The 72,089-nt window shown below is 46.6% G+C and overlaps 1 protein-coding gene across 1 annotated transcript; it reads left to right on the forward strand.

Annotated features, from left to right (window-relative positions):
• Nucleotides 1-3,371: 3,371 nt before the first annotated feature.
• On the forward strand, nucleotides 3,372-39,663 carry LOC144179430 (amine oxidase [flavin-containing]-like). The gene is made up of 11 exons (XM_077707782.1): nucleotides 3,372-3,473; nucleotides 4,063-4,154; nucleotides 4,589-4,730; nucleotides 17,439-17,499; nucleotides 21,131-21,219; nucleotides 26,673-26,832; nucleotides 28,407-28,506; nucleotides 29,978-30,089; nucleotides 32,142-32,239; nucleotides 34,405-34,529; nucleotides 39,524-39,663. The coding sequence occupies exons 1-11, from the start codon at nucleotides 3,462-3,464 to the stop codon at nucleotides 39,532-39,534; spliced, it is 1,002 nt and encodes a 333-aa protein (XP_077563908.1). The 5' UTR covers nucleotides 3,372-3,461; the 3' UTR covers nucleotides 39,535-39,663.
• The last annotated feature ends 32,426 nt before the right edge of the window (nucleotides 39,664-72,089 follow it).

Consider the following 72,089-nt stretch of genomic DNA (forward strand, 5'->3'; position numbering starts at 1 on the left):
AATAGGTTCAGCTGGCAATGCTGGCACTGTTTATATGAATGAGCGTGCTTACAAATGTTGTGGCGATGCCCGTAGCAGCAGTGAGTTCACAGGACTTACTGAGTAGTGTGAGCGCTGCGAGTCTTAATGGTACACCGTCCGAGGATGCCTCTACGCGAGACGCGCATGCTGCCTACGCTAGTCAGACGGCACTGTAGCTGGGGGTTTCCGGAGTTCATGAGTTCTTTAGTTTAAACTTTAGCTGTGAGTAGTGCTCATCCTGTGTTCCCTTTCTTCGTCTCACGTTTTTTCACTGTTGCGCTTTCTCAAGGTTTCAAAATTCCATTTCACCAGCTAGCCCAACTCGCCATTCTGCTGCTTGATTAGAGACACTGGCAAGGCTCCGTCGCAAACATGGACCGTGCCACATTCTATATGCGCATGTGCTTGGGAATATAAAATCGGGATGTGCGCTCTTTACACCTGCGCCTCTGGCACTGCGTACAGCCGCACGACCTCTCCCTACACCCTTGGCCTGCTCAATTCTCCAGCACCACAAATCTCGCTCGCCTTGTCGACACGGCCAAGTCGGTACGTAAGTCAAGACACCCACGTACTTCAGCTAAAAAGGGGGAGATGATGCTCTGCGGAAAACCCTAATACATATTCAAACGCATCGGAAAAATTGGTAAGAGTACTCGATTGACTGTCGTAACTCATGGAGGTGCTGTTAAAGCTACATGGGTTATGTTTTTACACACGGTCGCTGTGCGATAGGACGATGACTGCCCGCTGGGAAATTTCTGGGTTTTTTTGGCGCTGTCAGCAATGCAAGCAGCGATGTAGAAAAATATGTGCGTCATTTTTCTCGGCTATCTACGTCACTAAATCCTAACCGACGAGTTTAGGACCGCATGTGGCAGCTTTGTGAAGGAGGCCGTTTAAGATTAGACGATGCAGCGGAACTAGAGTAGTTGTTTGTTTCACGTTGTCACTGTAGTCTTCTCGTGGGAAGACACTTGTTTCATAACAACTCAGAATTTACGTTTTCCATATATTTTCCGTTCACGGAAATCTCAAATCGAAATGCGTGCATAGGGTTTGGCGCCTGTGAAGGGATGAGAAAAAATTTTAAACATATCTTTATTAGCTCGAAACATTCTAAGCTGTTGGTAAAAGCCGGTTTTTATATTGCGTACGTAAGTTTGGTTCTCATCGGTAGCCGGATTAGCCATGGACTTCCATTCTTGCGTACGGATAGATATAGCGCTGCCTGTTGTCAAGCAAAGACAGCCGCCAGCTACCAATCGAGAGAGCTTTGCTGCAATTGGAACAATACCTTCTAAGTTCCTTCAGATGGCACATACCATATGGTTTTTGATATAGGTTAGCTTTTCCTCCGAGAAAATAACCTAAAGAATAGGTATTATGCAATATTCGTACACCAAAGATGTCTGCAGTAGAGCACGTCCGGCTGCAACTGTCCTGTCACAGAGATCTTAGCCAAAACATCGTGTGCTACTATCGCATTTGCCGTGATATTTCGTGCAACTGGGATATTTATTTCATTTTTCGTCCCTTCTATTTGCAGCTACCAGGGGCTTTTACATCCGGTCAACTAGTGTGTGTTTTGTCTTCACTAAACCAACATTTCTCTCCTTCACAGGGAGGCGTGTATGGCTGCTTTGACACTGGGGGCTGCTATATTGGCCCAGGCCAAAGACACATTCTCAGGCTGCTCACAGAACTTGGCCTGAAGGACAAACTCTACAAGGTCTTCTATGAAGGAAAGTCAGTGTTCACGATTTTGGTGAGAAAAATCACTTGGGTGGCTACAATGTGGCACACACAAAATCATTACGTTCATTCCTTAAAAACATTTCTTACACGAAATCCTTTCACGCTTGTGCGTTCCAGAGTTCGGAAAATCCATAGCATAAAAAAGGTATGAAGTTGCGCGAACCACAGACCCTGAACCACTGATACCTCGGTAGGAAGGGAGCAAGCGCGGTTATGTGATCCCGGGATATCTCATCCTGGAAATCATCATAGCGATGCGAAGGAAGGCCTTAGGAGAGACTGAAAAAAGGGCGACGAAGCATGCGCAAGGAACACGTTTCCAGGGGAGCTGTAGACAAGGCTGGTCAAGAGCTGACGAACGGGCCTCATTGATCCGCAGATGATTCAACAGGAGGTTAACAGGAGGCTTCTCGCGATGTCAAGTACGCGGAACAAGCTTCTGAGCGTGCTGTCCTGGCCGCTTGTGAGATACTTATGGCCGCGGCCCTAGTTTCCCAGAACATTGAACAGCAGATCAATTGGTGGTCCAACGGGCTTTGGCCTTCACATTTTAAGAACAGACTAAGCATCACCATAAAAAAATTTGTAGTATGCACTGATTAGATCTTTAGTTTGGTTAATTAACGCATTCTTCGCAAATCTGGCCCCCTCACAGAAGGTTTCTTCTTGTCGCTAAGTAACTGGCGGACCTAGACTTTCAAGGTGTGCCAGCAATTTCTATGGCCAGATTAGCATGTTTAAAAATATACGCCGCCAATTACCGAACTAATTACCGAACTTCACGTAGGCTTGTGTCGTTAAATTGGATAGGATAAACTTAATTTCAGCCTGCAGAACGACCTTTTTATTGTCATTGTATCTCAGGCTGGGCCCATCTGTGCCATCAACAATGGGAGTAACATTCAAAGTGTGCGATCTAGCATTATCATGGTAAAAAACATAGCGGACGAAAGAACTGGACGACAGCAAGAGGCACAATACAAGCGCTGCCTCAAAAGTAGTACTTGTTAGGAAACTGAAAAAATATATCAAAGCAAGTGCCCGCACGCGCAGACGACATGAAAAGACGGACGCCGCTGTGCATAAAATAATGCGGAAAAACTGCACGAAACCACTGAAAAAGGAGTGAACGTCAACGAACATAGCCTGCCTTTTTAGTGCGAAGCAAAAAATGTCTCCGAGGCTACATAGTGAACGTTCCCATCGATGTGCAAAAAACCCTGCAGTCCGCACTCGCCACATGTCAGACTACAGCGGGGTGGAGGTTCACATCAAGTGCCGACTCCATAGACAAGCCGACTTACAAGTCCATTGTGGTCGAGTCCCGAGTGCATTGGTTGGGAGTGAAAAGAAGAGGGCGGGCTGCTGAGACGCTTGCTCGGTTCATTCCAGGTCACGCCAAACAACATGATACTCAGTTTTCTGGCAGATCAATTCCCAATTTATGAGTTTTAGCAAGACTTTAAAACCACGCCACGGAACATTGCACTCCCGGAAGACCGTTTTGCATCTCCATTAATGTGCCACCGAAGAACGTTTACGACTAATATACCACTAAGGCATTTTCTAACCGTTCCCTTAAAACAGGGCAAACGTATATTACCACGGACAGTGTCATTCCACGCTTCCTCAATCCACTCGTGGCTGCTGATGTCAACCACCTATTCCGAAAACTGGAGAACATGTCGAAGGAGGTATGTCTTCAACTAAGCAGAAAATGTTATATTAGGAAGTAACGCTGGTCCTTTTCGGGAATTAAGGCTTTGCTACGGTGGCCAACTTTCACAGAAAATATCTTTTGGTTTACCGGACAGAATGCTCTGAACATTCTGTTAAAGTTGTTCTTGCTGTTGGAGCCTCAAAAAAAAAAAAAAAAAAAAAACAGCGGTAACCTTTGCGGGAATAGTGGGGCTCAATCATTCGCAACTTCAAATTTTTGTTATGCTTGAAAGCCGGAATGCAAGTATTTTCAGCCATTTTCGTCGCATCGATTGGGAAGTGGCACCTCAGCGAAACGCCAAGAAGGTGGTGGCTCATGTTACCAACGTACTAATGTTGAAAACTTTCTGGTAACAAAACTTGCCTTCCCCTTTCCTGTAAAGTTTGCTGTGCAAACTTGCGCGGTATTAGTGCGATGCCCCTAAAATAAAAGGCCAGCGGGATTGTGGTTATTGTGACTGGTGGTGTTGAGAATGTATATGGAAATATAACGCCCATGCATAATTGCTTGCACGACAAATATACTTGAAAAACAGCGTGACCACCAAATTTTTGCTTGTTTAGATTCCGACGAGGGCTCCCTGGGGCGCCCCAAATGCAGAAGAATGGGACAAAATTACCTACCTGGAGTTCATTGATCGCACATGTTGGACCAAGTAAGTACTTCACACAGCAAAATAAAGGGAAGCAGTTTGTTATCACTGTATTTGTGCCAAATTGCTTTAGAGATATCTAGCTGTGCTTTAAAACTTTATATCAGCGAAGACATATTTCTACAAACTTTAGCTGTTTATCAAAACAAAGGCACGAATAAAAGCAAATCTAGTGAGATTTATTCGGTAAGCTAGCACCTTGGCATAAAATGGCTGTGTAACAACGACTCATTTGAAAAACTATGGTGCTGTGCGAATGGTCACAACCCAGACTTAATTTCACCATTAGCAGTGCTGCTAAAAATAACATTTGGCGCTCCTCAAGCGCTGAGAGTAATGGACATCCACAGCTAGGGATTTATATTTAACTCAATAAGTGAGCGCGCTAAGAAAACTGTATGTATTTTTCTTCCTAAGTAAGACGTCTGTTCACGCAGGACCGGACGAGCACTGGCGGAGTACCTCATAGTCACCCTGGCTGCTGCAGAAGCTCATGAGGGGTCGTTGCTCTGGCTTCTCTGGTCCATAAAGCAGTGCGGAGGCATTGGTAGCCTCCTTGCCGTCAGGAACGGAGCCCAGGTAAGGGCGAAAATGATTTTCTATATTCTGTGGCAACGCACTGATCTGCGGTATTAGAACTCAATGGTAGCCCTTGATCAAAGTGCGGCATTTTATGTTACAATTGTCACAAAAATTGTCTCTGCAAATAGTACGCGAAACGTTGTGGAATTTCTCGTGCTTTCTCAGTCGCGGCTCCGGGAACCCACGCTGTCATGGTGAACAACCCCGCTCCAAACATGTTTATGTTGTAATATCACGCTGTGATGACGGTAAGACACCCGCCGTAGTATGGCTCAGTGGCTAAGGCGTTGTGCTGCTGAGCACGAGGTCGCCGGCTCGATTCCCGACAGCAGCGGCCGCTTCTCTGATGGAGGCGAAAAGCAAAAACGGCCGTGTGCACCAGAGTTGGGCACAGGTTAAAGATTGCCAGGTGGTCAAAATTAATCCGGAGCCCTCCACTACGACGCGCCTCATCGCCTGCGTTGTGTCGGCGCGTTAAACCTTACAATCAATCAATGAAGGTAAGGCTAGGTGAGAAACAGTGGCGACGTTGTGACTGAGTGCGAATTACGATGTGGTTGAATGTCGTTTACTTGATAATTGGTGCTAACATTATAGGATAAACCAGGGAAGCAAAATGCGACCATAGTCATCCTCTTCTATAAAGCACCGATGCAACGGGCATTGTAAACCGGAGTCGGATCCAATTGCACCAGTAAGCTTCGTAATTCGGTGGCAACGGATGGAGTACGTCTTTATCACCCCCCATTGCAGAAAGACGGGCCAACCCTTCAGGGAACACAAAGATAAACTCCGTATTCCTTAAACGGCCTGAAACCGGGGCGACTCCGCTTCACGAAAGGGCCATTCTAAACGTGCAATGACGAACACGCCCATTTATTGGTCCAATGCTTTCAACATCGTTCTATCTTTCCTACTTTGAAGCCACTGGGAAAAAACGGCGACTCATTTCTCTTCACGTACCAGTCTTTACAAAGGAAATTTGTGGACTGTATTCTCCGCAGCCGACGCGGCTACGTAGTTCCCGAAGTAGGATACAGGTGTTTAGCAGAAATGTGTTGATCCACTTTGCCGTTAGGAGATGCTCAATTTCCTCCTGCCTCTAAATAGTACAAAATACTTTAATAGGGGCGTAGTTCCGGCCGTGCGCCTCTGCATGAGAGTTTCATACCTTGAAATTCGTGTTAGAACTAAATGTATTGCGAGGATTAGTGCTACTCGCAATGTACAGCAGGAGTTCATCTCGCCCGGGTTAAAGGGGCCCTGAAAGGCGTTTTGAGCTCACTAAATTGACTAGCGCAATCGTTAGATTGGGTCGTCAACATCATCTGTGCCAAGTATTACTCTTTTACGCGCAGCGGAAAGCTCACACTTTTGTTGCAAAGTTTGTCGCTTTTTTCTCACCCTTTCCTTGGTGTTTTTGGGCCCCAAGCTGAGCTTGGGGCCCAAAAACAGCTTGCGGCCTTTCCTTGGGCCCCAAGCTGAACCGGGATCACGCAACGGGTAACTGACTTCTAGAGCGGGTTGTGCCTTGTTGCCAGGGCAACCGATGTTTGATATTGTCAAAGAAATGGTGCTCGCTCCAGCGCTGGAAAGCTCAGAGCCGCGGCTTAGCATGTTTTGCCAACGTTGCCGCTCTCCACCACGCGTCGCCCCAAGCTGAACTGGTGTTTTGTGCACGGGTTCTGTATCGGTTTAAAATGTCTTTTTCACACGCCGCCGGCAGGAATTACCACCGCCACAAAGTAAGACCCGGCACCAGCGGGGCCACATCTGATACGGCGCTTTTTGGATAAACAGTGCGCTGTGCATCCAAGGGAGCGAGCGGACGATCCTCCCCGTGCGGCTGTGAGTTCGCCGCCGATAAAAAGTCGCGTGCCGCCGATAGCGATAGCGAAGTTCTGCAGCAACGTACACCGCGAAAGGGCAAGGCCAGGCCAGATGGGGCCAGATTTTTCGTTCGCTTGTACAGCCTTGAGCGGAGTGCGAGATTCATGGTGTCAACAAAGCTTGCCCGTAGCACACGGCTGTGTGAGCAGCGCAATAGCGGAAGTACGTCACCGCCGAGGAGCGCAGCATCATGAGAGGGAAGGCTCGCTCGCCGTCAACAGCGGAGAGTCCGTTGAAAGGAGGAGGAAACGCGCCGCGACGATAATGCGCGGTTTTTTATTTACGATTTCTCAGCTGATACTCATCGCTTCAACAAAATTCTTGCGGGAGGAGATTGCTAATACATTGCTTTATTTGGTTACATGCACATCCACGCATCGGCGGAAGGTATTTCAGGACCCCTTTAGAACACGTGGGGAGAAGGATCATATTACAACTGCACTCAAGACAGCAAGAATTCTAATTGCGCTAATTCTGTGCGTTCAAGCGGACCAAGAAACAACTGACGACGCTCTCAGTTAGGGCTGCTGACGAAGAGAAACATCAAGGCCCGTATTCCGAGTCAGGAATTCACAGCGAACTCTTTTGTACACGTAGCTTTACTTGATGAGTACCCCCCTCCCACCCCCAACACTAACCTGGTAATGCTAATATATCCACCCAAACGCATAACTGGGGAACACAACAGCTTTAATAATTACAATAGCATAAGGGGAGGTAATTGGTCCAAAGAAATTTTGATAACCCATGACTTTCAGAGCGCTTTCACCTTATGCAGAGGGAAGTCTAGCGGCACTGTCGATCTGGAGGGATTTGCTATGTTGTTGTTTAGCCATATCGGCGATTTATGATGTTGAAGTATAAGGACGGTCGCGCACTCTCTACGTCTCAGACTAAGGAACAGCTTGATTGGGGAGTAGAGTTCGTAGAGGCAGTTCGGCAGCGGTGCACTATCGCACACACCTAACGTATCCGCTCTTGCAGTTGCTGCGCCTGAACGACGTGCCGAGCAAAGGACTACGGAAGCCGCACCATCGCTGGACATCTGTCAGCTGGAATCAATTGTTGGACGCACTGCGCATCGCTGGATTTCCATGCTGGGCGTAAACAGCGCATAGGATGGCCTTCCCACGAGGGGGCACCGGAGCAGCGAGGATTTAAAGCGACGACAGAGCGACGGGCGTTTGCAGTTCGGCAGCGGTGCACTATCGCACACACCTAACGTATCCGCTCTTGCAGGTGAGCGAGTGATCCTTTTCATCAGAATTATTGTGTTGATTGGTGCACCGCTGCCGCATGAAAACTGCCTCTGTGAAGCCGTGTGTTTGCCGTCTAACAGGTGATTGTCATGGCACGCCAAACAGTACAGGAGCTAAGGAATGAGTTGATGGATGAACTGGGAGCCATTAAAAAAGCCCTAAATGAGCTAAAAGAACTGAGAAACCTCAAGGAAGAAGTGAAGGAGCTTAAATCTCTGAGGAAGGAAATGGAGAGCATGCTGCGGGAGAACAGGGATCTCAAATCTCAGAACAAAAAGCTGACGCAAAGGCTGGAGCAGCTGGAGCAATACCAGCGCTCCAACAACATCGAAGTAAAAGGAATCCCTTTCGACGCTGAACCAACAGCTATGTTAAAGAAAATTGGGCAGATAATTGCTGAACCAGTCGATGATAACGACATCGACATCTGTCACAAGGTACCGACCGCAAAGCACAATGAGACCAATATTGTTGTCAGATTCGTTCGAAGGCAAAAGAGAAACGATTTTCTTGCGAAGGCCAGAAAGGCTAGGATTGCCACAAACGACCTCGGTTTTGACGAATCTCAACCCGTATTTATTAATGAGCATCTGACAAGACTGACGAAGCAACTACTTGGTGCTGTTGTCCAGAAAAAGAAAGAAGTAGGCTGGAAGTTCGCATGGACCGCCGGAGGCAAGGTGTTTGCTAGGAAGGATGAGAACTCGCCGTTACTTCGCGTTGCCGAAAAGGATGACATTGAAAAAATGACCAGGTAGATAAGGCTAGATGACGCCGTACGGCTAATTCTAACCGCGATAGGGCATGAACTATTATGACTACCAATTGTTTAACGAAACATTTCGCCCCTCTTTAAATGCCTTTTCAGCACTTCATTTAAATGCGCGAAGTATAAGAAACAAAGCTGAGCAGATAAACGACATGTGTGCAAGTATAGATTTGAAGTTTGATGTTCTTCTGGTCTCTGAAACATGGTTATCAAAAAATGAACGTCCACTACAACTTAATGAATATACCTGCCACAGTGTCACCCGGGAATCGGGAAGAGGTGGTGGGGTCGCTGCATATGTACGACAGCGACTGTGGCACGAGCTAATCCCTGAATTTACATTTGTTGATCAAAATGTGGAATGCCTTGCTGTGCGTTTTAAATCTGTCACAATTGCTGTTGTGTATAGGCCACCATGTGGCAGCAGAACACAGTTCTTTGCATTTCTTGAAAATATGCTGCATACCTTCAGTAATACCCGAAACTCAATTGTACTTATGGGTGATATGAACATAAACATGCTTGCCGACGATCCCTACAGTAAAGAACTAGACACACTTATTAGCACATATACTTGCCGAAATCTCATCGAATCAGCTACGCGGCTTACGGCACAAAGTGCAACGCTTCTGGACTTGTGCATTACAAATGTGTCATCCCCCAATGTATCAGCTGGGTTGATAAGTGCCGATATCAGTGACCACCTTCCAATATTTTGTTTGGTGCCGACAAGACAAGAGAGGGAAAAAAATTCCCCCACGCCCTCTTATCACGAAATAACGCCAGACACGCTCGAGTGCTTCCGTTCTCTTATCTTTGCTTCGAATTGGACATCGGTTTTCTGTGAACCTGACCCCAATAAGGCTTACAGTCTTTTCTTGAGCACATTCAAAGCTTGCTATGAAGAAGCGTTTCCAAAAAAAACTAAGAGTAGAAAACGTGAGAGGAAGATACGAAAGCCGTGGGTTAATCGCTTTTTACTCAAGAAAATAGAAACGAAAAACAAAATGTATCACTCCTTTGTCAAAACGCAAGATATTACTGAATTTATAGCATTTAAAAAATATAGAAATCAAATTAACGCCGAACTTAAGCAAGCTAAACTAGCGTATTACGAATCCCTATTTTCACGCCTGCAAGGAAACGCTATAAAAATTTGGCAAGAAGTAAATCATTTAACTGGAAGAATACCACAAACAACCAATATAAAAATTTCAACATCCCAAGGCACCATGTGTGAAGCGGACACGGTAGCCGAACTTAATCAGTATTTTATACAAAGTGGAGAATATACTTTGCCAGCTCCCCCTGTGGATGGCACACTGTCCTTGCCAAACCCAAATGTGAGGAATTCCTTTTTTCTCTTTCATACCACACCAGACGAAATAGCGAATATTATAAACGACCTCAAACCTAATACTGCTGCTGGGTTCGATGACATCCAGGTAGCCCCTTTAAAATACGTTAGTGATCTAATCAGTTATGTTCTGTCAAATATTGGTAATAAGATGATCGACACTGGAATATTTCCCGATGAACTAAAAATAGCGAGGGTTACACCAATTCATAAAGGTGGAAATGATTATACTGCGAATAATTACCGGCCAATATCGGTGCTGCCTGTGCTTTCCAAAGTATTTGAAAAAATTCTAAATACACGGTTACAAAATTTTTTGGATACATATAATATTATTTGCGATGCGCAGTATGGGTTTAGGAAAAATCGGTCATCTGAAATGGCATTGCTGGACATTAAAAATGAGATCATTGAAAACATTGAATGTAGACTGTACACTATTGGTCTGTTTCTTGATCTACGAAAAGCGTTTGATTCGGTAAACCACCAAATCCTTCTAAGAAAACTTGAGAGTATCGGTATTCGTGGTGTTCCCCTTGATTTATTTCGCAACTACTTAGCAAATCGGTATCAGTATGTGCTAGTAAATGGTATATCCTCAGCTAAACTTCGAATAATAAATGGTGTTCCGCAGGGATCGATACTCGGACCAATGCTATTTAATTTATATATAAATGATCTACCTACGATACCTGATTCACCCAAAATAATAATGTATGCCGACGACACCAATATATTCTTTACGGATATGGCCTTGCCTCAATTGGAAACTAGGGTTAATCAATACTTGCACCTTCTATCGCACTGGCTACATATCAATAAGTTACAATTAAACATAAGTAAAACCAATTTTGTGGTGTTCACACCGATTAATAAACCACTAAATTATACTATACATTTGACCTATCGAAACAACAGACTCAAACAATCAAAAGCGCAGAAATTTTTAGGTGTCTGGTTTGAAAATAATCTGTCATGGAATACACATGTGTGTAAATTAACCGCTGAACTGAGCAAAACGGTGGGCTGTTTATATAAAATTCGAGATATCATACCGTTATGGTTAAAAAAGACGCTCTATTATTCGTTATTTTTCTCTAAGCTTTCCTACTGCGCTTTAGTATGGGGCACAACTACTACGCAGAATTATAATAAATTGCTATTGTTGCAGAAGAAGGTATTAAGAATATTCGAAAATTACTACGGCAGGCCTGAATACCTACCTACTCATGAACTCTTTCTAAAGCATTCACTTCTTAAGGCAAATCAAATATATTGCTACAAATTACTTCAGTACATTAGAGACAACAAGTTATACAATACTTCCAGCCCTGTAACCACCACAGAACATAACTTGCGTAGACTACATCGACCAATGCCATCTACAAGAACAAACTATGGCCGGCAACACACAGGTTATCAAATCCCCTCCTTGTTGAACAAAGTTCAGAAACAGATTAATTTTCGCCAATGGTTGTCAAAAACACAGATTAAAAATGTCCTGTTAGAGCAGTTAATTGCATATAGCTAAAATTTACCCAAGTATAAAATAAAATGTTGCAGCGAAATTGTAAATATATATGCTGAAGTAAGTCTCTGTTTCGGGTGTATTTTGTTGTTCGTTCACTCCTTGCCCTGCACGAAAAAACACACGAGTGTTTTGATACCATATCCAGTGTGAAAATTTGGTTCAGTATTCTTTTTTTTTTTTTTTTGTGTGTGTGTGTGTGTGCAAAGTAGTCGCGCATTTTTTTTTTGTGTGTGTGTGTGTGTGCAAAGTAGTCGTGCATTGAGCGTTCGAGGAGCACGACTGCAAATGTACTCTCTGTAGTCTGTAGCCCTCTTTTGTTTTTGTTTTTTTTTTTTTTTGTTTTTGGTTTTGTACACTCGACTGCAATCCGGCCGGTTGAGGTGTCGGCGTAACGCCAGACAGTTACCGGCCTCTGTCCCCCCTTCCCCCCCCCCCCAACAACCACTTCATCATCATCATCATCACTCGACTGCAAGTGTGCAATATAATATACTGTGCCCGCACGCTGCCTGCCACCGGAGCAGGGGCCCTAGTCAGGCTCCAAGCCTTTTGCCTCTGCTCCCCTTTCTGTACGGAAAGAAACAATAAAGAAAGAAAGAAAGAAAGACAATGACGCCTTTATTATGGCACACTTTCGGCCGCAGAAGAGGGGGCAGCCTTGCACTCTAAAAAAAGGCTGTGGTATTCACTAACGGAACAGTAACAAGTTACTTGTCCCAGTATACACCAGGTACTTGGTAACTGAAGTTAGTAAATGCAGCACTAGTCAGGGTTAACAACTGAAGCGAGCAGTAAGCACCACTACCTTCACTACTTAAGTCCCAGAGATAACACCCTTCTGAGCTACATGCGTTTACTAACTGGCCATGCATGATCTAGTCATAACCATGACCTTAATCTAGCGTATACTACCTCTGCATCCAGTTAATTTCCTAACAATGCGTAGCTAGTGGCAGAGACTACGATCCGTACCGTGGGGTAGGAAGGTTCGTAAGGAGTTAGTAAATACGGCGTTCTTACACTTTTAAACACATTTAATAGGAGTGTTTCCGTAATTACCCGATTCTAACGCGCCCCTGATTCTAACGCTCACCCGATTTTCCTGGTAAAAAAAACGAAAAAACTTGCACCTCCGATTGTAACGCGCACGGAACTTTGTGAACAAGAAAAACTAATGCGAGGGAAACCGGCGATTTATTTCTTGAAGTAATCTCACTCATCTCACTCCTCGTCGCTCTCCGCTGATCACAACGTCTCGTCCTTGGTGTCGTCAAGCGCGTTCGCGATGCCACACTTCTGAACGAACGTTCAACCATGGTTGATGGGATCGTGGCCCACGCCACGCACGCCTATACCGCGGGCTTCTCCAGAGGGGCACGCTTCAGCCGACCGCTCTTTTTGAACGCGTGATAGCCGCTGCTGCCATTGCTGTTATCAAGCATGCAAGTGGAACGATTTGACGATTTGTGTGAAGACCGATAGAAAAGCATGGGCGCCCATGCTTCCTACGTCCGAAAAATCATTGCTAAAAGCTTTGGCGCCATTTTGAGATGGCGATGGCGATGGGTGGGGAGAAATTTCCGCTGTTTCGGCAGTTTCGGTTTCCTATCCGATTCTAACGCGCATGCGATTTCTCGACCTATTTTTCCAAAGAAAAGTGCGCGTTAGAATCGGGTAAGTAGGGTATGCGCCATGGCATTGGGGAGAAATGTCGCGCATGGCCGCCGCGGTTTAGAGAGATTTGAACTGGGGCTGTAACCTTAGTGCCTCCGTAAATAGCCATGCTTCACTTTGTTACCCCCAATGTGGGAAAGCCAGCATACGTAGACGACGCTTACACCAATTCACTTAAAGTCCGCCGGTCCATCTTCACTTTTCAACACGTGTGCATTGCTGGGAAAACATTTTTCTATTAGTAATTTAAATCATCTTAAGTGAAAATATGAAGGCCCTGTAGCTGTCTTTTTGTTGTTTTTTGAAAATGACGCTCATTAAACTATAGTTCATCTCACAAGCTAGCTTCAGCACTGTGGAGACTACATTGTTATCAATAGTGCGCCCACTGAGGGCGCCTAATCCGCCGTGAAGGGGGTCCTGAAAGGACACTCCCTTCTCCCCTCTCGGCAAGTGGCACCGCACGGCCCCGGCGCCTTTTGTCGCTTCCTTCGCGGAGAGTTAGGCGCCCTGAGGGGGACAACAATGTAGCCTCCACAGTGCTGCAGCTAGCTTGTGAGATGAACTATAGTAATCTCCACTTAACTTAAGCAACCCTATATCATTACATCTGATGCGTGCTTTCACGGAGGTTTAAGTGCGCGGCACCTTGGCGGCCGCTACTATATGGTTTCACATCGGTGTCGGCATCGTAACTGAACGAACGAAGACCGAAAGAAAACGACGGAGGAAAATGGGGCGAAAATGTGAGAGGGAGTTCCGTATGGTGAGCCTACTTGAAACGTTCCTCGGAGGCGACGTTGGGCGAAAGTGCGAGGGGAAGTGCACGAGACATGTTGGGCGGTGGCGGCAGGCTGCGATATGATGCCATTGCAGTGGGTGCCCTCGTGAGCTCGACAATGACGTGTTCACTTCGTGAGACGCAGTTCGCGCCGCCGACGCAGATGCTTACCATCGCTGACATTTGCGCGAGAGGTTCAAGCACCATTTACAACGGCATGCTGAGCGCCGGCGACGCCTGCGACATAACGGCAGAGTAGAGCGCGCGCGTGCGTGATCACTTCCCGAGACACAGCAGCTGTGCACCGTGATGGAGAAGACTGGAGTTCGCGCTGTGCGCAAATTTTGCATTAAGGAGTGCAGCAATCGTCAGCCTTTTTTTTCCCTCTACGTCAGCTCTCACCACGTGAAACAGCGACGTGACAGATCTTATTGACTCTCTGTGTCAATAAACGGGTTGGACTGGATTGAACAGCGTTCTACTCATCGCTTAATATAGCGCATCGCGACGCCAAAGCAGACTGGCTTCTGTGACGCTGTGAAGACGCTGAAGCTTCCTGCGGGCTTGGATAGCGTGTTTCCACAATTTTTCTATGAGCCTGTGCCTTTCTTGTACCGATAAGTTACCAATTCTCTGTACATGCGAGTTCAGCTAGCCGTCCTACTCTCCCGTCAAAGAGGAATCGAAAAGCATAACGTTTCACCCAGCTTTCGGGCTTGTTTGAGGAGCGCTGCTCTTAAAATTGCCTTTGAGGAGAATTATTTTATTTTACAATGTGATGCCTACCTGTATCAAGGACAGATAGATTTTTGCGTATACGTATGTCCGTAAAGCACGACGCATGAGCGCAGCCACCATTATCGCCGCCATCTAGCAAGCATAATTAGTCCAAGGGCCAATCCTATGGGGTGACTGAAAACTTCCGACAGGGTTGATTTCCCATGCGGCCTCAGAGGATTGGCTGAGCGAGTCTCTTTTAGTGCGCAGCACTTTGACGCCCGCCCCTGTATCTTTATTGCGGCGTTGTCCACATTACCGGGCAAAGGAAGTGCGAAGCGAAGACGGAAAGAAAACGGCGTAGGATTGTCGCGAAAGTGTGACGGGGAGGGCTATGCCGAAGTACGGTGCCTTGATACACACGCTCGCCAGCGGAGGCATCCCCTCACTCTATGCCGAAGCGGTTCGAGACGCTCGTCAGCGGTCGCGCACGGCAAAAGTGTGAGGGGGAGGCAGTGAGACATGCTGGGCTGTAGCGGCGCGCTGCGAGATGATGCCATAGCAGCGCGTCCGTCGTTCGCTCGACGTGACGGGTTCACTTACTCAGATGCATTTCGCGCCTCCGACGCAGAGCCTCCGCATCGCGGAAAATTACTTTGGTGGTTCAAACTCCACTTACAACAACATGCTCGGTGGCGGCGACGCGCTGCCAGATAACAACAGAGTAGCGAGCGCCACCGTGCGTTTGCAAATTACGCGATCACTTCCAGAGATGCAGAAGCTACACGCCATCGTGCACAAATTTCCCAATGGGGAGTATAGTAATCGTCAACCATTTTTGGTCTTTTCTCCTATAGTCTACCCCCATTATTGGGGTCGGCTCGGTTACTCATAGAGTTTCATGCTAATATATACTAGAGGGAAATCTGGCGCTGCATTCGCGTGCCGCCGTGGGCGGCGCCATTGCAGCTAGCGACGTTCCTCGCCTTCTTGGCTTGGTTAGCCACATGGCTTCTTTTTCGTCTGGAAGCCAAATCAACAAAAACTGGTAATATTTTTTTTTATTCAGCTTGCATGAACCTTCTAAATAATCCCTAGCAGATATATCTTTCTGGAGGTTTATTTTATAATAATAAAACAAATTCGAATAATCGTCTGCCGTAATATGTTGCATTTTTCCAGCCAGAGGCGACTTTTCAGCCTGTTCGTGAACTATGCCAAGGACAAGTGGAACGTGCCTTCCCGGTACATGACGGCACGCTCACTGAAGCGCGTGTCCCCTAGACGGTGGGGCCACCTTTCCCTCTAGTGTATTTTAGCATGAAACTTTATGCGGTTACTCACGTAGCCCGACTTTTGTTCGTCTTTAGCAATCACCTTTTTACAATTATTACAACTTTCAATGGCGATTGAGCTACATCTTTCGTAACTATGTAGGACTTTTTAACATGTCTCTCTATTCGTAAACCAATGTATTATCTTGTTCTCTTTTCCTTGAGTATTCACGCACAGTACGCACCTATACAAAATGTTCATTTCCTGATATTTATGAACATGGATTGTTGCCCACTCTTTAATTACCAGGTTTGTAAAGCCATATACTACTGTGTGTAGAGTTTATTGGCTGTACTAACACGCGATTATGACGCGTCTGTTTGGTTACGTAAGGTACCAAAATATGACATGCAGGAAACCTTTCACCATGTTGTATTATTACTATAATAGCCTTCTTTGCTGAGTACCGCCGTGGTGAACCGTTCAACCCTCTGCATTAAAAAAAATGCAGGTTTGTTGAAGGTAACATCTCTTATCGCTGTAATAGCGTAAATGGAGATAAAGGCAGGACATAATTACGGAAAACCAGAAAATATGAAGCATAAAAAATAAGATTTTCGCAAAGATGCCCTCAGGAAATGAAACAAATATGCACCTTTACATCTGCCCCAAAAACTGACGCGAAAAAAACGTTCGCCAAAGAACGAAAGAAATAAGTTTAAAAAAAGCATAAACGGACCCACTCTGCAGTATCGTTTGCTCTTTGAGAAAAACATACTTAGCGAAGTAAAGACACCTAATTGCTATATTGGTATCAATTTGCATCATTCGCGTAAAGAAACCAGGGCAAACTTAACAAGAATAAAATAATCCATCATCTATCGTCACTCACAGCCAATTTGGCTGCAAACAACTCGCATTCTAGACGAGCGGTATATGAGTGCTGGCCGTTAGTAGACAATTCTCCCTATTTTCGCGATTTTTTCCTCAGTCTTTATTCATAATGTATCACACGCTGTGAAGCGCTGCTTCCGAGAACGGGCACTCCGGTCTCCTGTGGTGGTCGCAGAACCGTTTGTTGCTTGGGTGCCCCCAACACGCATGGTGGAAATAATACGAACTCTTACTTTTGACCGTTAGTGCACGGTTGCCGATCCTGGCTTAACTTTACTAAATTTCAACGGTGTATTTGTACCGATACCTGTACAATGGAAATGCGCACCATTCTACGAAGAATGTTCTACTAGTAGGCACAGGTACTTTTGCTGCTAACCACATCTACTATTTTTACCTTTCAATGTACGCTAGGCACGTCACGCCAAATATTCCTAAAGCCTTGAAATTACAGCTTTATCTACTGAATTGAAAGCGTTTCAGATGAGGACAAATGACTTTTTCTTAATTTGCACCGCATCGTTTGTCTGAGCTCTCGTTTCATACTTTCTTGTGCAGGAATACAAGCTTGAAGGTGGAATGATGCAAGTAAGCGAAAAAATTGCCGAGTCTCTGAAAGGTAAGTACAAACGGCGGTATGATGGTTCAGCACTTGATAGAAGCATTCCACGATATCAACCTCTTTAGGTGAAGACGAACATGTGAAATCTATAGCCGGGTCCGTTTTAAGCGCACATCTAATTTTATTATTTGTTTCCAGTTCTCATGTGGCAACCGCAGGGTGACTTAGATATATCTGGGTCAATTTAGAAGACAGGCATGGGAAGCGTCTGTTTCATTGTAAAAATTATACAGGCGAAGATGTTCCGCGCAAAATTTTAATTAGATTTCTAAACCTCCCGCAGCAAAGCTATTTTTTATTCGCGATCCTTGTAGATGCCTGCATAACTTGTTCTCTGTTCGCTCATTCCATCTAAAATAAGGTGAAGTTCATTCGTGGGTCGTTGCTGACGGTAGGAACGCTTAAATGTTTTGTTGTTTTTAATCTACACACACAACCTGAGTGTATAAATGATAGGCAAAATCATTTCCTTCCACCATTATTTTACGTGATCCTGTCGGCGAACGTTGTGAACGAGCGGAGTGATTACCGCAGCGATCAAAAAGAAAACGTCCTTCTTAGTGTTTAACGTGGAAAGCGTTTGTTCATTATTTAAATTTTACGGCTTCTGAAGGAAAAAGAGAGCGGTCCCTGTTTCAACCTATTTCAATTTACTACCATACGGGTAAGGCATTCTTTGTTTCTCCTTGTGTCTCTGCGTATGATAAACTGACCCGGTACTGTAGTGGCTGCGTGAGGGCGAACTGAAATTCTCCGTTTCCTTCTCTTTGCCGATTGATAATAGCATATCACACGGTTGAAGCATTTGTTTTTCGTAAACGGACGATTTATTTACGCTAGTGTGCGTAAATATCAGGGGGCCTCAAGCTAAGCATCTGTAAAATATAATTCCCGTCCTACAGAGAACACTCACCAATAGTGTGGTGGATCTTCGGCTGAACAAATTACCTGCGGCTAAGAAAATGTATTGTGAAGAAGTTATGAACGATTTCATCAACATAAGCTCGTGCGTTCTGTGAAGATTACAGTGAATTTGACCCTAGTAAATAAAACTAGAAACATTATTCGTCGCCCTCACATTCCCTCGCAGAAATTCATCCAGAAGGACATTTGCGACAACTATTTGGATTTTTTAATGGTGCATTCAGCAGATAAAATTCATTTGTGTGAGGTATGCTGTAGCTTCTGCATCATTCCAACACCAGCGGTAATGCAACACGCTTTCCAACTGTTGGCCGCATGCTTGTCGGGAGCGTTTGGTGGCGGTAATTTTATACTGTTTTGAGAAAGAAGAGTTCCTGCGTCCGATACGGCCACAGGAGAAAACAGGTGCGTTAGCCGCTCTATGAGTCACTAAAATTTAAGGTGAGCAGAAAATTTAAAAATGCTGAAGGCCAACATGGAATAGACAACTTCTTCACGGACTTAAAACGTTGTGGTGAAAGCTGACGCACATTTCTGTAGTTGACAGTAGAAATTGTTGAAGATGCTTGATGCTTCTTAAAATCTACAAGGAATAATTGAACACATAGTTCTGTCAGAAACGTTTATTCGCTTGCCGCATATATTTGTTTGGAATACCTAACGTGGGCAAAGTTAAATAATTGGACCCGTTCGCCAAAACAATGTCCGTTTAAGTATACCTTTACCTTGCAGAGGAGTACGCGGCTCCTCCACGGTCAAGATTGCGGTAGAACGTCCAAGTGGAGTAATAATATCCAGGAGATTTCTATTTTCTCCTAATTGACACTTTTCTCGACTACTATGCTTTAACCCATGACCCACACATGTACTTCACGGGTTTCCGCCTTGCTTGCGACTTCGGGCAAACCAGACCATTTTATCCGCTTGTCCACTAATCTGGAGAGGTACGCTTCAGTGGTTATCGGTTTGTGCTCGCACCAAATTCCGCGCCACTTCTTCGTCTGAAAGCATGTATTCAGGTGAAGGCCAGAAGCATACTCGAAAGATGCGTTGTAACCGTCAGTATTAGGCGTTCCGGTGACAGAAGTATTTATTTTATTAGGCAGCACTACAGAGTGACCATAGCCACAGGCACTCGAATATTCTGTGTGCGAGGAAATAAGTTCGCGGCTATGTTCATGCGGTAGAATGTTGTCCATGCATGGGCCATTTTTGTTTTTAAAGCGAAACTTTCTGTCTCACTGGCTTCTTTGGAGGTCGCACCAAGTGCACTGCAGGAAGACCAACTTAACCCAATGGGTCTCCCAAAACGATGATGATGATCAGCGAAGGCCCATCAAGCGCCTCAAGAGTAAAATTTTCCCCGTGATCAGAATTGTATCTGGGTCCCTGGTGATATGAAGCAGACGTATATCCGATTCCGCCATCCGCCACGGTCGAAGCAGTTTGGTTTTGTCACTGCGACTTTAACTAAAGTTTCGTGCAAGAAAGCTTCGCGTTTTAAGCGTCTTTCTTTTCACAAAAAGGATTTGATTCTTTATATTCTGCACTGTTCGATGTATCTCAGCAATTACGGCGGGTTGTCTCGCCAAGATGAGGTCCTGCTCAGACGTCTTCGCCTGGGAGTCGCCCTCACGCCAGCTGTGACGAGGTCCTGGCCGCCTCAATACCATGCCCCGTTCAACTCCACCTGCCCCTTTTGCCCCGCTCCAGTTGACCAGGCTACAGCAGAGCACCTGGTGTGGAGTTGCCCTGCTCTGCGAAGCCTACGCGCTGTGCACATCGCCACCTGCGGCCCGCGCCCCGGACGTCCGCCAGACTTCATGGCGTGGATACAAGGACCACATCATGGCCCCCTGCTCCGATTCCTTCGGGAATCCGGCGTGTATCTATACATTTAGTTTCCCCTTATGCTGATTAGCAAACTTCCGCAATAAAAAAAAAAAAAAAAAAAATTTCGAGTATAATTTTTTGCCTGCTTTACACCCGAGATGATAATAGTGTGTGTGCTTTTGCGGTTGTCACCGAGAGTGAGGCAAAAATATGTTATTCAAAAGAAAGAAGAAGCATGACTAGTTACAGTAACGTGTTTAGGTAAAATATTCGCGAGTGAATGTTGAATTTATATTCTCCATTGGACACCATTTATTTTATGGCTTCGATAGAAGTAGTACCTTTGTGTACAGAGCACTGTAAGTCAATATTCGAGAGTGAAAATTAAATTAGACGAATGACGAACCTCGACATTATGGCCCGAGTGGGTTATAAACGGGAACTTCACAAAGTTCGCATGTTTATTCCTTTATGCAAATGTTTTTGAGCACCCCTTAAAATAGTCGTTGCGAAAGCGATAGTGGGATAAGTTACTTACAATCTCCCTTTTTTTCTATTTGCTAGAACTCAACCGAGATATGCGCTTTTGGTCAAAGCAAGTGCGAACACTAAGATATAAACGAGAACACCCAAAATTGAAAAATACTCTTTGTGGAGGTCCAAAAATGGAGCGCTAGAGGTATATTTGGAATGCCCAATTTTCTAAGTTTGTTCTTGTAATTTAGACCCCGCGTCAACATAATATGCAGGGAAAGAAATCGCGCTCTTTGTGCGTTCTGTCTGATTTGGCTACGAACGGGCTTCGTTTGTAGATAACTGTTCGTACTTGTCTCTTTTGATGAGGTATTTGAAACTGTCCCTATATATTTAGGCTCTGTGCACCTGTCTTCTCCCGTGGCATCTGTGAGTCAAACAGCCGAAGAAGTGGTCGTGGAGACAACGGACGGGGAAAAGTATCGGGTAAATACGTTTTTAGCAGTTTTCGAAGGTTTGAATGGAACCTTAACTAACGTGGGTAAATACGTACGCAAGTCATAAATCTCCAAAACAAGAAATGTAAAAGTGAAATCACGACCGGTGGCAGTTTTTTTGCTCATTGTGGCCTCTACCTTTCTTTTGGTGTTCTGTCACACTGAGAATTCAATGATACTGGCCGTTGTTCTTGTTTTCCAGAGCTGATATCTTATGCTAGTGCATTCCTGATTGGTACACACCCTCACAAATGTTTGATATTTGTCACGTACTTTCAAAGCCGCAGGCTTTGTGTGGCAATCAAATCGAATTTTAACCCTTACAGTTTGGGGTTACAAAGCTAAAAACAAAACTGCTCCGGTCAAACAATCCAGTCAACTGGTTCTTGTACATTGGACTCGAAACACCTGATGTGCGATACGTTTGCAATATTTCAGCGCATGTAGACGTGTGTCAATGTGCTCGTTGCATGGGCTGGTGCACTTAAGCTCAGCACATACGAACAGAACCGCTATATTGTCATTACCCCAAGTAAAGGAGTCAATTGAATTGCAGCAATGGGTTTGTCACCACAGTGTGTTTAAACACCTGTGCTGCCGCGATACCTACTCAAGGCAGTGGCACCCCATAAGAACCGCGGAGACCTAGAAGTCGCTGAGGGCTTCTGTGTTAAGATTGCTGCTGAAATGATTACGTTCGACATGCAAATGTCAACAATGCCCGTTTTCTAAGCAGTGAATGCTTAAACATACATTTTACACGCAAAAGATAGAGGCAGCCCTGCTATCCTGCAGGCGCAGAGCTTCAGCGGGCCATGACAGAGCCACCTACTTCAAAAAAGCCACTATTTCACTGGAGCTTGACGCAAGCTTTTTTGTTATCTTTAATGAGACGTGAATAGAAATTGCTCCACAGCAACATGGGAAAACAAGCCGCCTCGTTTCCTTGCTCAGGCCTGTAAAATACGCTCTTTATAGTGCATCTTAACGCCTATTTCACCTAGCAACGTGCCCTGGAAAATTCAATAAAAGAACAATTCTTTTGGGACTCCAATCGCATTGTGAACTCCAAATTATGTACTCTGGTACGATGACCAGTTTTCCACGCTGGCGTTCCTCTATTGACTGTGTGGTTGCCTAAGAAACTTTTGGGCATAAAGAAAAAAAAAAGGTGCGAACACTTTCCAGCCATTCTTTTCATTTTCCTTGACCGGGAGGGGGGCACACGACAATATTGTTAGTAAGGTCATAGAAAGCACCCTGTATCAATTCCGACTTAGTGGGCGATCTTACCGAAGGATAAAGCTTCTTGGTTTCAAGATCTTTATTACAGAGAAAGACCCAACAGCGCAGCACTTCATTCAACGTAGTGTTCTTTAAGGTGATGTGCTAAACCCGGAACCTTTCGGGCTTAGGCCGAACTTACTCAAACTCTGCAAAAAAATGTCTGCATCCCCTCTTATGGCGATAACGGTTGCCGCCGAGCTAAGAGTGTCATCTGTCTATGACTATCAGCCTGACTGCAGGAGGCAAAAATCACGGTATCATACGTACGCAGATATAATGAGCACTTCAGCTGCAAGTGTGGCTCGTGTCTTAAAACTGTACAACAGTCAACGGTAGGTCGTTAGGTTGCTCTAAACATCACTTGTTCTTCAGCATCGTTATCAACTGTGGCATTTCATTAAGTACACATGTCAGTTAAGAAAGACATTGCCGCCATTGCTCAAAGTTTAGGATTTCTTTGGAATGACATTGGGCCCTTATGTCAGAGAAATGCTGCAGCCAGCTATACGACGTGCTCTTTTAGGCGTCCTGCGCTAAATTTGGCCGGGGATCTCCAATGCAGGCTGCACCTACTTTTCGGTGCTTTAGCCCACAAATGCCGGCTCGGCACCAATGTCCTAATTTGCGGCAACGTTTGTCAGCCGTGAGAACCATGTACGTTGCTGAAGGTGACCGAACCGCTATTTATGTGGCTACCGAGCTTACACATGCACCCAATGTTCCTCGCAATGCTATTATCTCATCATGTTGTTCAGCTCCACACACCGAAGTATTCAGTTGCAGTGCTTGCCACAGCGCATATAATTGAAATTCCCTCGAGGAACGCCCAAACGTGTTCCTCGTTGTTTCGCCTGCCACACACGAAAACTCGGCTCTATATTTTGCGGACTCGAAAGAAAGCTGATGTTTTTTTTAGTTGACGCTGAAACTTCTTGCAATGTTATTACTGCATGAGGGAAAAACTGAAGAAGTCATAAATACACTGATGGTTCAGTACTTAATCCCAACAAGCTAGGTGACTGTGGCGGTTGTGGCTCAGATTAACCGACATTTTAACCCCAGTCATGCACTCCACGAGCTTGACAGCTAATAAACTTAAAGTCATTCTTGGAATTCTTGATCACATTATTGGAGGGAGGCCTCAAAAATGCTTCTTCTTTTGAACCTTCGAAGGTATCTTACCAATCTTTCAAGCACCCCAGCGCTACTGCCCTCTCCATCAACACGTGAACGATTTCAAAGTCAGTTCTACCAGACTTTCATCAATCGAAATAATATGGTATTCTTTTTGCTGCAAGTTACTGTGAAAACAATCCGCGCCGTATTCACGGATGAAGCTGCCGGAGAAGCCCCGGGAGCAAATGCATCAAGGTGCTGGTGGACACCAAGAGCGATGCCGAGAGGACGCTTCATTAGGATACACGTATGAGTACCGTCTAACAATTTAATATGCATGCGACTCCTTGACAGTCTTGTGGATCTACATTCATGGATCGCTACTCCAGTGCCATCTCCTTTGCCGGCTGTGTCAATACCAATCAGCTTTATTTAATGACTGCGGTTGGGAGTAGCCTTCAGAAAAGCCTACTGCTTCTTAATTGGCGTGGCAAACAGCCCCTACTGCAACGTCCGTGGGTATGAACACACAATGGAGCCCTCTCCTTGTACTTGTACTTGCTGCCAATATTCATCAGAATGAAGCGTGCTTGCCACCAAATTCCGCCAATTAGACAATCAGATGTTTACGGGTCAGACAATCGTAGGGTATACGTCTTTGCTACAAACGTCGCATAACCCGAAGCCCTTCTCCGTTTTCTGAACAATGCACGCATTAACAGACTCCTTCAGTGCCAAAGAAAAAATACCAGTGATCGAGCGTTTCCGCTCCTGTCTTCCTCCGTTGCCCTGCCTTTTTTTTGATACTCTCAACCCCATTTTCCCAGTGCAAGGTAATAGCTCGGGTCCTACAGCGGTTTCCCTTCGCAGCCGCCTTTCCGGTTGTTTTTATTGCCCCCTTCTCTTCTACCCCTGTTCGCTGTTCTCTCATTCTGGTTGCATTGGTGGGCTGTCAGCTGAGCCACTCCTGACGACTATTAGTCCTCAGTCAAGGTCACACGTCAGCTTTGACCTTCTTAGCGTTAAAAAACATACCGAATTTTAGATTTATAAAAAGTTCTAAGGCGAGGTGTGGTTCACTTTATCAGAAAAATGGCAAACTATTTTACAACATAAACAGTATTTACAACTGGTATACGTATTTTGTAGAAGACAAAATAAATGACCGAACTTTCTGGGCCTCAGGTAGAGGTGGAAGTTATTAAAACCGTGATCGCCGGCATGCCTTTTTTTAACCCTCGTCATGGGAAATATTAAAAATATTTTCGTCACTCTAAACATCAAAATATTTACATTTTACTGCAATAAAGGTAAACTACGGCTGAACTAGTGGAGCTCATTTGACTGCTTATGTGGTTTAGCGGACTGAAGCTACACACACGATGAAGTGCGCCGTTCGTGACGGCGCCGGAAGAATTTGGACACCCCGGGGGATTTTTAACGTGCGCCGAAATATCGAGCACATGGGCGTTGTTGTTTTTCGCCGGCATCAGAAAAGCGAATGAGGCTCATTTATGCGGCTTGTAATTTACTTCAGATAACTAAGGGAAACATCTCAGCCGCAAGGAATTGGTTTCTAACTATCTCCATGAGCAAATAATATAGGCAAAGAAAGCATCTCGGTAAATTTATTGGCATACACTCTCTTCGGTGCGCTACACATACAAGCACAAGTTTCGGGAACATGTTGACCCTACTTGTTTCAATGTTATTACAATTTTTAAATTTATTTTTACTATCCTTAACTGCACCATGCAGTAGCTGCTTAAATATTTTTTGTGACGACCAATACTGCAGGAGCTCTGCAAACACGCTCAAGCTGGTGCACAATTTCCACCCTGTTGGCAACCAAATTTTCAAAAATATGTATATTTTTGTTTGTAGATGATAGGCTCTCTGGTGTTACCTTACAAAAATATCCGTCTGCCTGTCTACATGCCGCCTGCCCCCTGGTTGCTTGATTCAGCCCCCGTGACAAGGAGAGGCATTGTCTGAGCATAAGTAGGACCTTTCCACACTGGTGAAACTGTTGGCACGCCTCATAGAAGACAATCGCCCTTGCCTAACATTTCCAGGCTGTGTTTACATCACTCACGACGGTCGGAGACAAAAACAAAACGCCATTGGTACTGCGACATCGCTTTCTTTCCTTGATATCACGCGGCAGTTTGCCGCCGTGCGACTTTCGCGATGGTGGATAGATGTTTCAGTTGCTACGGCGTTGAGGGCGTATCAGTTGATTCTTCTGCCTTCGTACTCAAATGTTGAATTTTTGAAATTATAAGAGGACGCACAGGTTCCTAAGCCTCGCTTTCGTAGTTCCGACAGCAACCAATGTGAAGTATTCAAACAAAGAAACAAATTGTTGTTCGGAAAACTACCTAATAGATATCTTACTGTCAAGAGGGTGTAACCTTATCGCCTTTATTCGTATAAATACATACGATTTGCTTGAGAGCTCTAAGCAACCGTTGATACTGGAATTTTCGAAACTTTTTTTGCCAACTTCTTGCCTTGCACTCGGTTGCAGCAAACAACACTGTCACGCATTGGGAGAAATGCTTTTTTAGATGCGACGCTGAGAGGAGCATCTCTTGCCGGCGGCCCTGTCCTGCGTGTGTCCGTCGTCCGCGTCCGCACAGCTGCGTCTCTCCTCCGCTCGCTTTATCTCCCCTCTGCGATAGCTAACACGCTCTCCCAACATCTGCGGTCAATCTGGGCGCAGCGCCGCGCGCGGCTGCGCACTGTGCGCATGTGCAGTACTCTCTCTCTCCGCGCTCTCTTTTCCTTAGGGCGCGCTGCGCATAGCGGAGTGCCGCGCTCCGGCCGGTCTCTCAGTCGACGGTCGTCCGCGCTTGCGCTTGCGCTTGTTCTCTTGCCGTACCCGACGATTGCTTGATGCGACGCCAATAGAACCCCCTTCAGCGTCGCATCACACCAGGGTTCCCGCGAGGGGAGGTGGGCGTAATTTTTTTATTGTGTATTGAATTTGTAATATAGAATATATTTCACTGATTCACAATCTTTCCCGCTGCACAGGGTAGCCACTGTAATTTGGCTCTGGCTCCTCCAATGCAAATGCGGCTACACTACTCACCCCCCTTACCAGCATCGCGAAACCAGCTCCTGCAAAGGCTGTCCATGGGTTCTGTCTGGAAGTGTCTTGTCTACTACAAGGAGGCATTCTGGAGAAGAATGGGTGAGCCACGAAACAAAAAAAATCTTTTAAGTCCATTCTTGTCTCAATTGCTGCTGCTGCTGTGGCACAGCCCAATATTCGCATAGCACCTTGCAGTTCATACAGCAAACATATAAATGGAGGCACCATTACATTGTGCCTAGTGTAACAATGATGTGAACTCGAGTAATAATATAAACAAAAGCAATGTAGAGGACGCCAATTTATTGTAAAGTCACATTCGCGCAAATGTTTCGGGAAGAAGATGAAAGTGTACTAGTGAAATTGCAAGGGTTAATGATGTTCCTTGGAGCCTCACCAGAGAAAGGCCACCGCCACTCACTCCGATGACCCGACACTCGATGGTCTAAGTGTATAAGGGCGGGCGGAGTCATTTCCAGACCCCAGCCCAAAACATAGATCCCTCTTTTTTGTTAAAACGTCCCTCCTAAAAAGAAATCACAACAGAAAGTAAACAGTTAATTGCCCATAATCACAATCAATGATATATATGTACAAAAATATATGAACAATGATATATGAACAATGATATATATGAACACAACTTGAACGGCAACAAAAAACAAAATAAGAGCAAATCTAATCGATCACCACCATGCCTCAGGTGGCTCATTTGATGTGCCATCCACACATTGCATTCCTACACTCCTGCTTTGTTATCGCATGCCTGAGGTTTGTGAACCTGGTGCAGTCCATCGCTAACCACGACCTTCCTGTTCACTGACGCCTCGTCACCACCGAGGCGATATAGACTCGAAAAACAATTTACGCACACCCTTTCAGCCTGGACAGTACAACTGTGGCCGAATTATGCCTCATTTCCTGATTCTCAATTGTGACACCTTCAATGACTTCACCTAATTTGACTCTATACTGACCAAAACGCACTTAAGTCTGCTTACGTGCTTTGAACGCGAAAGCCTGGCGATGCTTATTAACGTTTTTACTGCAACATCACATTTCCATCGCTATCCTTGCCTCCGTTTTGTCGTCTTACAGTGCAAATTACATCCGCAAGCAGACTGGCACACACCGCAGTCTACGCGATGCTTGTGAGCAAATTAGAGGAGCGCGGTTTACATGACCGATTGAGACATGGTTCAGTGCGTTGTCCTCCAGGTAACTCCTTCATGGTTCCTGGTGAGGCCTTTCCGTGACGAAATGGGCGGCTTTAACTTTGTAGTTTTTAATGCACCCAGGTTTGACTGGTGGCCCTGCAGAGAAGAACAGATAAATTTTCGGTCAAGCTGAAACTGTAAAATTGCAATACATCGCTTCATTTCTTCGCGCGTTCATCGTTTTACACGTCCCCACCACATTCATTGTTCACTAGTGTCATAGAAGTTTTAGGTACAGAAAGTCTCCCAGGAGAAAGTAATTGTTCCGGTTTGTGCGCTTCATTTTTGGTTTTTTTAACCGGTTCTGCTGATGTGCGTAATTTAAACAACCGTCGTTATTATAAACTTCCGCTCGCAAAATTTATTTAGGCGCTGTTCACTTGGCTTAGATTCATCGTTAAGCGTACAATTAGTGTTTAATATTCAAATCATTCACTGACGTTTTTATTTGCATAGGTTACACAGGGTGCTTGGAATTCACTCCTTACGAGGATTGCATCCTCACGTTGACACTGGACGATACAAAACCCGATGGGAAACATCCAGCCATTATTGGGTAAGCAGAACGCTGCGACCATAGCCTAAAGCTTCAGATGACTTAGGTATGAAGATCTCACTGATTTACTTCGAGGGCTTTTCTGCGTGGAGCGAGCGGCAGTGATTCCCAAAAATTAAACCAATATTGATCTTCCTATATTCGCTTACAAGGCTCTCCACACGTAAACACGACACCGGTCAGAAATCAGTAAACTAAGTAAGTAGTGGGCATAAAAAGCACTTTAAAAGACACTGTGTGCGAAGCTGCGAACTATCTGCTTCTCATTGAATAAGCAACATTATTACCTCTTCACCCCTCTGAAGGAGCACCAGCAACGAAATTGACGTTTCCTCGGTCAAGTCAAGATTGGACGCGAGCTACGCTAAGCATTGACCGGGGCGCAGTATTAAGACTGCACCAAAAGAGCCCGTTTGTTTGTAGCTTGCGGTTGAGCACATTTTATAGTTTAATAGCGGAACGAAACTTGGAGGAACTAGCCATTTATTGTACTAGGCAAAAATGGGGCTGTCCTTTTCCCTCTCGTAAACGTTCAAGCATTGGCGGCAGACCGCAATTCTAACACATTCATAGCTTCACTATGAACTACATATTTCTGAAAATCGCTCTCCCTCTGTTGACAGCCACGCATCTACGGCATGTTTTTGTCACGCAATGACAGAGACAATGTATTCGCCCTTGACTTTTTCCCGGCGCTGTAGTTGATCTTAGGATACCAACTCGCCGAATCCTGCACTGAGCCTCGAACCACTTGGCTGGCTTTGACAGTAGCGCACTGTCAATGCCTATATAGTTGTAAGCATAGTCACTGGAACTGGCACTGCTATCTAAAGTCAGTGCAGCCGTCTACATTCCCATACAAGCAATCCTTACCAACATGTTATTCATACAGGCTCCCTTGTTCGAAGTAAATGCAGTGTCTGAGTGTGGCCCTTTGTGTCCTAGCAAACCTTCAGGTATCAATATCATCAACTGCATTTTGTCAATATGCCAAGCTGGTTAGACATAAACATGTGTTCGGCCTATGGCGTAAGGATAAATTACCCTATAAACCACAGAAAAGTGTATTCGTGCACGAACGGAACAATAAATATCATCCCCGACCCCTATACATACCTAACTACGTTGTTGGTGTCGCAAAGCCCCCTTTTCACCGACAACATGCATGCTAGGTAACAAAACGACGCAGTGGGCCTCGTAAACATGACTCATGCTGAAGGCTACGCAGAAATTTCGACGGCTGTATTCTCCTCGCCATATTTATCGGTGCACCTTATAATCAGCCTGCCCGAAACATTAGATTACTATGGCTCACGAACGTTTTAGCAGCGTGGCATCTCAGGCCCACGGTATCTCAGTGCCGTATACAGGAATGCGAAAAGTAGTCACCCGGAAAGATATTAGATTATTTGTTTTCCGTAACATTTACGCACTGATTAGTTCTTATGCCGAAACCATATGTGCATTTCAGATTTTTAGAAGGAAAAAGAGCTAGGAGCTTCGCCCACATGACTACTGATGAGAGGAAACAGAAGATGGTCGATTCCCTCGCCAGGGCTTTCTGCACGGATGAAGCTCTCAATGTACGACATCTTCTGACACATATTTGGCAACGTTGCCTTAAGGGGACAATCATGATTCCGATGTAGCTGAGTTGACTTGCTTCACAAATTAAGATCACAATTAGGTGACCAAGCCGATGAAGCCTGCACTGCGTGGCAGGTTTCCGGCAGGAGTTTTAGATTGTCATGCTTCTCTGCCATTTCGTTCTGAGAAAGAAAACAAAACACACCATTGAGAACCAAGGGAAACAAAGAGCTAAGATGACGTTAAAATATTTTTGGTTGATTGTACGAAAAAATTAATCAAATGCGGTTTGCTCAACTGATACTATTGGTGCATTTTTGCGGTAGCGTGTGAAAAATGTTCTATTGATTGTCATCTATACAGCTAGTTAAATTTAAAGCGTAACTATATGTTTGTTGCAACTTTTGATAACAGCAATAGTGGACACATTCCTCGACCTCATGCTCGCAAGAACTCTGCTAATGGTAACCAACAGTCCGCTGTCCACCGGGGAATGACCATCGCGTTCAAACTTTACTAAACAGTTTTGCTCTTACCGTACGAAACTTTTTCATACTAATACATTCTTTTGTCAAAGAGGATCACATTTTTTTTATATTAGCGGAGCTAAAACCTTAGTTGACGATACTTTCTGCACAAGGTATGCTCCAGATTCACCTCGATAGTTTGCAAAGCGCATTGGAGTCAGCGAGTCGTGAAAAACGAACATTTCTTTGGAAGTGCGAAAGAAACTGCTGCATCAATTCAGTTATTCAGGCTAAGCCGACACATTATCTTTCGTTGTAATTCTCTTCGAAGTAGGGGAAAATATAAAGCTTAGTTCTCCCGACAATAATACCAAGCGGGCGCAACTGTCTTGTCAGCCTTGATTCTTTGGCTTAAAACGGAAACGAGCCGGTCATTGGTGACCAGCGGGATAGCTGTTGAGGATTTTTATACTTGCCTCATGATAAAGCGATTGCGACAAATTTTTCACGGTTCTGCGGTAATTTCTGTTGACACCAAAATGTCTAATCTATTTTTTATTCTTCCATCCACAACCAATCATCCAAATTGGAGCAATAGCGTTTTTTGAAACCGCAGGGATTTGAACTCCAAGTTTTGTTGATAAGCGCGTAGGAAGCAGTGTTATTTATCAGACTTTTTAAGCCACTGATGCAGCCTAATGACACACTCTTGCGTCCAGGATCATTAATTACGCTGGAACAGAATGTCATTTGTTTTGATGTATGGGCAGCGCAACGAAAGCTCCAGTGCTTCTCTCGACTATAACTTGGGCATTGTGTGTGATCATGTGCCTGACGCTAAAAGAAGGAAAATTACGAGTGATGCATTGAATTTTCAACAAATATGAAGGCAAATTTATAGCTGTACCTGCTGTTGATCTGCTGATGACTTTTCTAACGGTCATTGCAGCCGCACCCGTCACCATTTTACGAACCCACTGCACAGCCCCTTACGGAGCTTGTTCCACAAACATTTAAGGTTTCCAGCGAATCTTGCGTAGCGGTGATATGTGATGTGCATATTATTGAGCTGCTGCTGGACTCAACGTGCTACTGCGTATTGTGACGTCAATATAGAGGTCGCACAAATATGTCTTTACTCAATCATGGTGCGGACTCACCGCTAATAGTGGGCTTATGATGAATTGGCACTTTTATTAGGCTTCTAGTATGGTACCTGGCCGAGTCGTAGTGCTCAGGAAACAAAATAAGTAGCCACTGCATGGCAAATGCACCCAATTTTTTCGTGCAATCAACGATTGCATTGAACTGCTTAACGCGCTCATCCACACTTCGGGGCTAGCTTTGTAGTTTTGTTACCACCTATTAATATAGGGGCTAAGATATGCAGTTCTAGGTCCGGGGCACCTGCGCTGCCAGTACGCAGAAAACACGACGACGACTTCACTTTGAAGGGCAGGAAGCAGAAAACATGTCTGGAAATTGTTTGTGTGGTGCGGTTCGTCATTGGCGCTGTCTAGTTCGAAGTACAGGCGAAGCCCGCTGCATAACCGTCACGAAACGCCATTGCTTTTTACGCAGCCTATTCATTACGAAGAATTTAACTGGTCTGCAGACCAGTACTCTGGCGGATGCTACACATGTGTGATGCCTCCGGGAGCTTTGACGTCGTTTCGCGGGTAAGTGCAATACACAGAAGGACAAAAATTTGCGTATGTTACGGAGAACACTTGGCAATATGTATAGAGAAACCAAACAGCAAGAAAGCCCATCACCGGGAACAAACCGCCCACAACACTTCCTACTGCAGTATTTGCAAGCCAACTGGTACTTGCTGCAAATCAAATGAGCGCACTTGCAAAAAGCACACAAGAACATATATTCTCAAACAAACACAATACAAACGAAAACACCCTCACTACTGACATAAAACGTAACTATGCACGGAAACCAAAAAGAAGTGTATCTTAAGCCGAGTGTTCCCAAGGCTCAGAAATACTAATGCTAAGAGCCACGGAAAAGTCCCCACCAAATGGTCACCGCGATGCGGCGGAGTCTTCAGGGCGTCGTGCGTTCGGATGACGATGCCAAGAAAATCCGACGGCCAACGATTACGGCGTTTAGCGTGCCGGGTCGTCAGCGAAGTCTACATATCATTGTTCTCGGATGAAGCGGCCTGCACTATACATGCTCACGACCGGGTGGAAGTCTACAGCAGGCAGTGGGCGGCAGGTGACAAGCATCCGAGGGGCAGCACACGCCGAGTTTGCATGTTGGCGACAAGTCAGGTGTCGAAAGTCAGCCACAGGATACGGAGGCACCACGTGAACTCCTCAGGAGCTCGGGGCACAAACTTTGTACGAGCTTCAGTCCTGCCACCTGGACGTAGCGCTCTTCGATTCTGCTCGTCCACTCGTTCTGGCACTCTCCCGTTCCTGCCGATTTTCCCTGCTCCTCCCTTGTGGCGGCCTCCCCTGGCCAGTGTAATCATCCCGTGTAGCCTGCCACTTCTTATTTCTCGACGCAGGCAAAATGAAGGCAATTCCCAGCGCTCAGATTTTCCTAACACGAACTCCGTTGACACATGCCCGCTACTTGGTCACCGTCGTCACTTTCCGCCGAAACCAGCGCCTCGCCTCACATACACCTCACCAAAGTACTTGGTGTAGTGCAACCTATAGCGTCATTCTGCACAACCATAGCGGCCTGCCCGTGGACAGGAAGGCTTAAAATTGTATTGCAGATTTCTGAGCGCAAATTATCATGCAACGAACCACACCTGGGCATTTGTCGTGTCAAATACATTGCGTAGCCGCAACAATCTAAAGTACTTGGTCTACCTCCTTTATTTTCGGTGGGGCGATGTTTTAGTTTCCTCTTCTACCACGAAAAACTCCCAACTGAAGTTACCGCATATGGCCTGCCGCGTGTCGCCTGCAGTGAAGGAGGGTGCATACGCGCCACTAATCGAGAGGTTACCCCGCTCTACTGGCTAAGCTGTCTAAATTTTTCTGTGGTACATACTGTACGAAACATGTGACAAACAGTTCCGTGGAGCAGATAGGAGTCAAGTTCCTGTCCTCACCCACCTTAGTGTCACAGCAACTACGTCGATAGGTACACAGACAGGTGCATGTTACGCAACATGGAAGCTCCCCTTCTACAACAAATGATCTGTCAGTGTCACGGAAATCACTAGCCCCTGAACAGGGCGTACATGCAAGAAGTAGTGAGCAGTGGGAGGCCGCATTGCCCTGCTCCCTTCCAAAGCAGAGAGCGGCTGTCATCCAACGGGGTAAAACGCCGTGAGGGACCATGGTCATCCGATCGCTGCCTGACCTGACGAAGCGAAAATAAACCCTCGCGTGGTGGACTTTTCTCTGAAAGTGATAGCAATCAATTTATTCTGTTTGTTGTCGGTCTACAGTCGTCCACACCCGAGTTGTTTTGCCTGCTTGTTAGATACCGAACGGAGATCGCGCCGTTCATAAATCACCCGACAATAACACCTAAAATTAAATATTAGGAATTGTGTCTGCTTCATATAAAATACCGCAAATAAGTCACAGCTTACGAATGTATAAGTTATCAAAATTTCAGTCGTCAAGAACAATCAACCGCAAAAAAGGCGATGGACTTCATGAAAAGCAGAAATTATCCCTCTGAATGGGCATGTCCGCCAAGTTTAAAGAGATATGGGCTCGTCTAAATAAAACAATGAAAAGAATAAGACTGAAACATTTTTCGTATTAGTCATTGTCATCTACCATTTCATACTTGACTGAAAAATGCAGAGTGCTTCGCGATCCGGTTGGCCGCTTGTTCTTTGCTGGTACTGAAACAGCCGTCGAGTGGACCGGTTACATCAGTGGTGCTGTAGAAGCTGGAGAGCGCGCGGCGAGGGAGGTCCTGTGTGCCGGAGGAATGCAGCCGCGACAACCAACCTGTCCCTCAGGAGTGGAGAGACTCGTAAGTTTTGAGTAATGATTTCTAGTTCTCTCAGCACATAATAGATTAATGAGAAGTTTCCCCTCTCCTGGAGTATTACGTAAAATATCTTATGAGGCTGCCCGATAACAATATCTGCAACCATACTCAGTTTCACAACTTGAAAACGCCGGGTTGACCTCCACAGAGAATTCCAATAAAGGAGGAAGTGTAGCACCAGCTCCAGCGACATCGCTGGATCCAGCGCCACTCCTCGCGCAGCAGCCCGATAGACATGGTCACAGGCTGCGTGGCCGCGCGGGCGCACGAGGACACGAGGGTCTCGCCGGTGCTGACAAAATAGAATCTGGTTTTGTCTTGCGACGAACGGTTGTCCTGCCTGAGGCTCCTTCCTCTCGTCCGACATAGCGCCCTACAGAAGAAACTGAAGTGTCGTTCCGCCACAGCGGCGTACATAACGTAAATATCCATTTAGCTTGTGATGTACAGAGCTGAATTGTTGTTAACTCCTTAATGTTGATGCGTCTATATCTGAGGTGGAAAGATAGCTTGATCCGACGTTGCTATCGGTGTAGTTCGAAGGGCGGGGATGGGTAGGTAGCAACATTTGACTACAGTCATGAAAATGCCTAACATACTCCGTTACAGTTATGTTTCGTTCTTATGCACGTGAACGCAATGAATGAACGGGAGCGTGAGCACGTCAAAATTATAATGTTCTGCATAACACAATTTAAGAAGAAAATCGATAACTTGTAAACATTACCTGAAAAGCGACAGTAAGATTTCCGTGTGAGTATGTTCCAAAAGCCAGGGGACATTATTCTTGATTTTCAAACCCACTGGCTTTACTTGAAAGAATTAAAACGAAATCATAACACTTTTCGCCACCTGTGCTGCTGGCATTGTCAATAACAAACTGGCCCTTAGAGGTACAACCTGTTAATCAAGCGCACCGCAAATGCCCCGTAGGGGGCCATGATTAAAATCGCACACCATTGGGTCACGGCGAATAAGCCATGATTCCATAAATTTTCGGAAGCCCCACCTTGATTCACGTTCCAGCGTTTTAAAGCAAAGAGTTTTACCTCTACAGCCAACGGTTTCACCGTGGCGTGTGCCACAAGAAACTCCCAAAGCGGCGGGGAAGAGGCAGCAGGCTTTTCACTCACGGAGCACAGTGTAGATGACGCGGCGAACGGGCGCTATTACCCAGCGTTTCGCGCGCACCAGAGCCTGCTCTCTCCGGCGGGTTGCGTCGGCGGGACCATTCCGTCGGCTTTGTCGTCTGCTTTAGCGACGGTTATTTTGGGCCTGTTTTGGTGCAGTTTCACGTTCAAGGGAAGTGCGGATCACCAGACTAGGATCATCGCGTAAGCGCTCTTCAATTATGTTAATACCCAAGCACATCGAACCATTAGTAAATGAGGAAACCACGCCAAAAGGCAGCATTACCTCGTCCTCTTTCAAGCACAGGGAACGTACTACCTCGACAAATTCAGCAGAATTTTGAATTGACATCCGGTTGCTTTCGGTAACGAGGCATAGGAGCTCAACCGAGAGCTTTGCAACGTTGCACGTTGGTCAGCCTGCGAAGGACCCACAAGGACGCAAAGTTCAACCTTCCTTGTGTACCTTCGGCCAACTATATATTCTAGGGGTTGCTCCATCCGACGAAAAAAGGCGGTGATACAACGCTTCGACCCGCCCACCGCTTGCTTAGAGCCCACACGAATGTTGAACCATCTTTCTTTCCCCGCGAAGTGTGGGATCGTCCGTAACATTCACAAAATTCAGGTCGTTATCAAGAAGCTGCGTCATGAAAAAGCTGTGTGCTTTTTGCCCTATTGTGTCCTTCGTAGGTAGGCCCACGTAAAAGTACTCGATGTTTTTGCTTGAGCTCGTAATCCTTTCTACTGTATGCTACCCGATGTGAGTTCGACATTGTGGGGCATATGCAGGGCCGAACGTTCCCTGTGCTGAACGACAACCAGATAATGGTATTTTGACGTGGTTTTCTTATTTACTAATGTTCCGCTTGGGCTGGCAACTGACATAACTGAAAAAACACTTACGCGAGGAATATTACACTGGCAGAGCCGCACTTCACTTGAACGTGACGACATCATAATTTTGTTAAGATTTTGCTTAAAGCAAACTTACTTTGCATTTATTAAATCTGAATGTCACTAGCTATAAGGGCGTTTCATGAGAAGCCCTGTATCTGACTCTGGCGAACCTGATGATGCAGCACGTGGAAATGCTTGCTTTTTGGCATTCCCTGTAAAGTTGTACTGCCGCTATATTGACGACACCTTTGCTGTGGTACACCAGGAGGATGTATGTGCCTTACACGAGGCAATCAATGCTGCCCGCCCTGCCATTCAGTTTGCATGAGGAAAAAAGGGAATGATCAGTTGCTATTTTAGGGGGCGATTGTTATTCGTGGCCGAGGGGTTTCCGTCGAGACAAAATTATATCGAAAGCCCTGCTATAACGGTTATGTGCTGCAGTTTGATTCACATCACTCTGCAGAATACAAGAAAGCTACTGTACGCACGCTTTTGTCACGATGTGACGCGTTGCCATCACTTGAACAACGACGCACACAGGAATTCGAAACAGCTGTCTGTGCTTTGCACAATCATAGCTACCCTGATGCATTTATTGACGATACCTGACGGCGCATGATAAAAGGCCACAATGACACGAAAGAATGGCCTACATCCTTTCATTCAATACCATGTATTCGGGGGTGTACGATGGTATTAGAAGGGCCACCATGCCTTTGAGTGTTAGGATGATTTTCAAACCGCATTTCACATTTGCAAAGCAGTTCCCGAAACCAAAAGACCGCGGCCAGGCGAGGGCGCAAAATGGTGTGGTCTGCAAGCTTGAAGGCCAGGCCTGGGGCACATAGTACGTCAGAAAGACTGGCACGCGGCGAGAAACAGAAATGAAGGAGCTTGAGCGACATGTTTCCATGACTACAAATGCCACAAGTGCGAATACAGAAGTGGTGGACCACTTTTTAAAATATGGTCATGCGTTTAATTATGTAAACACAAAAACACCGGCCCGTGAACAGCATTGGGGTCCACGCGTATTTATAGAGTGATGGTAACTGACTCAAAACTTTTCTTCCCACTTCTATAGAGAGTTTGTGTCCAAGTACGGACCAGAAAAGCTTAAACGTTTATTGATGAAGTAGAACTGAGTTGTGTCCTAGATAATCGCAGTTTGTTCTAATTCCGAATAAGTGGTGGTATTGATTCTTTCATAACACCAAGCAACAAAATTAAGCCACTGTATATGCCATTTGCCCTCGATGTTCCCGATAGTGCTGCTTCGGGGACAGCTGTAGGGAGACCATGAAAGTATTGCTTATCCTTGTTGACCACTCAGAAACATGGCAACTTCACTATTCAAGTGGAAGCCTGTCTTCAGACGAAACAAACCTCATTTCCGATGTGAGCCAAGCATACGAGTATACGTACAAAATCTAGCAGAGCATTTCTAAGTAGCATATGTGACCATTCAATAGTTTAGAAAGTAAACGCGGGCGCCTATTTCTCGCCACGTTGCGGCAAAGTAACTAAACTAATCATGCGTAACTCTTAGCATAGTTATCTTAGCCCCTACTCCCAACTTGGTGCCAATGTAATTGTGATTACTCATTTTCGGTAATGTGGGAGTAACGTTGTCGTACCATGTTCAGCATTATGCATATTTTCGATGCCTATACAAGGTACGTAAACAGCTGGTTTTGTGTGCAAGGGCCTCCTGACAGGCTATTTGGCACATCTTTGAACTTGAAGGAAAACAGTGCTCGAAACGGGACAAGAGTAGAAGCAAATGCACAACACATGCGCTCACTAACAACAGAGCGGGCTTTACTGAAGCAGGACAATTTATGGTAAAGGCGAAGAAATAATATAGGCAGCATCAAAAGATGCGGCTAGACCACGACAAGAAACTAATCGCCACGCGCCGATACAGCGTCACATTCGCGTCAAAACAGCACATTTTAACAAAGACAAAAGAAGAAAAAATTATGCAGGATGAGTCCTGTAAACTAGACTTTTCGCCGCACAGTTAGACCACCAACTCTCCCCCCTATCCATCCTTCAGCTTGAAATATTTCAAATAAATACGCAATCTCCTTTTAGGTGAATTAACGGAAGATTTCTTAACACACGCGCTTACGTTTTAATTTAAAATGCTCCAAATACTTTCCACACTTTCTGGGCAGGATGCTGCACTGAGGATTGAACAGTCCTAAAATTACAGAGCATACCCGCAAGCGCAAAGCGTTCACAAGGTGCTACCTGTTGATGACCTGACATTAGGTGCGTGTTCCCCAGAAGCGATCGTTCAGGCAGTGACCACTCTGTCCCACGTTCGAGCGTCCGCTCTACGCCAGGTGTTTGTACACTGTTTTCTCGGAAAGTCAACGTGGCATGTCCAGTGCGCTTTCATTCGTGAGCGTGAATCCGAATTTTCAGAGTTAACGCGCCTGCACAGGCCGCTCAGCTTCTTGGGCGCAGAAAACACAAGCCGTACACACGCCTTACGAACGATAGTGTTGAGAGCATGACTAATGCCGTAAACGCACAGGATGACAGTTGTTTTCTGCATCTCCTGTCGACAACTCCTTTCCGCTCTTGAGTTCGTCTTCCGTACCACATCTTCGCTATTAAATTGCTGCAGTTCTCATTCAATGAAGTTAAAACCGCTACCGTGGGTAACAATGTCCGTAGTTATATCGCTCAAACTAATTCGCAGTTCTGCGTACGGATACCTGTGTTTCCATGATATCCGCAGATTCACGCGACCTTCCTGTCACTGAAATGACACTACCAAAGCTATGAATTGTTTGTCTGCTTAAGAGACACATATCTTTAACTACTAAACTTCTTTGTACTGCGACGTTTACCCTAGGAGGATTGCTCGTGTGTTTTTCATGTATTTTATGTATTGATTGCTTTATTTCTCCTTTTCCCTATTCCATGCAGGGAATTCTTGACGGATGGCTCCGGCCAGCCGCGATCTTCAGCCGCCACGTGCCTTCAGCGTTTACCTTCATCACTGTATTGGCGTCGGTAGCAATGCTCGTAGGCGTAGCAGCAGCTGCGAAGTACGCCATCTGCGTAGCATACACTTTTTGAACTGCAGGAGGGAATACTCCCCATCGTGGTTAACTATATTCCGAACCACAAGTAAGCAGGCATTTAGTTTACTTGAACTAGTTATATGTCCCCCGTTACAGCCTCTTAAAGAGACATCTAAGCACGTTCCCAGATAGAACATTTATAACGAGGAAACGCCTGCGTCTAGGGAAAGCATCAACCACGGCGAGCAATGTACGTAAACATTTGTGACGATTAAAAGGCGATAATGAGAAATAAAAATTGTTTTTGTTTCGCCCTGTGGAAGACGTTCTTCACAAGATATTTTGTTTTAAGGCTGGAGGCACTGCAAGGCCGATGGCTCGCAGGCTAGAGGTTTTCGCGCCTTCGGTCACTTCTTCGTTACTTGCTGGGCATGGCACCTTATGTTCTATCTTCTGGCTCATTTTGGATGCAGTTTATGTCAATTACGGGTTTTTGTTATTACCAAGTATGTTTATTTTATTTAAAGCTGTGGGAGCACGTCCCTGGCCAACAAAGTTGGCTTGACTGTAAACTCGACTACTACAGCGTAAACATCCATACAGGCAGATACTGTGAAACATATTTCTTGGTATTCGGTACAGGCTGGAACATATGCACGCTGATATTATGTGCATACTTGAACTTCTTTTCTAACTCACAGACGAATTGACGGACAGGCGGACGGATGGACTGACTTACGACAAATCAAGGGATCCTTCGATTTGTATCCTAAAACTCTCGGGTTCCCCTCATTTTCTAAAGCAGCGGCCATCGGAACCTCCTATGATAATGTTAGGGCGTTGCACCTGCAGTAATCTTAGGCGGCAGAAACTCCTCCGACACGAACCCTGGTGCGTCCTTAATGCAAGAGGTGTTCCCGTTGGCGGGCCTTTGCGGCATGCAGCAGGCGACGCTGCATTGGTGCTCCGCCATGCCGTCGGCCCGCATAGAGTACATTATCTGCTTGCTTTTGTATAAGCACTGCTTGTTTGCTCCTATCCCCGTGGCTCCAGCCCTCGCTTGTTCTCGAGCTAAATTTGTACTGTGTTCCTACGCTCAAACACCCGCGGGTAATCAGGGAGGTCGGATTTTGCCACCGCGCGCCCGCGCTATATGCTCAATGCATTTTCAAACCCGCATTCCGCTCTGGTGAATACACAATCACTCAATGCCGTGGGGTAAGGACCAAAGCTTTATGCTCCTGGTGCCCGCAGTATTCGGCTGTCGACCGGGAAAGCATGTTTAAATGCCGGTTATCAACCGTGAACCGTGCAATCTAAGCTTAGATAAAATCCAAAGAGGCGTAATTAGTTGTATATTTAGGTCAAAATGTTACCCACGTTTCCGTAACGGTCGCATATCGTTCCGCAATAAGAGGTCGTAAAGTACAACAAACAAACGTTTTTTTACAAGGGAAGATACATTAAGATACATTTGGAAGAAAGGGGCCATAGACTTGGTTGTTCTGATGTGTACCCCAGCATTATGTGCGGGTGCGCAAGCTCTGCCGGGACTGGGCGCAGCGATGACATGGAAACGCCAGCGCATGGTTGTGTTCCATCTAATGGGGCACGGGACGCCACTCACGGTTGCAGCAACGCTGCGCTGTAGAGGTTGGTGGCGCGAAAAACAGATAATGTTGACATAAGTAGCAGTCAAACTATACTAGGGCCCTATTCATTCAACTTTTGCGTCTTGAAATGACCCTGCAACATTTATTTTTCAACTTTTTTTTCTAAATCCTAAATGCTTGCAGAACGTAGTTACTGAACACACCTAGTACTTAGATTAGGGGGTCGCAAAGTACCTGAGCCAAACATTACTGCTCTATGCCCATCAGATAACTTGTACACTCGCTCAAACAATTTTTCTGTTTCCCGGTCTTGTCGTTCTTCGACGGTTCGAATGACGTCACTAAAGCCATGAAGCGGCTTCTGGCCGGTTTTCCTTCAGTTGCAGCAATCAACGCTTTCCGATTGCAACTTAAAAAAAAAGCTACAAAAACAAAGCAGAAATGGAAGGCGTATTTGGTGCGACGAGCAAATCACCCACTGCCGCTCCGTGCTGGCGATAACTTATAGCTTTGGCAATGGTTCTAGACGCGAAAGAAAGAGTGAATAAAGCGCTTATCGAAAGTGTTGCATGGTCCCGTCAATCAAACTGCAGTTATAAGTGGGGTTCTGCGATTATCAGACCCAGATTCACCGCAGCTTCGGGAAAAGCAATCCAGTATTCGTTTTTATGTGTAGAGCACCGTAGGGGCCCGGCTTTTCACCGTAGCTCGTCCGTAATCACGGTGTCGCTCAGCCAAATAGAGGCTTTAAAACGACCACCGCTTCCCCTGGCGGGGATTGAGCCTGCGTCCCTCCTGATACGAATTCAATGTCAATTCCATTAGGCCACATTGGCACACTCTACTTGTATGCAATGTACTGGAAGTTATATTTTAACTCTGCCTTTGCCGCGGAGGCTGTCGTTGCTCGGCCGTAAATAAAAACACTATAATATAAATACCGAGGAAATCACGCAATAACGCATTAATTACTCTACATCAATGACAACTGAATCCAGTGCCTCTTGATAGGCATTTTCGAGGGCTGTGGTTCCCTGACTTAACTACTTTCGACATCAACATCAGAGCTATACTAAAACTGATAGTGATACTGAAATGGCGCAACAGCCCCTCGGGCGAATCACTGCTCCCCATTTAGCAGCTTTCACGTTGAGTGCACCTGCTTTATTTTTTTCCTATGCACTCCTATAGCATGGAGAATCCCCGTACTACCCGGGAATTAACCATGGTGTGTCCGAGGCTAAATCGCAGAGTCCCAGTACGCAAGCGTGCGCTGTGACCTGACCGGATTACGCGAAAGTAGAATGTGACAAATGCTTTGAAGCCTTCCCCATTTTCCGGCCCATAAGATGATCATGAACTCGGCAACTCCCACCAAATAAAGCGGGAGACAGGAGTATGCAAAAGCCCGACCATACCTGAAATCATACATTTTTGTGCGAAAATAAGGACATCACACAATTCGTCCATTTTCAATATTTTTGTGCGGCCGTTGTTTTCGCGGCTTCTTTAATTTTGTCTTCGTTTTTTGAGGGCAGTGTTTCAGTGCAAAATGTTCATTTCGACGGTACCTTTTCATACTGTTCTGATTTCCGTTTGTTTTCGTGGTTGTTCAAATATTTTACTCTATTGTAATGAATAAATGTGGTGAATTGAGTGGTCATGCATTTTAGTGCTTATTCACGGCGTTACGGGGTGGCCACCCACCCCGATAATTTCTGCGGCTAAGTTGTAGTGTTACTGGGCCCAAAGAAGCCGGTTCAATACCGGCAGCAGTGGCTGCTTTTCCGGTGAAGGCAAAAAACGAAAACGCCCTTGTGTTCAGATTTTGGCGCACTTTAAACATCCCAACTGGTCGATATTTATTTATAGCCATCCGCTACGGCACGGCTCATAGCACACATGTAGCTTCGGTGCATTAAATACCACAGAAATGAATTATGAAGCAGTGGAGGATGAGGGCCTGAAGACCGCCACCACGCAAACCATGGTGCTCCAGGTACCACGATTGAATAAATTTGTGCCAAGCGAAGATGTAGTTCCCGCAAGCGCGGGTGCGCACGGGGCGAGCGTCCACACAGGCTACTATTTTGAAGGGGCTCAATAGTCATGGCCTTATAGTCGCTAAGGCTCGAGCCGAAATGCTGGCGGCGCCACGGAACGGGTGCCCGGTTGCGCGCTTCCGACACCAAGCAGCGCACAACTCACCAACGATGCATAGCGTTCTGCTCCTGAAACCGCCGCACTCACTGCCTCCGCTGAAGCCGCCAATTTCCTCGCAGCTATTGGCTCCAAGAAAATTGGCGTCGTCAACATTAACAGCATATACTTTCAAAGTCACGTCATCCCAACGGCGTTTAATAAAGGCAGTGGCTATTTTGCCGGCAACCGGCAGATTAGCCTGGGAGAAAAGTTGCCGGCAGTTCCTTCCCATTGGCTGGCCCAGACCACGTGATTATTCTGCAGGAACATTTTCGCGGGTGCTATTTTGCCGGCTGTCAGCCCATTCTCACAGTTGTTATTTTGCCGGCAGCCGGCACATTAGCCCGGGAGAAAAGTTGCCGGCAGTTCCCCGGCAATGCTGCCCCTGGGCGCCAATGATGCGGCAGCCGGAGATGTCAACTGGCAAGATTTCGGCGGGCATGTCGAACTTTGACTCAGCCCGACGCGAACTTTGACAATTTGATTACAGACACTGATTTGTGCTTGTTGCCACTTGCCGTGTGTGCGTATCAGCAAGCAGCCGAGACCTAAAGTTTGGCAGTATAGTGATTGTGCATAAGTCACTGTTTTTAATCTGTCTGATTGTGTTTAGTATATGAACGCAAAATTAGATGTTTTTGGACGTCTGCCTGCTTTGCATAATTCCATGCAGAAATATTGTCTTTAGTAAAGTTTGTGTTTAAAACTTCATAGCATTGAAATAAACAGTGGTGAATTCTAGCCATGCAATCTTGATTTTTCGGCTGATCGTTTCTTTATTGTGTGACTTTGCTTGAAATACTACAAAGGAAACACCAAGGAACGTTCACTGTCTGTAATGAAAGTGTAAATGTTTGCGTCGGGCTGAGTCAAAGTTCGACATGCCCGCTGCAATCTTGCCAACTCGTTTCTATAACTTGACGTAATTGACTGAACAGCACCAATCAATATTTTCTCCTCAAGCTCGGCAAAGCTCGAAAACTTGCCCTAACGTTAAAGCACGTTAAAGTTGACATCTCCGGCTGCCGCAGCATTGGCGCCCAGGGGCAGCATTGCCGGGGAATTGTCGGCAACTTTTCTCCCGGGCTAATGTGCCGGCTGCCGGCAAAATAGCAACTGTGAAAATGTGCCGGCAGCTGGCAAAATAGCACCCGCGAAAATGTGCCTGCCGAATAACCACATGGTAGGGGCCAGCCAATGGGAAGGAACTGCCGGCAACTTTTTTCCCAGGCAACTTTTCTCCCAGCCACTGCCTTTAAATTAAAGGTTATTGATTTCGCGTAAGCAACTAATTATTACTTCATAGGTATCATCGGAGTTATTTTCTTGCCTCTGCTCACAAAAATGTAAAGAGAAATTGATGGTATCATTGCCTATTACACTACTGCAGACACATCCCGCCCTCGCAACTACTCTTATAACAATAACCCCCCTCCCCCCTACCACCTCCAACACCCATCTCTTACTATAACTGCAAGCAGAAGTACTATGGCAATCCAAACTTAAATTACCATCACCCCGATCGCACCGCGTACGGTTACCAAAAGCCGCTGACACACACCATTACACGAACGACCCACATTTTCTGCGGCCAAAATTGATTTATCGACGGCGGGTTACCATGGGCTGTCCCCGTGCGTTCTTTTCTATAACGCTAGCGCTGGTCTACCACCTGGCCAGGTGCTCTCCGAGTAGGCGCATACGTATGCAATATGCAAAACACAGTGGCCGTCCACGCTCATATCCTCTGCTCGCCCTACCTATTGCGAGCGTGACTCTGAAAGTGGCCGACACGAAACAAAAACTAAGGAAGCGGGCATTACCATAACACACGGCCCGCGCAGCCATCCTGGGGGATCTTTACTAATTTATGTACTGGGTGGATTTAAATTTGCCGCCATACTCGTCCACGCCGTCAATGTGCGGGAAGAATTGATGGGTTCTTGACCAGCACAATGCTGGCTCACGCCTATTTTCCATGACCAAGGCGTCGTATGAAGGAAAGTTTCGTGTCTGTCCGATCTGTGTTATTTGTCCATGGAAACTTGCAGTCAGCGAAATTGGCACTTTTCAATTTAACCGGGTTTCGATTGAACGGGTGCGTGTGATTGAAAAAATTCCACTCGCCTTTTATATTATAAAGAGAAGTGCCAGGATTGGGCTGTGCGATACATTCAACGCTTCCGTACTACTCATGCGTGCAGGTGGAGCTGTAGAAAAGAGTCTTTTATGAATCCTTTAGAGAGAGCCCTCCTTGAGTGAATTTATTGTAGAACGATAGCTTTTAAAGTGTAACTAGGCCGTCGGATGGTTCAGGTGGGTTTGTAAAAACCCAGTAAGTGCGGCGCTGCGTGAAGGCAGATTTTAAAGCAGCAATTTCAAAGTAAGCGAAACGTCGTCCGCACTTACTGTCTTGCTCACATTTTTTGAGCCACTGCTCCAACCCCAGAGTTGGATCTCAGATTGCATCGGGTGCTTTGCTGTGAATCTCTGGAACTGTGTCACTCACAGCCGGGCTTTAATGTCCAACATGTTTTGCAACCGTTTAATCTCCAATCCCCGATTGGCGTATTCATGGGAGGTTGTGGCCGTTACTACACCAGGGTGGCCAATCCTGCTCTGGTGAGGGAGTGCATTACTGGAAATGGTCGCCGGGGTCAGGCCGCACCGCAAGCCCCTTTGTGGAATTCCATCAATACGCGGATTTTTTTTTTTTTTATCCGGTGGGAATTGTCCGGCACCGGGATTCGAACCACGGTCCTTCTGCACGCGAGGCGGGTGTTCTACCTCTACGCCATCGCGCCATCTCCAAGTTTCTACGGGCAGAAACTTCTAAGCTCACTAAGAGGGTTCAACTTAAATTGAGAACGACTCAGCGGGCAATGGAGCGGAAAATGATAGGTGTAACATTAAGGGACAAGAAGACAGCGGAGTGGGTCAGGGAGCAAACTGGTGTTAAAGACATATTAGTAGAAATTAAGAAGAAGAAATGTACGTGGGCAGGGCATGTTGTGCGAAGGCAAGGTAACCGTTGGTCATTAAGAGTAACAGAGTGGATCCCTAGAGAAGGCAAGCGCTGCAGGGGGCGGCAGAAAGTTAGATGGGCAGATGAAATCAAGAAGTTTGCGGGGATAAATTGGTCACAGTTGGCACAGGACCGAGGTAAATGGAGAATAATGGGACAGGCCTTTGCCCTGCAGTGGGCGTAGATAGGCTGGTGATGATGACGATGATGATGAATCTTCAATCATTTGTTTTATTTAAGGCTGGTGTGCTTTCTGATGAGTGCCTGTCAGTTGCGGAACGTTGGGATTCATTCCTAGTAAAAACATTTCGAAACGCTGAGTTGGAGTTGAAAGATTCTGTTCAGTGTAGTTCGACAGGTTTTATCATGGTCGGTGAAGTTGGGCTGAATTAGGATAGGTTACGGGTGGGTTAGGCAGCGTTAGTTCAGTAAGCGTCGGTAAGGTTTCGTGATATTGGGTGATTTTAAGTGTCATTAGGGCAAATCTGCCCTCGGTATAATGCCTTCATTTATAAGGTGGTCGCTGTACGGGACTATCATTTCACGGGACCCGTAAAAAATAGGGGTAATTTCTTGTGGTTAGTTTAGTTCAGGTAATTTCACTAATGCAATTTTAGACGAGACGGGCTTTTGTGAAAATTGAGGAGAGAAATTTCCGACTAATTCTGACGGCTGCCATGAGAACAGATACAGCCATTTTTAATGATTACAGCACCCAACATGCCTTTGTCCGCTACTCTTTTACACTTCGTCCGTTGCTGCTCTTCATACAGTAGTTAATTTATTAATCTTATATCGTACGATAGTAAGGAAAAACATGAAGACTTGTGCAAATTGCGAACTTCACTTCACTAATAAGATGTTTCTAGCCTGCATAGGGACAAGCATTAACGGCGACTTGCGTCTCTAATAGCGAAATCACCTCTACAATGCTTGCTTTTTAGAATAAGCTCTCTTATTCTGTCAAATGATTGCCCTGTGATGGATAAAAAACAGCGATAACGGAAAATATTTCCAAGATAAAATCAATGAGCAGTCTCCCATCCTGTGTAATATGCCCGATCGGTTTGCTAACCGAAGATGTGGGTGGGTTCTAAAAGGGTCGCACGTATTTAAGACATAAGGCATCAGTCCATACGCGGGTACAACTGCGTGCCTGTCCCACCGTCCATGTCTGCAACACACCGGAATGGTGCCTTAAACTCTTTCAGTGCGAACGCGCTTAACGGCTAGGACACCCTTCGTAGAAGACTCACCCATATTGGCCAGTCAGGGTGTAAAAACATTCAGTGTGTAAGTGACCAAACAGGTGTTGCCGGAGTTGCTCAGACACTCGGAAACGTCATGACCACAGAGTGATGGTAAGAAGACTCAGGCTATATCAAAGACGGGAAATGATTGCATTAACAAAAAGATGCAAACTAAGCTTGCAGACGATCAGATATAACGCGCAGAAGACGATGGTAAAAATTAGTGCCTATTAGTAGGACATCCTTAAAAATTTACACCATCTTCCCGAGAGGGGAACCATGGGGTAGATGCGACGCATCGGGGGTTTTCGCTGCGTTTCCGTTATGTTAGCGTGTCCATTGTTGTTGTGTGTTCTAATATATCAGGGTTGCCGGTGCTTGTTACGGTTGCGCCGACCATCGCGATATCAGGCCTGTTAGTCTCCATTTCAAATCATCGGCGGTCACCGGAGGATGTCATCGGAGGAGCGCCGGCGGAACGACTGAGCGGAGCGGCGCAGTTACCGCGTTTATAGGTACGGTGAGGGGAATGAGGGAGAGCAGCGCATGCGCATGTGTTAACCCGCACCCACGCACAGCTGGCACGGCGACGGAGTGAGCGCAGCCGAGCGCTAACACGCAGATGGCGCTGCGGTGAGGGCGGTGAGGGCGGCGCTGGCGCGCAGCTGGCGCGGCGAAGAGAATGGGGGAGGGATGCGGACGCCGCCGGACTATGCCGGAGGGACAAGGCGGGTGAAAGAGATGCGTCGCATCTAAAAAACAACGTAAGCACAGGACAAGGCACCAGATGGTGCTTGCAATGAGAGCGCTATAGTTCGAACAACGTTCATTTAGGAGGGAGTACAAGTATCTTCCAAATTTCAGCTCAAAAGAAGCAAAAACTGCTATAATCAATCATATACATAACAGCAGCGCTTTCGTCATGAGCGAAAGCGTGGACTACCATCGAAGCATGAGCTCTTTATCGGAATACAGGACCGAGATGGTGGCTACGGAGGGAATTTTCAGCGTGCGTATATTTTTCTCCCTAATGATTTCCCCTGTGAGAACATCTTTGTTCTTGCAATGAGCGGCTCAACTTTAACAATTTAAGATTCAGTTACACGCGCTACTATGTAAATCCCCAGAAACCAGGCAACAAGTTTTTTTACGCTGCCAGCGTATGCCAGAAGCATATTGTTACGAATCGGCCAGCGCCGCAGTACGTTCCCGCATCACTCCTCGGCTGTGCGGCGAAGCCACTACGTGCGCCTTTGAAAACAGGCGCCACCATGTCGGTGACAAGTTTCGACAAGCCGAGCCAGACGCTTCGCTTTCGGCGCATTTCATAACTTGGGCGGCTGCCGGCGAGGCTCGTCTCCACGCTCTTAAAGGAAACGGAGGCCCCGCGAACTCAGCGGAGTCCTCCTCTCTCCCCTCTCCCGGACTCAATGGGAGCCGAGGCTATGAACGGCTTACGAACTCTGGAAAGAGCGTTGTGTGTGTCTGTGACGTTCGTGGCGTGTTGCCGCTTGTTGCGTTTTGACCGTTACCGCTTTTGCGTATAAATAGACCCCCGCAAGCGTTGTAAACCATCCCTGTTAGAGCAGCGAATCGATGCTGTCGCTCTGCTCCATTCCTGTATTGTAACCTCGCCCGTCGGGGCATTGCTCTTTGGCTTCGGCTCACCTCTCGCTAAGAAGTAAACAGTTACGTTAGCCTACGGCTTCTGGACTTCTGCACGGCTGCAACAGCGGCTGGCCGCTCGCATCATACACGCTACCACTCGTATGTCGCAGGCCATGGAGCTCGAATCGGGTCGCCCCACTCGGTCGCAACAATATGAATAATGCAGCAGCGGTTTTTTTACCCCTCTTTTCGCAAGAGAGAGGTGGGTCTATCATTCTTATTGTTTTGAAACTTCCTCGGCCAGGTGAAATACGTGATTATAAATTTTGGTGTACTTGGGGCAACGAATTAGTCAACAGGCTTTTCAAATCACTGTAGTACATCATGTTGCATTTTTATTGCGTGAAACTGTAATATTAGTATATAAAAAAATCCCCGCATTTCCCCGAGGGGAAGATTGTGAAAGTGCGAATGCACGAGTTGAATTTGCGCGGTTCGGTAATGTTCGCGAAAGAGAGATCTCACACACACACACAACTACAAAGAAAGAAAGATGCATTTATTCACAGACACCTATTTGTGGTGTCGTTGTACTTGATTGCTAGAGCGGATCTCAGCTTTTAAATTTCATGTTAGTACTCCTTTAAGCAGGTGCATTAGCCCTTCTCACGCCCGATTCTTGGGCAATCCCCCACGTGGGTATGTGCCATGTCAGCGGCCAGGCAGCGCGCGCCCATCTCCCCCCGTTGCCAAGGAAGACGAGGAGATTCCTGGCCAATCCCCCACGTGGGTATGTGCTATGTCAGCGGCCAGGCTGCGCGCGCCCATCTCCACGTGCGCGGACATCGCCGGTGGACGCAGGTTCAGGGTCGCTTAAGAAGTGCATTGCACTTAAAAATGAAAAGGTGGTTGAGTTGGTGCTCATGTTTGTGTAGAACAGCGCAGAGTGACCACCGGTGAAGAAGTTCGCAAGCCGGGCGCTGACTCGTAACTGGTGCTTGTTAAGTGCGGAGAACTTTAGGAGTTTTGACGTAGATAACGAGTAACCCGAAACGCGGAGTCACGGAGGCGAACAGAAGGTTCGGAAAGAATACCGCTTCCCCTGGTCTGGATCGTACCTGATGCCGCGAATTATGAAGCCGATGTCAATATCATTGCGCCAAACACGCACATGTTTCTCAGGTGCAAACTGTTGGGGTTGATCTCTGCAGTGCGCCATTGCCACGGAAGCTGCCGTAGCTAGGCCGCAAATAAGTAAACGATACTAAAAACGAAGAATAAAGTCAATGATTAACGCGAGAATTAACCCACTATATGCAAACACAATCCAGTGTATTTTATAGGCTTTTCAGGGGCAGCGGTGCACCTTGTGACTACTTTCCGTATCAACGACATGCTGGTAATCAAACTAGCCAAGAGAGGGCGCCAAAGCCCCTCTAGGAAATCCTTGCTCTCCACTTGAGAGCTTGCACGTTTAGTGGAACTGGCTTAGTTTTTTCGCGTTTCAGAACTTTTTTCAGGAATACTGTACACCTACACTCTCATGGCGTCGAAACATAACTTCAAGAAAGAAAGTGTGTATAAAAAAGGGCATCTAACGCTGGAAAATAATACACCCATCAAGAAACGATGCTGTCGATTAAGGCAAAGTGATCAATGTTTGATTAGGCCACGTACTTACCTTTGTGCACATGTGATACGCCGAAAATCTTTCTCTCCTGTTTATAATTGATACGTAAATACAATATCGCTGTCTCCAAAACACGCGTGCGCGTTGATAGCGCTAAAATGTACATTGGACAATGGTTATTCCAGCACCCGCTCAAAGACACACTAACTTAAACAATGGCACATGTGGGTCACTTATATGAGCGCATGGGCTGCTCTCCGTGTTTGGACACTGCGACATAGTATTTAAACGCGAAAATTAGGGGACGAGAAAAGCAGTCCTGGAGTGTCAAATATACAACAATGTGGGCACGTGGGTTAGTCAATTTTTTATGACATTGTTTGAAGCCGGAACAACTTTCCTTGATGCACCCAACAAATTCTCAAGTTTCCGACGCCTTTATATCTAGATCTTCTTATGTTGAGGTTTTGCGTCTATGCCAGCTGAGAGAGCACGTGCATGTTATATATTCGTCACTTTGAATAAAACACCAGTTGCTTGCCAGCGCCCCTCATGTGCAATTTTGTGTTAGTCGCCATTCTCCCCTGACTTACACAACATACCCTTATTAATTAGACTTTGGCACCCTTTAGTGCGCTACCGTTCGCTTTTTTCGCAACACGCAAGGTTTCCTAGTCCCATTGGAAATATAGGCGTATGTCCGGTCGCCTTCTTTAGTGGACTACAGCTCAGGCTACTTACGTTCTCACCACTCGTTCGAAACACATGAAGCAAGAAGCTGGGTCGGCTCTCGCCACACTTGGGAATCATACAGAGGTAAAGAGAGAACACTCGCAGGCTCCCGTTCATTGCATCAAACACCCCTGCACAGAAACAATTCTGCGAAGACCCACGTAGCCCCATAGGCAATGGTTCGGCGTCTACCCGTCCCCACAACTGCATTAAATAGGTTCGTGCGCGCGGTGAGAGGAGACGTCACGCGTGCCGAGGTGAAAAGTGGGCTAACGCCGGACGGTACGCGGAAATTCATTTGGCTCGACTCGGCGGCAAAGGTAATCCGTGAGCTGACTTCTAACAAGGCACGAGGCACCGGAGCGCTGAGTGATTGTCAGCCCCGGCGACGGATGGTGAAAACAAAGTATTCCTTGTAGTCTCTTCAACGCATTTCAGATGCGACTGCATCTCGTTCACTCGCCTTGTCCCTGCATCCGGTGTCGTCGGCGTTGTCGTCGGCGTCCGCCCCTCCCCCATTCTCCTCGCCGCGTGAGCTGCACTCTCCGCCGCTCCCCCCCTCTCCTCTCCGATAGCGAACACTCTCTCGCGAGGGGCATTGGATGGGCTTGGATTGGCTTGGCTTGGCTTGGCTTGGCTTGGCTTAGATTGAATTGGATTGGATTCGGATTGGATCGGGTCAAAGTGGATTGTGTTGGATTGTGTTGCGTCATAGCCGCGGCAGACGCACTGGCGCCGGCGCGTCCCCTCACCGTTATGCGCGCTATAAAACGCGGTGCCTGCGCCGCTCCGCTCCATCGTTCCAGCGCCGTTCCTCCGCTGTCCAACGCTGCAATGTGAACCCTTTATGAGTCGCATCTACACAGGGGTTCCCGTGAGGGGACGTGGTAGTTGTACGATAAAACGAGGTCTGCCGTGCACGGCGATGTTAGTGGTAGCTCCGTGAAGAGCTGAGGATTTGTGACTCCCATATTTCCTCTCGAAGTCCCGGCTGTCTGTCTGAGATACGAAGGACCGAACACGTCGTGGCATATATTCTATGGCTGTAGCAATGCACTTAAGATGCAAGAGTTACCTTAGCAGGAATACGAGGAACACGAAACGTGAAGATGTACTGTTCTAAATGGTGGAAATAATACTAGAGTACCTATCAAAAAGCACCAGCCGGTGATCGTTGCGTGTATGTTAGTTCCGCATGCGGTGCTGGTTAAGAATCATCATTCATTGTTCACAGCCAGTTAGTGTCCACTGCAGTACAAAGGCCTCTCCGAGAGACTTCTATACACTCCTGCCGCGTCCTTTCTTAGTTTATTCTCCGGCGAAAACGCCCGTGCATCAAGTATTTGGAGCAGGTTAAATATGCACAGGTGGCCCAAATTAATCCGAATCCCGGGTGTAGCTTCGCCGCGTAAAATCACAGAAACAATAAATCGTTTGTCGTTTCTCGCAGTCCACTCCGTGAAATCGATGGCCAGTGTTGCATCAATTGAATTACGCTCCCGTGTTGTGTTGTTTATCACATCAGATTCAAATAAGCACCCAAGATACTAAGTTTCAATTAGCTCGTAACCGAGCTAACCGACAAACCGAGTCGACAAGCGTGTGCGACTCCTGTAGCTCGCCTGCCAGCGGAGAGTGGAGGCGATGGCGATGGTACAGGAAGAATCAGTGGGGTCTCCATGGTGCCGCGGTTTTGGTTTCGGCTACGCCCCTGTTTTTTCATAACGTAGTTCGTACAACTACACGGGAACTGAACAAAATGCGTCGAAACCAATTCTGGCTTCAACACAGACCCACAAAGCATTGTAAATAGAAAGATCAGGGGCCATACCCAGCAAAACGTGTAGCTGGTTGTGCTACCCCGGGCATCAGCAAGTTGTGGAAATAAACCTACCATATCACTAAGGAAAATCACTTGGGGTTAAAAAAACCATAACAGGGAATATTTTTCAGTTAAACAAAAGTGATAGCATACTGTAGGCGCAAAATAAGTACGAAAGAAGGGTCGAGCGAGGATCAAAACACCAAGCTCTGCAACCTTTGACTGCGGTAACTGAGCTCGTAACCACTGCACTACCGCCACGGAGCTAGAAGAGCTTCCAACAGGCGGTGTTGGTCCTCGGATCGTGAAGAAATAAACAATTTGGAAGTTGTGTTTACTTTTCTTGCTGTCACCCATTCGGACAGTCATACCGCTTGTTTTTCATTACCCTACATTCAAAACGAAGCCCACATTAAGCCGTTTAGATAGCCATCTCTACCTGAAACAGGTATCACAGATCCCCCCTTCTTCCCGACGAAAGCCACCGTATACCAACGAATGAAACCGCATGCGCGCCTGGAATAAAACTTGTGTTGTGTAATAATACTGCCGTTGAATCTGTCTCAAGGCAGATAATTGCAACTAAGGAGGATCAGCGAAGCGCTGGGCCCGCCGTCTCTGCCACACAAAATTTATGCCACGCCATGCACGGTTCTATCCGCAGGCTCAGCCCACGTTAAATGAAAGCACAGTGAAAACGGGGACGGTTTGACCTGTCACGGCAAACAAAAAGCTTCCCGTGTCTTCGCGTAAGGATCTGCACTGCCCCCCTCAAACAAAAAACGGCGAATAAAGGGCACACAGTTCGATGCAATCCCTTTAATTTCTGGCTTAACAACAAGAAGCGCTTATCAAAGTACCTTTTCTGGAATATGCCGTTTTGGGAAACACCTTCTCAAAACGACAGTTTTTGTAATTGTCTCGAAACGTTCAATGCCGCCACTATGTTTCTGTGATTACAACCGCATCGCTATCGAATGAATTTTGGCTTGCTGCCATCATTCATTCGGAAAATGCCTTCCCGTCATCAATTGAGCCGTCAAGCTTTCCGTAACGCCAACATCGGCCGTCGTTTCGCAGTGTACCTGCCAGCACCATCGAGAGTCACTTCAAGCAGCCTTCATTACAGTTGGTTCTGTACATCAAGCCTTCCTATACGACCATCAACTGCAACCAACCTTGCCAGAAAGGACTCGGGATGGTTGGCTGATAGAAATGTCAACGGGTTCCTGATATCATGGCAAAGTAAGACAGTCAATATGACATACTATTCGTGTATGAGATTTTTTCTAGCCTTATTCGGACATAATACGCAAAGTTGTGTTCGCCGTAGGTAAAATATTATAACACTGAAATATGGAGGCGAAATAATTATTGCTACATTCGCCATGGTGTTCAGCAGTCAGACTGCGTTAGCGCAATTTCATTTATATGTAACTGACAATTGTTTTTACAATGTATGGCAACGTATCCCCTTTATTTTAACAGAAATGTTCATGTACCACATATACCCCACTTTGGCATTTTCAATTTTTTGCTCCAAACAGGGCAAACGCTCGTTACCAAGGAGCGCGAAGTTCCTCGCTTCAAGGTCGAGAACTGGGCTAGTTGGTATACATTCATGATTTACCAGCGCAAATTAAACGGGACGAGAGAGGAGTACACAACACTCCTCTGTGTTGTGTACTCCTCTCTCGTCCCGTTTAATTTGCGCTGGTAAATCATGAAGTCCTCGCTTCTTCAATCCATTTGTGGCTGCTGACGAGAACATACTATTTTGCAAAGTGGACTACATGTCTGATGAGGTATGATTTCAACTAAGCGAGATTTCTTACAAATAGGACAAAAGTCTGGTTGTCTTTAGCAATCTCTGGCTCTTCCAAGGTGTCAAATCGCATAAAAATACGTTTAGGTTGAAGAAAGCAAATGCAAACTCCCTGAACGTTCGCAAAAGTTGCATTTGTAGCCATAGCACTGAAAAAAACCTTCGTAACGTTTGCAAAGGTGGTACCTTTCCACGACCTTACAACAGATCGTTGAGCATTAGTGGCTCAAGTATTTTCACCTTGAATTTTTTGTTGTGGTTACTGGCCCCGAGTAATACAGCCACAACCTGCGTGGTGGGATCTCTTTAAAAGCTTGCAACTAAGAGAAGTTATAAGACTAGTTGTAAGAATATTGTTGTTTAAAATTCCCTGGGAACCAATAAGTACTACCGCCTCCCCGGTTCCTCCACTCGGCAACCCTGTATCTGCTGCCGTCGGCTTTGCCGTGACCCCTACTGCCTCAGACTGTACACGCGAAAACTATAAGTAGTATAAGTACTCCTTATACAACATATACTACTTATACCTATACTACTTATACTACTTATACCACTACTTAAGGAGTACTTATACTACTCCTTGCCGCATGACCTAATGCTAACCTGTGTTGAAGATGCCATTTTTGGTTGTGGTGCAGTACCGTTTCAGACTGAATGTGGCATTTCTGTTCAAGATTTTTTAGATTTACTGGGGCTCTACTTAAAATCAACATATCTGCCGTGGGATGGTCACGTGTACATCAAAAGCAAGGAGTCTGTATAGGCTCACGCGTTGCCCCTGTTTTGTTCAACCTGGTCATGGCCCACTTTGACAGGTCAATTGCTGACAGGCTAAAGGAGACAACGGTTGTAAAATTGTTCCGATATGTTGACGATTTCTTGGTGTTGGTTGACAGTGGCGTAGAGGCGCTTACCCTAGATGTGGCACAAGCGTTGGCGATTTTTGAGGCACGTCTTAACCCCCTAGAGGTTACACACGAGGTCCCTAAGCAGTGCAGTCTCAAATTCTTGGACCTGAGACCTCAGTTCTCGGGAAAACACGTCTGTTGGATGTATGACCCCCGCAGCCGGAAGCCGCTACTGCCGTTCAGGCTACTGCCGTGACACCAAACTGGTGAAACGAGCCATTGCCAGCAGCTGTCTCAACAGTACCTTGAACAAAACATGCAAGCACTTTATGTACACCACTTTCCATTTGCAACTGCGTCGCCTAAGGTCAGCTGGTTACCCCGCAAACGTGGTTATAGCGGTGGCCAACGCAATTCGTTCAAAGCAAAGACGGGCTGGCATCGGGCAAGGCGACCAAGATAACCAGGCGACCCACCAACCTAACAAGGTTGCGGTTGTTTCCTACCTACACGGCATTTCACACTATCTTATAAAGATTGGTGCAAGGGTTGACGTGAAAGTTTTAATGTCTGCTCTGGAAAAACTGCCGCGTCTTTGCACTGTTACGTGCCCGGTTCCGAAATAAAAGAGAAAGTGCGGGGTGAAGCACCAAAATCAGTACGTTGATTGCACTGCGGGAGTGGTGTATAAGCTCCCATTGTCTTGTCATAGGGACTACATTGGACAAACAGGACGGTGCCCTAATCAACGCCTCCGTGAGCATGCCAATCGAGCGAAAAAAGGCACGGACGGGAACCTCGCCAGTCATTGCCAGAACTGCAAGTGTTCGCCTCGATTTGATGAATGTACAATTGTCTTTCGCGATCCCGATCAGCGCACACGGGAGATTGTGGAGGCGGCTGAGATACATCGTGGTGGCAAAGATTGTGTGAGCCCGGCCTCCGTATCATTATCAGCAAAAGAGCTGGCCTTCCTGGGTACGCCCATAGCATGAGGAGCGTGTGCGCGCCTGTACAGTGCGCACATACTCTAGTTTAGGACGATGCGAACATACACTGTTTTTTTTTTTTTCACCTTTTCGTATTATATGATGTTTCGTAAAAAAATTTGCAGTTGAAAGTAACGCTTGTCCTTGTGTCATTCGTCTTTTGTATAAATTTGCTGCGCTTTAAATTTGCACTATAGAGTACCAACTAGCTAGAACCCTCACGTTGTTACTTACCTGCGTCGTGTTTGGATTTTTTTTTTTCGAAAGGAGCGCGTGCATGTTTACTTGCTTTATTCCTCATTTCGCCGACTTAATGCAGGACACTCCTGACGCCGCCTTTCAATGAGCAGCGATTTTCGACCTGAAGCTGTTAGACCAAAACGTGCCTTTCCTCTTTGCCTTCGTCCCTGAATTGGCGTCGGTAGCAGTGTTGCAGGCGTAATAGCAGTGGCCAAATACGCCTCTTCGTAGCAAAGCATTTTGCAACACACGTGCGAATGCTACCCCATGTGGCTAATTATACAGTGTGCCGCTGCTTACGTGCACCAAGATTTAAGAAAGAAGCAATGGCGTTACTCGAATAAAACCAGGAGCTTAATGTTTGCACTGTTGTGAAGAAGAGAACAGTATTTTTTTCGTTGATGAGACCTAATTAATTATCTGTAATTATTCATGTAACTGGAGATGTGCTCTCCTAATCACTGAGGTGTCAGGGAGGCACTTTTAGGTATGACCACAAGAGGCATCTAACTGTGATATTTTCAGCGACGAACTAATTGCGTACTCATCTATTCTAACTGATTAGTAACCCCCACGAAATAGGAAAAATACCACGTGACGGTGCTCCTGTCCTCCTCATAAAGTAGCGCCCTCAGATAAGCTGATTGAAAGCAACTAGTACGCCTTTCACCCACCCGAAGAGACAGCCCATCCCCTTGATGATGGCATGCAAGGAAGGAGCCGCAACAGCAAGTTTCGCGGAGCGCGTGTGGCAGATAAACCACGAACTCGGTCGGGATTTCTTCCTTGTTTCCTTTATTTTATCCTGGCTAATCCAGAGGGAGCCTCTTTGAGGTCATTCCTTTACGCGGCGGGCGGAAGCGCCGTCACGTTGTATTTTTTATGTCTCGGGGTTTCTTTAACAGTCCGAATAAATGAGTAAGAAATTAGTTCGTAGATGAAAAAACCGCGGTTAGATGCCTCTCGTGGGTACCTACAAGTGCCTCATTGAAACGGTGATTATTACGAGAGTATTTCTCGAATGAGATAATTATTTACAAATAATTAATTAGGTCTCGCTAACGATAATATTACTCTCTGCTACTCCCCTTTCCTGGAAACATTAGGCACTAGGTTTTCTTCGAGTAACGCCATTGCTCTTTAAAAAAAATCTTGGTGCATTATATCTGGGACACCCTGTATAAGGAGTATCCAGATAAAAGGAAGCAGATGTCAAGTTTTATTTCAAGAAACATTTATATAAGCTGTAATCAGAGATACATGTAAGTAGGTATCAAGTATGTTTTTGTTCCACAAGATACATCTCCCCTTGCTTTACAGCCCCTTAAAAGGGGACCTAAGCACGTTCGGTCGTACAATATTTCTAATGCGAAAACTTCTACGTCTAGAGCAAACACCAACCGTAGTGAACAATGTACGTTCAGATATGTGACACCTAGATACGGCAGGGGGGGGGGGGGGGGGGGGGGCGTAATGAGAAATAAAACAAAAAGATTTTTTCCCAACTCTGAAAGACGTTCTTCACACATGAATTCGTTTTCAAGCTTGGGAAATTACTGGTCACTTTTTCTCTGGGTATAGTTTTATGCGCATTTCCTCATTTCTTGGTGGTTTATTGCAGAGCGTGGCGACTAGTTCTGTATCTTCTCATTCGCTGTAGGAGCAGTTATCTCTATAACAGCTTTTATTATTAACAGCCACGTTTTCAATTATTCACAGCGCTGCCTGTGGCAGTAAATTCCTGACAATCGAAAGTTGGCTTGGCCTTGAACACGACTGAAGCAGTCACAATTAAGCCTGGTGTATTTCTGGAACGGATTCGCTGATAATATGTACGGGCTTGAATTTACGTACGTTGATATTATGTGTGCACTTCAACTCATCGTGTTACCTACTTAGAAAACGTCATACTGAAACAACAGACAGACAGACAGACAGAAAGACAGATGGACTAAAGGACAGACCAAATTATTTATCTATTGGTTTGCTATACTCTTGCCGACTGCTCGACTCATGTAGAGACCATCGGTCTGCCTCATGAATTTGTTAAGGCGTAACGCACCCGCATGAACCCTCGATCATAGCGTTTCCTTAAAAGTAAACTGCACTCTGAGAAATGGGCGTTCCAATTTTCGCGGCTTTAGGGCATGGGGCAGGCGAAGGTGAGTTGGCTCTCCACCATTCCATCGCTGACACGGTGACACTGGGTGCTTTGCCTTTCTCGTTTCCCTGAATCCTCGACGTAGAGGGACAGAGAGAAAAAGTTGCACTGCTTATTAGCGTCCCTCCACGTGGTTTCAGTCCCCTGGAGTATTCGAGCTAAACTCGTTACCGTGTTTCCACCGCTCAAACACCCGCGGGGCATCGTGATGGCTCGGCTGCCGGCGCGAACCCTTGTGCTCCGTGCTCACTGCTTTTTGTCTAAGACTATGCCGTCTGGTGAATGCTACGTTACTTGAACCAGCAGTGTGAAAACCCCAGCTGTATGCCCGATGCTGCAGTGTTCGGTTGTCTACTGCGCAAAGGCAGCTTTACACGTTTGGTATCTACTGAATAAGGCTGAGTACTTGGCTGACACGGGTAAAGTAGTTGTAAACATAAAGGCAAATTATGCAAATCCTCAGTGCGTCAGGTCCTGTTCCTGACAAGGGTACGTGAAGTATAGGAAGTGATGCCTTTTCGAAAACGAGCAAATAAGAATTAATAAAACGTACATAGGGCTTCACTCATTCCCCTTTGTGCCATAATATAGCTGTGGTTATGAGTAGGAAAGCTCTACCAGCCTACCTTACCTGATCTGGGGAAGTTACAGCCCTCTACATTTTGAGCTTTTAACGCGCGCTTAGCCCAAACGGACGGAGAAACGAAGTGAATATGGTATGGCCTGATGTTATACTTTCTTCACTCCGATATTTTATTCGCTCACTCCGACAGGCTTTACTTCACTCTGCTAGAAGTTTCTTGGCACATCGCGCGGCTCAACTTCAACGTTGACTAACCTTGAACCTGAGCATAGTGAAGGAGCGCTATAATTGTCCCAGGTTGTCGTCCGAGTGTCGCCGAACCGGTCTTCCAGAGCGTCATGAGTATCCCAGGATAATATTTTAATTGAATTACCCCGTTAAAATCTGGAGCCAGGTATTTCGACGCCACGATTGTTTTTTGAAGTGTTTCCGGGGGCACCGCCAGGAATGCCGCAAACGACTCCGTTCCCATACTGGTCGCCGCTTTAACTTTATTGATGCACGATACGACAATAAAAAATTAATTTCAGAATGAGCAATATATAAGCATTCCAACAACACATCTAAAGACGCAGGGGCATTTAACAAATTTCACAATATTGATCTGTATATTCTCACATAGCCTCTTCAACATTGCCATTGATAGTACACACGAATGCATTGCTGAGAAGACATTTTCTCCAGCGCTTTTAGCAGACTATGAAAGCTATGAAAAGCTATGAAAGCTATGGGGCCTTACATTAATTACCCCATAGATTGAAATATTTACACGTCCATAGAGGGCATCGTGTATGCGTTAGAAATCCACGGACCAATTTTTTTCGGGGGGGGGGGGGGTATTATCGGATTGCTTTTATATTAAAAGCTTTCTCTGTGTTCAGTCAATCTAGTTGGAGTAATTATAAATTTACCTTTGACGAACAAGCCTGTCGATACACTCTTCTCTTCCCTCAAGACTAAAATGGCGGACCTGGTCTTACCTCTTAAAGTCATTCACGGTAGCGTTGTCTATCCATTGTTTCAAAAGCATCCTCATATTCATGCTTAGTTTCAGCAACATACTTATTTTGTTTTTAATAATCAGTTTTATGGTCGTTTTTTTACTGCGGCATGATATCTCAGGGCCCAACATAGAATAGGTTTTCCTTAGTGCAGCAGTAATTGCACTAAAAGTGTATTGCGTCTGAGTATTCAGCTGCCAGAGTTTTATTTCCTTAGTCCTCGGCCTCATTTATGGCGGCAATTCGTCTTGCCCAGTCGATCAGTCCACGCTGGTCATCCAGTACTGGTCTTGAAAGAGTGGCTTCCCATCCGAGGAGGGCACGGTAAGAGTTTGGTCGGGATGTTTCGGTACAGGGCTTTGGGAATTTCCACCTGGAATGTGAATGGTTTCGCTTACCCCGCAAGTAAGCATCAGTATTGCTCCCTCATAGGGTAGAACGTGTGCTGGTACGAAAAGCTAGGGAATGTATTAGAACGAAGCTCGCTATGTAAAGCTTGCTTCACGGGTTACTTGCGCGTGTTGCGGGGGAGGTATATATGTCACGTACAAGCATATACTACAAAAAACAGTTTTTTGATGCACATGTAACCATGAATCACAAACTCCAATGCACAACCACATTCCATGTTCACGTTACTCTGCATGTCGTGCAACTTTATCTATGTCACCAATACCAAATCGTTGCACAAAAGCTCTCAATGCTCTGAATATCCTCTCATCCTACTGGTGCTCTTTTAGACAGTATACACAACGATCAATTATCTAGACCAACTGTGACAAAAATTTCAAAAGAGAATACCTCCCTGTACCCTAAAGTTGGCCCCAATTACTGCCCACAGATTTTTCCTTGGTTGTATAAAATCAGTAGTATTTGTACGACTATTACAAACACTGCATCACTTTTTGATCTCATGAAAGTTTGTCAAGTTCAAGTTCAAGTTTATTTCACTTTTTTTGCATAACATAAGCGAGTACAATGACAAAGCAGGTCCCGAAGTTGAGAACTGTCAAGGGGACCTCGTTACATAACGTAATTTTAATAGAATAAAACTCAGCAAGCATTGAGCAGGTTTTAGAACATCCTAAAATTTAATTCACGGTCATTCATGCCGTAACAATCACGTGCCGCCTCTGTTACCTGCTTCGCACTTTGTCGTGTCAGTACACTCTCAAGTGCCTCACTATCAGATACTCAAATACATGTGTATAAAACTGATGCTTTGTGGAACAGTACAAACGCTGACAACACTTTTCTGCGTTATTATGTTTGAAAATTTTTATAATGACTAAACATAATGCAATTTAATTTAGCGTTCTGCACTACTTTTGTTCTTTGTATTCGTTTTCATGAACACGGTGAACACATTGAATCACAAATGCGTACCAGCTTTCGCAACCGCCTAAAATTTTTATTACACGTATTACGAATACCAAAGGGTCAAAAAGGCTCCAAACGCAGCAGCGTATCTCCGCCTAGTTTTCTCCCATACCCAACGTTTCTTCCTACCAAGGGTAACCTGAAAGCAAAACTTAAAGGAGCCATGAAGAGAAAACAAAAGTTTGTTTTATTCGAAAGATTAGGTGTTTCATAGTACCCCAAGCGCTTTCCCAAAAGCAAATGATGCTTTATTCACTGAGAAATAAGGCAAGTTAAGCCAAATTTTTAAATCTCCCGCTAAAATTGAACATTCCGTGACGTGTACAATGGCGTCATAGAGCCGGTCCATGAAACAGATACTTAGTATGTCGACTCCATATAGCACCCACACGCGGGAGTCGATCGAGACGGCGGCCATTTTAAAAATACTAGTAAAACCTAGTGCACCCGCAGCCGTAGTCATGGAATCGCCTAATCCGGAGAACAAAACTCTCGCCGAGGAGCTCGGGCTTGCATTTAACAACCTCACACCACAAAAACGCTCAATGCTTCTAAGTGCACGAGCGGCAAGAGTTGTGGGATACGCGGTGGACGGGAAAGCGACCATTCCGCGATAGCCACAACAGACGAACGCCCAGCCGTCGGCACCGCTCTCTCGTCAGCCCCGTCGCGACAGACGAATATAGACTGGTACGTATGTGCCGTATTTTGATTACGGTTAATAATAGTTCAATTTCCGTAGCAGTATCACTTATGCCAGTCGGCCGGTGTCGTGTATGGAAAGCCGTTCGCGCGAGCTCTCTGCTTCGACCAGAAAGATACGAGCGTCAATGCGCGGTGTTTACGGCATTTTTTCCCCAAGGTCAGAGCGATTTGACGAAGTCGGCGATGAGCGCCAGCATGTCCCAGGAGTGAGCTAACGTAAGGGTCCCTGCCGTAATCACTTCCTCGGAAATGAAGCGAGCACACTCGTACTTCCTTTAGCTCTCTTTCTCCCCCGTTTGCAAAGTTCACAAAACGTAGCCACTTGCTTCGCCTAGGTTCGTCGTTGGCTCGACGATTTGCCCGTACTACATGGGCATTTCAAAACGCGGCAACGAAATTTCATTGTAAAGTACTCGAACAAACTGAAGTTTTCAGTGGTTGTAAACTGGAAACGAGCTCGTAACGACAGCAGCAAGCCAACACCATTCGAAACTTGCGCGACGACTGGCACTATCTCGTAGCTTCTTGCTGTTCCTTACTCCCCTCGTTTCTATTTTTACCTTTGCTGGTTGGCGATATGACGGCCAACCTTTTGTGAAGGGATTACGATACGAAGCAAGGTCGCGGCTGTGCGTGCTGGAACGGTTCGTTGGCCCCGAAGAGCCTCGAACCCGAAAATTCGTCTGCGGGACGGTGAGATGTCGAGCTCGGCCGGTGCTAGTTTCGTACGCATTGGCGCACACGCTTGCAAGTTCGTTCGGACCTTCAACCGTTTACTCCACCGTTCTTTGTCATAAAAAGAATGTGCAGTATGTTTCACGGGCATTGAGCTCGCTATGCAAACTGTAAGCCCTGCCTAACATGTGTTTGCTTTTGCCGGCCTCCACCAATCGCAGAGCATTCCCAAGTGACATCACAGGTTCTGTTGCGGAAAATGAGCTGGTGGGTCGCATGGTCATTTCCTTTTTTCCTAATTATGTAGCTTATTTGAGCGAAGTTTGCGTTATAAGTGGTGTCGTTATGGTTCTAACGAGGCAATCTTTCGAACGAACCAAACTTGTGTTTTCTCTTCATGGCTCCTTTAAATACTGTATGAGAAAAGACACTGTACAGTTTGCTTCGTGTCTCCTGGTGGCTGCGACCAATATCTAACGGGCTGTTTCATAATTGAATTGTATTTATATTTAATTATTTTAGGTCATAAAATATTCTCTAGTGTACAATATCATAAAAATTGCCGTATATTCAACGTGCTACGCAGGGCGGAAAAGCATTTATTGACCTTAAATTTAACAAACGCTAAGAGGAGGAGTTCCGGCAGGAGGAAAATCTTTATTCCACTGAAAAGCTAGTAGGAGGGCGGGGTCCTTAGTCCTGGACTTCGATGGTTGTACCCGCCGTCTTCGCCCTACTGGTCAGCCATAACTCCCTATTCGGGTCAAAGCTGGCAATTTCACACTCCCACTGCTCGTAGATAGAACCGGGAATTGGTTTCAAGCCTGGGTCATTGTGGCACCCCGACTATATGATATAGGGTAGCGCGTTGGTCGCAGTAATTGCGCAGGGGGTATATTGTGTAGGGTGAATGGCCTGTAGTCTTGTTGGGCGTGGGAACGCGTTTGTTTGTAGTAGGCGGAAGGACACTTCTTTGTTCTTCGGGAACCGGGTCAGCTCCTGGCGGGTAAGTGCGTCGGCATAGCCTGCAGTGTTGCGTTATGTTGCTGAAAGTACTGAGAGGGTAGTCTGCCCGGTCGTGATTCTCCAACGGTGCCCGGTTTGCAAGACCTCTAAGAATAAAAGCAAAAGTTGGGCGGCCTCCCCAGTTAGAGAGCTCACGCGCCCCCGTTGTTTGGATAGCCCGCTGGAGACGTCTACGGGGCTCCTGCAGGTTCGATCTTGTCAACGCCAATTCCCACTCCTCCGGGGACGGGGAAGTGAGAGGATAAGGGTATTGCTTGATGGAGAAGATAGGCAAGGTGAGCAGTGGGGAAATGGTCCCGACAATCTGGAGAGTGACATGAGAAGCATGAGGAGGAGATGTGAAATGAAACAGTGGCGTTATAATGTGCGCTACTTTGTAGTCGACGAAACGTTCAGGATTCCTCGAAAGGCAGGATTGTGTGGGGCAAGAGCTATGTTTGGCGAGTATGACGGTACTGTGATAGGAAGTCGGTTAAGAAGAGGAGAAAGATGGAGTGCCCCTCGTGGAGGGTATCCGCGTGGTCCTGCAGGGAAGACCTGGAAATGGTGCTCATGGTCCGCAACAGGGGATGCCTGTTTCCTACGGAGTGAGGAATGCCCCGGAGTCCATTCGATGGTAATTGAGGATTGGTCGGGCATGGCTTTGAGGATCTTGAACGCCGTCAAGGGTACTCTTCCTAGGAGCCAATACAGACAGGCTTGCAAAGAATTTGTTATCATGGTTGTGTGGGTGGACGGTGTATGAGTGGCCGCTGCAAGGAAACTAACGGTATCTTCGGCAGCGGTTGAGGAGAGATTAAGATAGGTTGCTCCATACAGAACGATTCCCTCGGTATGAGTGACGACAAGATTTAACGGGGAGACAGTGTGGTTTGGGCGATGTTGGTGTGGTGAGTGTCAGGGCCCAAAGAGTAATTCCGTTTAAGATGTTGCACCCTGGCTTTGCGTCAACCGCGGTTCTAAAGGTGCTAGATGTGGCCTCAAGTGGGGCCCGTTTTATATTGGCCCGGATTTGGGGTGGCAGGGGTGAAGCGCGTTACTGGTATTCGGCGTGTGGCGGCCTAATGCCCTCAGAGCAGTTCGGCCACTAGGGCTGAAATACACGCGATCCAGTTGGTTGGTGTGTTGCGCTTTGGTGAGTTTTGAGAAGGTGTTGTGTAATTTCAGCAGAGGCATTTTTTTTCCGAAGTTAAAGGCCAACTGCACTCACATTTCACCCTGGCTATATGCCTTCAAAATGTGTAGTAGGTACTATGAGAACTACTGCTACGCGACCGGTAGCTCTGTGCAATGCGTGGTTATACAGTTTCAGGCACTCAAAATAACGCCCCTGCAGACGACAAAGCACCTGCCGGCGTGTCCCGCAAACAGCCATTTAAGGGGTATTCACACGAGAGAGAAATCCGCCGTTTCGCTCCTAGGAGTGCGCGCCACGTGACCCCGTACGTCACGGTTTCTCCCCGGCGCACCGCCTCCGATGGGAGATCGGAGCTTCTGCTCGCGAGCTACAAACCCTCCGACGCTCCGCGGCGGAGGCGGCGGGATTTCGTCTGCTCGTCGGGCAGCTGGCCGTGACTGAAGTTCTAGAGCGGTTGCAGGCACTTTATTTTTATCGCTTCTTAATACATTGGACGCGAAAATGCGTGGCGCACATGACAGGCGCACTGAGGGAGCCGCGTATACCACCAGCACGGGCGCTTGGCGAGCGGCGGCCGCGGCTGCGAAGTGGCGCAGGCCGGCGCCGGTAGCTCGAGCGACAGCTTGTTATTGCTCCCCAAGGCGCAAACAAAGCTGCGTATACGAGAAATGGGGTAATGATGTGATGGAAAGTTGCTTTAAAAATCGTCACCTGAGCCGCTTGCCAGAGCGGCGATCGAATATTCGCCGCAGTGTTAAGCCTAACATCAGTATGCGGGCCTGTAGGCCTCCTGCGCTGCCCAGGGGGCGCTGCGCAAGCGGCTTCCGGGCAGTACTTCCGGGTAGTACAAAGCTGCGCGGGTCCCATAGGATCCCGTGTTGACAGAAGCAAACTGAGCTCGACGCTCCCGATTATTTTGCGACGTGGTCACCAGTTCATCCCCGACGCGTCCGATCTATTTCAGCGATCAACTTGGCATTAGGGGGAGAAGCTTTGCAGCGCTTAACACGTTTACAGCGCCGACGAAAGTGCCGGGACCGTGACGGCGTCTGCTACTCGCAGGTTCACCGATCGATGGTCGTACGAAGTAAAATTTTAAGTGAAATTTCTAGTTTAAACTAATACTTTAGGTGAGAGAGACTTCTCAAAAACAGCCAAGAAGAGTGACGCAATCGGTGATGATCGCGCTTTAAAAAGCCAGCGAGTCCGGCGGACCGCAGGCTCGCCTGCTGCGGTGCGCCGCTCTTTTGCGTACCTGCACACTATGCGTGCACTTTCATCAAACAGTGCTCGTTTGCGTCGCCGTTACGAATACACGGTGCAGCGTTAGCTTGCCGTTTTGTTGCGTGTCTCAGTGACAAATTGCCGCGACCGTCAGAAGCGTGAAATCTGTTTTGCGATTCCGAAATTATATATAGTGGCCGTAAAACAAAGTGGTCGGGCGAACTAAGAGGCCGCTCGCTTTCCTTGTTTGCTCTCGCTTTACTTAATTACGCTCTTGCAGTATACATTCCCAGTTCGCACTTAATAGCCTAGAATGAGCGTCAGCAACGGCCGAGTTCCATGCAGCCGACACGGCGGAGGGCTGGACGGCAAATCGGAAGGGGGGGGGGGGGGGGAGGAGGAGGGGGGCTTTGAATGCAAAGAGAAAAAATTCAGCGAATTTCTAATAATATTTGACAATAATCTGGCGAAGTGTGAAGATGGGGGTGCAATTCAACTGGAGGACGCCAATTCTCTGTTCTTACCTCGCTGTCTAACTCCATTTGAAGTCAAAACTGGGGTGTCGGCGTTTAGATTCGACGACCCCTGCACTAGGAAACCAACACAGTCAGTGATGATCGTATGTAAATATTCGGGGCCCCGCGCCGTGTATGCGGCTGTGTTATGTTATGCTGTGTTATGTGGTGTTATAGAAGTACACATCTCTGCAGGCAGCGGGCGTGTGATTTGGTGCATGTTTTGCGTCCTTTAATAGCGCTTAATTTGTTTATTTGGCGCTATTGCCCCACCTACTCGCTAGTATACATGTACCCTCCCGTTCGTAAATCGTGCGGCGTAAAACGTTACGCAAGAATCATTTAGTTTGCGAAAATACGAAACAAAATTTCCACTCGTTTCAAAGGCGGTGCCAGGCCAGCAGTGTCAGCTGAGTCGGCTGCGCAATTCTTGCGTTCGCTTGCATGCTCCCGCTGAAGCAACCTTTTGCAGTTACCTCAGGATATAGGATGAGCAGCGTTCCTTGTTTATGCTACTCGTGAACTTTCCTTTGTCGACCACACGCAAGAAGAAAAAACTGTAACTGTCGTGAAACAGTTAAACCACCCGACCTGGCGATACTGTCCCACGCCGCGACCATCGCGAAAGCTCGCTAAAAGAAAGCCGACAAATCGGCTTCTTTTAGCGGATATTATTTTGTTTAGCCTCTGCAACTACTTTAAGGGCTATTTCATACAATATGCAGTCATTTAAACTCGCCACAAAGCGCCACAACCAACTTTCACTCTGGCTTGTAATTGAAAACACATGGAGGGCGGCGGGGGTCGTCTGCTTTTGTACTACCCAGAGGCGTTGGCCGCTAGGGGCGCTGCATGTCGCCAAAACTCCAGCGCAGGAGGCCTGTAGGTGGGCCGGCCGGCTGCTACTACGTCGCGCGCCGTTCTCTCCGCGCGGCAGCACCTGCATCGCGTCGACGACCAATTTTTGGTCGGTTGACAAGATCAGTACGTATGCGCTTAACAGAAATTGCCGCCGTCGCGGAATCGGCGGTGCTACGGCAGCTATGCTTTCGAGATAGGCGGCTGCAAACAGTGATGTCCGTCCAAAAGTCGCATCCTCCGTGTGAGCGAAGGAGCTAGCCGAGCGGAGGTCCGCCTGCGGTGACGTCACGACCTCCCTCGGATTTCTCCGCTGAAACGCTCCGTCATGGAGGAAAAAAAAGGTTAGGAGAGGCCCTGACGTCACATTTGTGAAGCCGAGTGCCGCCATGACTTGAGCCCACGGAGCCCAGCACTCTATCCCATCATCCTTTGCTGTCTCCGGTTTCATTTGACTAACATGGCGTCGCCCTGCCCTCCCGCTTCGAAGCGAAAACAGCTTCGTCGCTAATTCCTCGGTGCGATATAATGTTCTAAGCTGTTGATTTCGCCTTCAATTTGCCCATTCTAACCCTCACCAAAAGTTTCAATCGAAAAACGGCCTTCGTTTTTGAGATAGAAGGACGATTTTTCAGCTCTTAAGCCTGGCAAAGTAGCGTTTGCGTCGTCATAGCAACAGGCTCGCGGGATACGAGTTAAGGCCGCCTCCGACGGCGGAGTTTTCAAACTGGCCTAATCTAAAAACGTTTGTCGTAGCGACTGCGCTGGTTTGCAAGCGTAGCGAGGCAGCGATATACCAAGCGCCTTAAAAACTTGTCCGTTTTACTTGCCCAAATTTGGTCGCCGCAGTTGTAAACAAGTAAGCAACATTGTCCATGGGCTCAAGAAAAATGACGTAACTTCCTCCACACTTTTCGTAATGCATTGGGATGCTAGGGGCCTCTCCTGAGTATTCTTTCCTCCATGCGCTCCGTCGTGTGAATACCCCTTTAGCGGAAGTGACATGCCCGCCGTCCAGGCCGATCGGCCTGCCTCGCAGCGGGAGAATCCGGGAAACTCGTATTTCGCGCTGGTATGCCTGGTTTTCATGGCTCCGAAGAGGCTTCGTTAACCGCGCGGTTCTTTCCTTTTCGGCTGCCGTCGCGACATCATGCCTATGCGGTGTGCTGCTGTCGGAGCGCACGAATAGTGTCGTGCTTGCGGGACAGGCGCTCGCTTTTCCGCGCGCCGCCCAAACCCCCGCACCCGCGCTCACACTCTCCTCCTGGCTGGCCGAGCCGGCCGCGTCTCCCGGTCCGCACAGCTCGGGCCGTCAGGCCATGCCGTCTGGCCGCTCGCGCCACTCGCGCCGACGGCTCATACGTCACTTCCGCCTGCCCGTAATGGCCGCGTTTTGCCCAGTTTCATTTTCAAAATCGTCGATTTTTGATGGTCGCTTGCGGCGTAATTACGCACATTTTAGGCGTCATACTTCGTACATCGCGGTCTTTTTAGTCACACTCTGCAGGAACAGTGATTCGCGCGGTCGAAATTTTGAGTGCAGTTGGCCTTTAAAGCTCGCAGGACCTGTGCGACCTTATAAATCCGACGGATGAGTCGTCCAGCTTAGACAGTCCTTGAGGTTTGCGCCAGACGAAGGGGGCGCCGTATGTGAGTCGGCTAAGCAGTGGGGAATGATCGAGAGAGTAGGTGTCTTGTTCCCCTAGTCTTTGGATGTGTGTACAAATGTGCCGGATGAGGTAGACAAGTTGTGGTATTGTATCATGCAGCTGTGGGAGCAGGGCTGCTCCGCGCCTGTCCGCACCATAATGCACGCCCAAGATGCTGACAGTTTGGACTAATTGGACTTCTTCATCCTTGATGATGGCTTCACGATCTCGTGCACTTCGGGGGGGGGGGGGGGGGGGGGGAGTTGAACCGCGGGTTCGGGAACACAGGACCAAAGGGACGGTGATGTGGTGACGACACGTTAGGCTGCTAAGCGGAAGAAAGTGAAGAGTGAGATTGACACATTTTGTAGGGCCTGGTAGCCAGGCAAGCTTTTTCTTATTCAATATGCAAGATAGCCTACTTGAAAGGCCCGCTGGAGATCTCGTGTCGCGAAAAGTTGTTTCGGTAGTTTCAATAGTGCCGAGTTAACCAGCAAGAGGCAAATAACCGAAACTTGGGGAGTGGCTTTGGCTGGCGTGTGAGAAGTTCGGGATAAGGGGTTTCCACTGTGAATGGTTGCTGCTCATCCCAAAGCAGACTGTTCAATGGCTGCATTGTGTGTTTAAACGCCCCTGTAATATGCCATGTTGAATTCAAACTCACCTTTCCATCTGACAAAAGTCGGAAACACTTGCTTGCTCGGAAATAATATTGACTAGGGCCCGGCGTTCAGCAGTTTAGAGTGAGTCCCTAATCATATGTGGGAAAATAGAGCAGACCCCTGGGCAATAATTAATGGATGGTTCCACCTTTCCTGTCAAAATTTTTATTGAAATATACTCAAACGGAATGCCGCGGACAAGTTTGAAACCCCGTGGCAACATTATTGGTTCACTGGAGTAGTTGACAGTCCACAACGTAGAGCACTCCCAGAAAACGAATATGGTGGCACGGGAAACGAGGATTTTATTTATTTATTTTATTTATTTGTACACACTGCCGCACTTTAAGGGCTATAGCAGGAGTTATTGAAATACAGCTGAGCGATTACAAGTGCGATACTTCAGGTGCAAGTGCCACAACTTAAGTGCAACACTGTTTTTCTTTGCACAATTCTGTAACATCGGCTGCACTAAGGTATCGAATTCACAACGAAGGGGTCCCGGAGGACACCATATAGCACGCCACGCGGCAGTGACGCTGTCTTCCAGGTCACAAATGTGGTCAATGCGTCCTAGTGGCCAGCCGAGTTTTAACAAGTGCCGATAAGGCAGTGAAATCTGTTAAAATTTCTCCGATTGTTCAGTCATCCGTACAACCATACTGAATTAAAACGTCGATGCCTAAGATGACGTCATGTGTAGACCATTGGAGCACAGTGAACGCCGCCCTGAACTCCGCCATGGCCGTTAAAGGAAAGATTCACCGAGCATACTCCAAGAGGGCGCAACGAATCACCAAACACACCCCGAAATGCAGCCATCTTGTCCCAGCTAAACATCTCCTTATGCTTAAGCCTGTTTTTATAATCAAAGCCCATCACAGAAAATCTTGCCATTGTTCGAATACCATCAACCACAATTTCAACATTGTTTTTGAGCGTGGGCATGGGCGCACGTAGATTCGTTAAAGACAGTCCTGTAAGATACAAATTAGACGTAATGTCCCCAGCGACCTCACCCCCATTTGTCGCTCCATCTAGTTTTCCGGCGGTGGTGAGCCTAACTTGACGCGAAGGCGAACGTCGCTGGCGGAAGCTGTGCAGTGT

Source organism: Haemaphysalis longicornis, unplaced genomic scaffold, assembly GCF_048455015.1.
Source record: "Haemaphysalis longicornis isolate Haplotype H1 unplaced genomic scaffold, Haemaphysalis longicornis Haplotype H1 scaffold_4, whole genome shotgun sequence".
Lineage (NCBI taxonomy): Eukaryota > Metazoa > Arthropoda > Arachnida > Ixodida > Ixodidae > Haemaphysalis > Haemaphysalis longicornis.

Bases quoted from the DNA above. Each gene is read 5' to 3' on its own strand.
- LOC144179430 (XM_077707782.1), top strand. The intron at 26,833-28,406 runs GTGAGCCACGAA...TTATTTGCATAG, and splicing joins GGCATTCTGGAGAAGAATGG to GTTACACAGGGTGCTTGGAA. The intron at 28,507-29,977 runs GTAAGCAGAACG...TGTGCATTTCAG, and splicing joins AAACATCCAGCCATTATTGG to ATTTTTAGAAGGAAAAAGAG.